Source organism: Diadema setosum, chromosome 3 (assembly GCF_964275005.1).
Source record: "Diadema setosum chromosome 3, eeDiaSeto1, whole genome shotgun sequence".
Classification (NCBI taxonomy): Eukaryota; Metazoa; Echinodermata; class Echinoidea; order Diadematoida; family Diadematidae; genus Diadema; species Diadema setosum.
The window spans coordinates 48,424,303-48,496,391 of NC_092687.1; the positions used below are offsets into that span (position 1 = coordinate 48,424,303).

At 38.9% G+C, this 72,089-nt stretch overlaps 1 protein-coding gene and 1 pseudogene across 1 annotated transcript; one reads left to right on the forward strand and one right to left on the reverse strand.

Moving 5' to 3' along the window:
* The first annotated feature begins 23,194 nt into the window (after positions 1 to 23,194).
* LOC140246949 (uncharacterized) lies at positions 23,195 to 29,861 on the forward strand (annotated as a pseudogene).
* A 30,441-nt stretch (positions 29,862 to 60,302) lies between these two features.
* On the reverse strand, positions 60,303 to 71,802 carry LOC140246951 (uncharacterized; the record flags this gene model as incomplete). Its single annotated transcript, XM_072326265.1, has 7 exons — positions 60,303 to 62,035; positions 63,566 to 66,073; positions 66,269 to 66,375; positions 66,460 to 66,908; positions 67,412 to 67,469; positions 68,299 to 68,349; positions 71,723 to 71,802. Coding segments are annotated over 7 exons (4,986 nt in total), but the record flags the coding sequence as incomplete, so codon positions are not given.
* Positions 71,803 to 72,089: the final 287 nt, after the last annotated feature.

Genomic DNA, 72,089 nt, shown 5'->3' on the forward strand with positions numbered 1-72,089 from the left:
TTCCTTTATGAGGTGAATGATATCATGCCAATGATAATCCTTACCTCGATCTATCAAATTTACAACTCTAAAGCAATTGAGTATCTGAATATAAGAACGACCCAAGTCCAACCTGAAAATGCTGTTAAGCCCAGGGTTCTGTTGGTGTTGTGGTTGATTCATTCCTAAGATGGGTACTGAAGTTATCTGAGCTTGGTTGGTATCTTGGCAACCTTGAACAATCATTTTCATTAGTCTCAGCATATTCAGCTGATTAGCGCAATATGTCATTTGCTCTTAATTTTAACTGCAGAAAGCCCGAAAACACACGTGTAATACTATTTTGAAGGCTATTTTTTGTAACACTGGTCTTTACTTCCAAACTCTATGAAACTATCTTAAATATCATAATTAGCATGATTTCATAATTAGCATATAACATACACGTTGTATGTTACGTACATTGTATGTACAGTGAACAATAGTCCACCAAATGGTGTCATATGCCATGTAATAATATGACCTGGAGAAGTTGGTATGTACAAGGTCATTGTAGTGTCACAAATGTACACACTAGTAATTATGTACATGTATGATGTACTGTATGCATGGTTGTTTTAATGTGTATGTACACAGGTTGACCAGATTAATGGAGAACATTCTATGTGGTATAGATATAGTACATACAGGCTGACCAGATCAGTGGAGAATTTGCTAGGTGGTATACAATGTAGCTATACAGTACATGCATGTACAGGAAATACATTATAGCTCACTCAATCTAGAATGATTTCACCCATTCCAGAATGTTCTGGGAAGTGCTTACATGTTTGGATGAGTGAGGCACTGTCCCTGTAGCCCAATGTGATTGGTAGTTATTCCTGGTAATGATGTTTTGTACATAGTTAGGCAGTGAGTCATCCAGGTTTCCTGGAACTAGGACTTGCTCTTATGTTCAGGTATGTGGCCCCAGGTTGGAGAGAGTTACAGAATGTGCTAGAAAGGGGTGAATGGATAGTATATAAGCCAGAGAAATTCTGCAGTAGGCAGAGTACCCAACACCTCTGCTCTGAGAGTTACGTCACTTCTGGCTCTGAAGCGACTTGTTATAGTCAGTCCTGTGTTACCTGCTGACCTGTTATGTTTGTGGAGATAAGGCCTGGGAGACATTTTGCCTGCAGATAATTAATTTGCCTACATTGGAGATGCACTCCATTTTTGTGTAAATGGACAATGCTACGGGAAAGCTGTGACGGGCTAGATTCCTAGCTGAACGTCATTGAGCAAATCATCATTCAAATCAAATCAAAAGTAAAATTTTACCTCTCCTTCTACCAATCGACGTAAAACTAGAGCTATTTGAACATTTGATCATGCCTATTTTGCTTTACGGCAGTGAAATTTGGGGTTTTGAAGACCTCGCCCAAATTGAAACTTTCTTTTGTAGATATTGTAAGGAACTTCTTGGATTACATAAGCGAACTCCGAATTGTATGGTTTACGGAGAAATAGGTAAAGATAGATTACAAAAAACAGTGACCCTTCGGATGTTAATGTTTTGGTTTAAACTTGTTAACAGTAAGATGTCAAAGATAGCGCATGTTTTGTATAATTTTCAATATGTTTTATCGGCGAGGCAAGAAAATTCGATGACATGGGTAATTAGGATAAAAGAAATATTTAACAACTTAGGTCTAACTGCAATTTGGAACAGCCAAGCATCACATCTCACTTTAGCTGGCTTTAAAAGTTTAGTTAGTACCAGATTGAATGATATCTATAAACAAGAGTGGCATAGTAATGTAGACAAAAATTCTCAATATTTAAATTACCGAATCTTTAAACAGGATCTTCATTTTGAGAAGTATTTTCGACACCTTAATGATTCACAGGCAAAAACTTTATGTAAATTCCGTTGCGCAAATCATAAACTGTCAATTGCTTCTGGAAGATACAATCAGATTCCAAGAAACGAAAGGTTTTGTACCCATTGTAATGAAGAGAAAATTGGTGATGAATTCCACTACCTTTTTCAGTGTAGACTCTTTAATGAACAACGAAAGAAATACTTAAAAAAATATTACTGGAAATACCCCAACACTATGAAGATGGATCAATTATTTAATTGTCAAAAGAAAACAGTCCTTTCCAATTTATCCAAGTTTTGTAATTATATAATGACACATGTTTAGATTATTAGTATTTTTTATCCTTTTTGCAAATACTATACATGCCTTTTTACAGGCTGTGCCTTCTTTACAATTGATATGTAACTTATTTGTCTTTCCATTCTCTCCTCCTTTTTTCTTCCCCTCTCTACTTCTTCTTCTTCTCGTTCCCGTCTCCATATTTCCTTCATTCTTGTTCACTTAGCGTATGGATTCATGTCCGTATGTCTTTGCGTTTTTCTTTTTCTGTTTCTATTTTTTCTTTTTTTTTCCTGAACCAAAAGTCACTCGTATATCTTTTGTTAATTCACCAGTCTTGTGTCCTTCTCACTCTCCCTCTTCACCTCCATATCCCTTCTCTTTCTCTCGTCATATTTTCCTTTCTTTGTTTTTCGTTGGTTTTTTTTAACCATATATCGTGTATATATTGTATATTTCTGTACATTTTTTTTTCTTTTCATCAATCGCATTTCATTCTTATTTTGTTTGTTATAGTTGTTTTGTACACTTTTCAGAGTTATTCGCAATTATTATTTATTGATATTATAATGTGCTATATGTTTTCTATTGGACTCCGATACCCAGAGTTTGGGTTGTGAGTAAATAAACTTTCAACTTTCAACTTTTCAACTTTCAACTTTCAACCGCATCGACTGGACGCGGTCGTCATAACGTTGGATTCTGCACATTTCGCTGTGAACATTATACCGTGGACCAATAACGTGGACATATACCCTGGATTTATACCGTGGAGTATTATAGCCTGTGCCTTTGGATTTACGTCGGAGGTATCATTCATCGGTGCATCGCGGATCATTCATTTGTGCATCGAGCATCGTATTTGGACAGTTCCAGGGATATTGCATGTAATGCGTATAAGTGATTTTATTTCTGATTTACATTTGTTTCTGGTGATCATTATTGTACTGATGTGAAAACCGATTACGAGTCTGTACCCAAAATATCACTGTTAATAAACCGCCTGAACATTAATTGATGGTTTCTTTTGTGCAATCATTCTCAGAGTGATTTTGGTCGTAACAGTAGACTGGGGTTTTAGATATGTTAGAACTGTACATTTATTCTTATCTTATTCGAATTAATCCAATCTTGTGTTATGGATACATATTTTCATATTTTACCTGGCCTCTCACAATATTGTGGCTTAGTTTAGTAACAAAGCCATGAAGAATTACAACTTTTTGTCCGTTTATAAAGACACGTGATACAACAGTTTAGATGTGTACAAATCATTTGTCGTCGACTTAGGGTGCGTTTATAAGATTTTGCGGGCCTAGAATCACTGTTTTGAAACACTGTTTTGAAACACTGTTTCAAATCACACTTTGTCAGGAGAGCGTTTATAAGATTTTTTCTCCGAGCGTGTTGGGGCTCTCGCTCAGACTGTGCCATTGCGCAACTCACTCTGCGCAGTTTTTCCTCCGCAAAAGGTCAAACAGGGTGCGCGCAAGGTATTGTGACGTCACATAAACAGTGTTTACGATCGCGGTTGCGTTTATAAGATGTTTGAAACACTGATTCTACAGAAACACTGTTTGTAAACGCACTATTTTGTGCGTTTACAAACAGTGTTTCAAAACACTGTTTCAAATCACGGCGAGCGTTTATAAGAATTTTTTTCGAGCTAGAATCACTGTTTGGCCAGAAACAGTGTTTCAAAACACCGTTTCTGGCCAAAAGAAAAATCTTATAAACGCACCCTTAGATTCACAGAACTCATTCATGATTTCTTGTTTCGAAGTCTTGCAGTATCGTATACACGCAAAAGAATAGTGTATACATTAAGAAAGTGATGAGAAACTGGAACTATGATAGCACTTTACCCGTATTAATTTTATTATATCAGCAGAACTATATGTCTACAGTGAGAGAGAGAGAGAAAAAAAAAACAACAACAATCAACCCACAACTCAGATTCTTAAGTAATATACACATTTATTGAAGCGATGTGAAAAGATTGCTTTATCATGTGCTGTCATTTGGGGGAGAGACAACTTCATTTTTTAGGCCACAATGGTAAATAATCAAAAGAAAACTGCTTTACCCGATATCAACCAAATGCAAAATCTTTTCATTTAGTTGGAACATCGAGCATCACAAACCCTAAATACTGACGAGTTGGTAGTAGATGCATTCATAGGAACTGACATCTATCAATTCACGTTTGAATGATGATATTTACAGCCACATATAACAAGTTCTAGCTCCATACCAAGCCTGGAGAAAAGTACGGAATCTTATGAGCAACACTGCAGTTGTTGTTGTTTTTTTTTTGTATTTTCTTTGTACCGATAACTCTACTGGTGCCTGACAGGCCACTCGACAGCGCAATGATTACACCTTCCATACACTAAAGCTTTGTGTGTGTCACAGGGCGCTGCCGCCGCACCGCCCCGTAACTGGATCAAAGGCTTTCTCTTCTGAGAGTCTACAAAGTAGGCGAAACAAATGCTTCTTCAGTTCAATAATTGCGTGGTTTATTGTACTGAATTTTGAAACGTATTTACAACATTGGAATAAAAACAGTGATTAACAATCATTGACAAAACTGTTGCCCATTAAGAGATACATTCAGTTAATGTTATCGCTCAAGTCAGTTGGTTCTGGTTCTCGGATGAGATCATCTGTCCTCGCCCATGGGTCTTAGTTTCATCAAACTTGAGTCCCCTCTAGACGAAGTCCCCTCGATCCCTCACTAGTAGACTCTGCAGTCCAATACAGTTGGAGCTTACTCCAGCCTAAGACTCCTTGCTCCCACCTTAAACTCGGATCCTTGCTCCGACATTAACCGCCAACTTTCGTGAGCGTTTCTCCCCTTTCTGTGCAAGTTACTTTCTCCCTGGCCCCTGCCGCAACCTCCTTCGGGTTGATGAGAGATTTCTCTAGTGCTCAGACTCTCAAACGTACACTGAATGTGGCCTTTTGCCACAACAACCTCTTCCTCCTTGTTCCAAATCCATCTACCAAAGGGTAGACCAGTATGTCGGCGACACTGATGTACACCGAACCCTCCCAACGAACTGGATACAAGCGTAGTGATTTCACAAACAATTTTGTGCTCTGGTCTGAAGAAATTTGGGTTAAAATTACATCCCGGTTTTGTTCTCCCAAAATTTCCTTCTTAACTACACTTGTCTATGTAGGACCAATCACTGTATAGTAATTTATTAAACAAGTTATCTTATTGGAGGAGGGGGTTAGATGGTTCAGAAAACTTTCTACCAATTGGTCAGACTGGACACACCCCTATGATTGACTTTCCCTTAATTTCAAAGAATTGTTTTTGAACATGATTTCCAAAGAAGGAGGATATTCCTCTGACGTTAGCTGACCACTGCAGCTGGGTGTGACTATCAATTTCTTAACCTATGCCTCTTCTGGGCTGTCCTCCCACTGGTGGACATTTGGCAGGTTTATGACCCTCGCTCCTGGTAGCGGTCTCCACTTGGTGTGAGTCACCCTCTCCCTCTATGTTATGCTTTATTACACTCGTGCCCCTGACGTAATGACGGGCTGAGGGGTTACTACCCTCTTGCTTCCTGTGCAGTGTAAACTCATTTTTAGTGAATGTCTTGCACATAAACATAAATTTGATGTAAAAGGGCTGATGAGATTATCAGTAGGACTTTCACATGGACAATGTAACCTACCATGTCGTGACACGGCCCCCCATTTGGAAGACAGTGCATGCTGTCTAAATATTACATTTACATGTCTGAAAGTTATACTGGGCATGGAATCTGCCCTACCTCATCATCTTAGTACATCTATAACATCGGTGAAGTGCCTTCTTCACCTCATACCAATTTATCAGTCCTTTATGTTCTTTATAGGACTTGTTATTTCTTTAAACCTCAGCTATAATTATCACTTGTCATGATCCCGTAGAAAGTGCATATACAATGTAATTAAATGCCTACATTATAATAGCTGACACAAAATGATTTGCTTAGTAACACTGTCCTCCCTACAGCTTGATAGCATACATATGGCACTGACAATTTCAACACGAAGATAACTGTAATACATTGGCCTACACAAATTTGTTCATAAGGCCTAGTTACCAACTCATTGGTAACTCGTCAATTATCATCACATATTCATAATCATATTTGACATCCTCCCTGGTATTAGAATCCTGCTTCAAAGGAGTCAATATTGTACGTAACGTATTACTGATCTGTCACTGATTTGTAACAAAACCAATGGATATACACATCATACAACCTTATTCCTTTGGGCATCGGCTGAGAAAGTCAGCAGCTACATTGTCTGTGCCCTTAACAGCAATCACTGTGTACCTGTAAGGCTGCAGGGCGAGTGCCCATCTCAACACTCTACTGTTATGAATCTTGGCTTGGGCAAGATACATGAGTGGGCGGTGGTCGACTTCGAGCTGGAAGTGAGTGCCGTAGAGAAACACGTCAAACTTTTTGACAGCCCAGGCTAGGGCTAGGCACTCCCGCTCGATGACAGCATACCTGCGTTCAGCATCCGATAGCTTGCGGCTGACGTAAGCGACGGGGAATTTCCCCTCTCCTATGCGCTGCATGAGTACCGCGCCTATTCCTACATCGGAGGCATCCGTTGCTAGGATATACGGCAGCTTGGGGTTCGGAAGGTGTAGGATGGGTGGGGCTGAGAGGCGCAGCGGCGCTTTGAGTGTATCGAATGCCCTCTGTTCTAGGTCCCCCATTCCACCTTATTAGGAAGTCCCTTCTTTGTGAGATCCGTTAGTGGCACGGCGATGGCGGCAAAGTTCGGGATGAATTTCCTGTAATACCCGGCAAGGCCTAGGAATGCTCGCACCTGTGTCTTTGTGGTGCCTCAGCATTCAGAATTTGGCTCACTTTGTCTGGATGTGGTTTTAGAGTACCGTCCCCCACTACATGACCCAAAAAGTCCAACGATCTAAACCCCACATGACATTTGCTTGGCTTGGCGGTCAAGCCTGCTTCCGCGAGCCGCTGCATCACGCTTTCCAAAGCATGGAGGTGCTCCTCCCACGTCTCGGAGTACACGAGAATGTCATCAATGTACTAGTAATTGACAACATTTTGTCAGTCCCTCTAGCACGGTGCGCATGAGCCTCGAGAAGATGGCGGGGGCATTTACCATCCCAAAAGGCAACACCGTGAATTGGTACAGTCCATCGTCCGTCACAAATGCTGTTTTCCCTTTGTCTTGTTCACGCATAGGGATCTGCCAATATCCCTTGCTCAGATCGAATTTAGAGAAATATCTCCCCTTGGAGAGTGATGACAAGAGATCATCAGCATTTGGGATGGGCTCCGGATCGAACACTGTGATGGCATTAATCTTTCTGTAATCGACACAGAACCGATTTGTGCCGTCCTTCTTACGCACAAGCACAATGGGAGATGCATATTCTGAAACTGATTTCTCTATTACTCCCATTTTCAGCATGTCGTCCACTTCTTTTCGAATGGTCTCGCGCACAGCCTGTGGCATGGGATACGGTTTGCTGACAATAGGACTAATAGTCGTCAGTTTCAGACTGCATTCCGCCACGTTTGTCCTCCCAGGGACGTCGCTTAGCTGTTGCTCATAGCGTTTCAGCACCTCGTGTGCTTGCTCGCGCTGTGCGTCGCTCAAATTTGTGTCGAGGCAGACATCCTCGATATTCTCTGTCTGAGAGAGCACCGGCATATCTATTCGCGCCTTTGCTATGTCGGGCTCCTCATCTCTGTCTTCGAAGACAGTCGCGGCGCTTGCTTGAGCCACAGTGGCGTCGCGCTCCACGTAACCTTTTAGTAGGTTTGCGTGGTAGGTTTTCAACTTCCCTTCAACATCAATGCGGAAATCGCATTTCCCCACCTTTTGTTTGATCTCGTATGGCCCTGGCCACTGCATGAGTAGCTTGCTGCTGCTGCTTGGCCTAAGTAGAAGTACCTTCTCTCCGACATTGAAATGCCTATCGCGCGCCTTCGTGTCATAGTACTTCTTGTAGCGCTTCTGGTTTCGCAGCAGTTCATTTTGCGCGAGTTCGCATGTCTGCTCGAGCCGTTCTCGAAGATCAACTACATACTCATAGGTGGTCTTTACCTCCTCGTTTACATCAGTCCCTTCCCACAGTGTCTGTACGAGAGAGAGGGGCCCGCGCACCGTCCTCCCATACAGCAGCTCGAAGGGGCTGAATCCGAGGCTAGCTTGCGGCACCTCTCTATACGCGAAAAGGACTGCTGGGAGGTATCTATCCCAGTCCTTCGGACGCTCGCTACACATTCTCCGCAGCATTGTTTTGATCGTGCCGTTGAATCTCTCCACCATGCCGTTGCACATGGGGTGATAAGGGGTCGTCATACGCTGTTTTACGGAAAGCAACCGCGCAATTTCCCTCATTAATTCCGACGTGAATTGTGCTCCCCTATCGCTGAGGATTTCCTCCGGCAACCCGAGCCTGCTAAATATCTCTAGCACGGCCTCTGCAATGCGCTCTGTTTCTATGCTTCGCAGCGCGACCGCCTCGGGATAGCGCGTCGCATAGTCTACCAGGGTGAGAATGTACCTGTTACCGCGCTCCGTAATTGGATCTATGGGCCCTATCAAGTCGATCGCTACTCGTTTGAAGGGGGTGTCGATGAGAGGCATCTCCCCCAGCGGTACCCTCGGCACGCTGCCCTTCTTTACCGTGCGCTGGCAAATATCGCAAGAGATGCAGTAACGCCTGACCTCACCCATCATCCCTGGCCAATGAAATTTGGCTTGTAATCTGTCTAGGGTCTTTTGAGTTTTGAGGTGCCCTGCCATTACCCCATCATGAGCTAGGGCCATCAGCCCATTTCGATACTTCTTGGGTACCACTAACTGCCTAACAGTTTGCCCATGATCAACTTTGGGAGATTCATACACTCTGTATAGCAACCCTTGCACTACAGTGTAGTGGGTCTCACTCCCCTTACTAGTTGTCTTACTCCGCCCCTGCCTTGCATCCTCCCACAATTTAGCAAGTGTTTCATCCCCCCTTTGGGCCTCGCTAAACTCCTCCTTGTTGGATGCCAGGAGCATCGCTTCAGATACTGTGAGGGGCTTCAGGGTTTTTTTCCCTCCTGGCTTTCTGCCCTCGGGTTTCTACTGCCCCACCCCTCTCACTGTCCATAACGGACTCGTCCCCGCCCTCCTTAGGAAATTCCCAATTTGGATCGGGGTCTCCGGGTGCTCTGACCCCCGCTATATTCCCCAGAGTGAGGTCGTATAGCGGCTTACGCATCACTAGCGCATCCACCTCCCCTTTGTAATAAGGGGTAGCTATTGCTACGCGTGCGACCGGCACCTCGCGCACTGTCCCGTCGAGCAACACACACCTCTGTATCTTGCCCAGCAGTTGCCCTGGTGATGTCAAACTTTCTTTGACCACCACTGTGCTGCAGCCACTATCACGTAACACTGAGGCTTCACGCCCCGAAACCACTCCCTTAACTACGGGCATGTTCCCACTGGCACTTGAGTTAGCTGCATTCACTACTGGCAGCTCACCCCCGGATGCTAACTTAACACATGTGCCAGGGTTACGTGGTACATCATACTTGACGAGGGATGCATGTAGGCATGCAGCCCCCGACTCAGCACTCTTAGTGTTATCTACCTCTGCCTTTGTGTCGGTTTGCTTTAGCTGTAGCCCAGCTGCCCAGCTGCTTGAATTTGCCTGTATTGCCTTTTGCTCGGCAGTCTTTTGAGATATGCCCTAGCTTTCCACAATTGTAACATCTTGGGGATGCTACTACACTGCCTCCATTTTTGTTTTGGGCCTGAGTGTTTTGTCTTTGCTGGGAGTTGGGCATTGGTGAGCTTCGCTTTGAGTCGTGTTTCATTTTGGGATGAGCCTCCTGGTACTGTTGGGCCAGTGTGATAAGACCCTCCAGTCCGTTAGGCTTTCTCTCTTTGATGAAGAGTTTCATTTCCTTCGGGCAGACCTTATACATCTGCTCAATGATGAACAATTCACACAGTCCCTCAAAGCTCTGTTCAATTCCAGCCAACTCTACCCATCTTAACAAATACCTCCTCAGTCGTTCCGAAAACTGGCTGTATGTCTCGCCCTCTTCAGGCTGAGAACCACGAAATTTCTCCCTAAACCCCTCTTCTGTGAGTTCATATCTATGGAGCAGTGCACTTTTAAGCTTATCAGAATCATTGGCATCCTCGCTGGGCAATCGTGTGTACACTTCCAGAGCTTTCCCTGTCAGGAGAGTACTAAGTGGAAGTGACCACTCTTCTCTATCCCACCCCGAGCTCTGGGCAAAGCGCTCAAACCGGCACAAAAATGAATCCATGTTGTCATGCTTGTCATTAAACATGGGCAACCTTTGCACTCCTACTGCGCTCGGTCTCTCTGCTCGTGTTTTGCCTTCGGTAGCGATCTTCAATTCAATCTCTTTGAGAGTCTGTTGGTGCTCTCTTTCTTTTTGTCGCTCATCTCTTTCTCTATCTTTTGCATCAACTACCTTTTGCCGCTCCTCCCGAGCGAATGCCAACAAATCCTCTCCCGAAAGGCCTACCTCTTTACCCATTTCAAGATATGGTTTCAAATCCATTTTGAAAATATCGGGCCGAAAATACCAAAGTGTTATAAACACGAGCTGCAATAAGTAGGGTAGCTTTACCAGTTTAACACGTATGATTATTACGGTTACAAAAACCACATTTGTTTCCTCTCAGATTCAAGCCTTAAAATTTCCTCTTTACTTTAATATGGGCAGGAAATTTCACTTGCCCGGGTTCTCCACCAAAATATGTCACAGGGCGCTGCCGCCGCACCGCCCCGTAACTGGATCAAAGGCTTTCTCTTCTGAGAGTCTACAAAGTAGGCGAAACAAATGCTTCTTCAGTTCAATAATTGCGTGGTTTATTGTACTGAATTTTGAAACGTATTTACAGCATAGAAATAAAAATGGTGATTAACAATCAAACACTGACAAAATCATTGCCAACTAGGAGTACATTTAGTTAACGTTATCGGTAAAGCCAGTTGGTTCTTGTTCTCGGGATGAGATCATCTGTCCTCGCCCATGGGTCTTCGTTTCATCAAACTTGAGTCCCCTCTAGACGAAGTCCCCTCGATCCCTCACTAGTAGACTCTGCAGTCCAATACAGTTGGAGTTACTCCAGCCTAAAACTCCTTGCTCCCATCTTAAACTCGGATCCTTGCTCCGACATTAACCGCCAACTTTCGTGGGCGTTTCTCCCCTTTCTGTGCAAGTTACTTTCTCCCTGGCCCCTGCCGCAACCTCCTTCGGGTTGATGAGAGATTTCTCTAGTGCTCAGACTCTCAAACGTACACTGAATGTGGCCTTTTGCCACCACAACCTCTTCCTCCTTGTTCCAAATCCATCTACCAAAGGGTATGTCGGCGACACTGATGTACACCGAACCCTCCCAACGAACTGGATACAAGCGTAGTGATTTCACAAACAATTTTGTGCTCTGGTCTGAAGAAATTTGGGTTTTACATCCCGGTTTTGTTCTCCCAAAATTTCCTTCTTAACTACACTTGTCTATGTAGGACCAATCACTGTATATTAATTTATTAAACAAGTTATCTAATTGGAGGAGGGGGTTAGATGGTTCAGAAAACTTTCTACCAATTGGTCAGACTGGACACACCCCTATGAGTGACTTTTCCTTAATTTCAAAGAATTGTTTTTGAACATGATTTCCAAAGAAGGAGGATATTCCTCTGACGTTAGCTGACCACTGCAGCTGGGTGTGACTATCAATTTCTTAACCTATGCCTCTTCTGGGCTGTCCTCCCACTGGTGGACATTTGGCAGGTTTATGACCCTCGCTCCTGGTAGCGGTCTCCACTTGGTGTGAGTCACCCTCTCCCTCTATGTTATGCTTTATTACACTCGCGCCCCTGACGTAATGACGGGCTGAGGGGTTACTACCCTCTTGCTTCCTGTGCAGTGTAAACTCATTTTTAGTGAATGCCTTGCACATAAACATAAATTTGATGTAAAAGCGCTGATGAGATTATCAGTAGGACTTTCACATGGACAATGTAACCTACCCTGTCGTGACAGTGTGTGTGTCTCTGTGTTTACCTGCAAACGTCTTATGCATGCTTAAAAAATAATAATCAAAATTTATTCTGAAAGAAAATGAAGGCGAGGTCACAGCTGGTCTTGTTCACGTCTGAAACAAAAAAGTTGCACCCTTTGATTTAACGTGAGGACTCGAGAAAGATGAAATTGGTGAACCGAGTCAATTTTGAATTTTCCGTATTTTCTGAAAGAGCTATTCTTCTTCTTCATTATTCTTGCAAGTTTGGGATCATAAATTGAATGGAAAGTGGGTTTTCTGCAGTTTTTCTACAATCTTTGTTTTTTTTTTCTTAGTTAGAATATTGTGATCAGGTTTTTTTCTTAGAAGCCTCTTCCATTTCTTGAAAATCCTTGCACCCTCTTAACTTTAAACTCTGATAACTTTGGAAATTATGATGATGCTGCTCTAACAGTTGACATTTATCATGGTCAGAATGTGGTAATAGACCATGCTCAATTTCAATTTAATCTAATAATCCCTTAATTGTTGCTGCTACAGTGGTTAACATCATGTTTTTGTCCCATTCACAGCACAGGTAGCACGGACTAATCAAGATTTAGCACTTGAATAGATCCTGTATTTCAGAGCCTCTTCTGTCAGTTCACACTTTCCAGAGTGCATGTATTCTTTCCAGTATTTATTTAGGTTAGGAGAATCCCTTAAGTTATACATCTTTTTAAAGCTTAGAGTCTGCTCTTTCAGAATCTGACCTTAATTAAAAAAAAAAAAATATCCATGTCTGGCGTCTTATTGTTTGTTTTGTTTGGTGCAGGATCACATATAGAAACACTGCTTTGGTTTCTCGTCATGGCGACTGCCACGCATTACTATAGCAGAGACGAACAGTCTCGCACAGGCATACTTTGAATGTAATACCGCATTGTTGCTTCACTGGCTGCTGTAGGCTAGAATCTATTGAAATTTGATAATACAAATGTTTGTACACGGTTTTTGATGCATGCATGCTATTCCAAAAGGGCACATTATTCAAACACCGTAAAATTCATACATTTTTTTTTTCTCTCTCTCTCTCTCAATATCTGAATGTCTCCTTTTTTGCGCGGTACTGTGCATGACGAGAGGACACGGGTATCTATCTTTGGGATTAATGATGCGAGAATTCTAGTGGTGAACATTTCGTTTTGAGGAAGGAACCAGTTTCGTCCAGCATCAGTTTGTAAGTATGTTTTACTGCCTACCTTGTACCTGTGAGTGGCAGGATAATACTTCCATTACTTTACCCGTTCCTCAATCTACAAGTTTGCTGACCTTCTATACAAGAACAAGTTCCATTGCGAAGTGACATTAGTGGAATGAAATCGCACAGCAAAACTAAACCATAGCAGCACTGTTAGAAAAGGTAAGGACCTAGAGTTTTTTTGACTTCATTCTCATTGGTTTCAATCATGTAAAAAGTTTATTGCGCTGTATACACTACAACAGTTCACGCCATGACGCAGATAGAGCAGGTGCACGTCACAAGTTCGACACCTACAAATCATAAAACCAACGAGTCCTAGAGCCATTGAGTTCGACAATAGGCAAATTATGTCCAAGAGTACAAACGCTAGGCAAACAAGGCCCATGAGTTCGACACTCCGTGATGTAAACTTAGTGTCGAACTCGTGGGATTTGATGCCTAGTGTCGGACTCATTGACCTTACTTGCCTATCGCCGATCTCATGGGCTGTAATACTCATAACATAACTCTATAACTCATAACTGTGTTGAACTCGAGGGCTGTATGACTCGTGAGTGTCGGTCCTTTATAGCGTGGGTGCGTGATGGTAGACTTTCCAGCCAAACACTTCGCGAGTCCATGTGAATTGAGTTATATATAGATTTTCTTTTTTCCGGAGGCACATACAGTTATGAATTATTGTACCATTGTATCACATGTATTTTTCTTTCTTTTCTTTTCTTTCTTCTTTTGTTACTGTTAACGCTGATTTTGTTAATGTTATTGTGTTTTCTAGTTTATTTGTATGAGAAGTCACATTGCGCTTAGAAACGTCAGTATGAAGCGCCATATAAATGCAATTATTATTATTATTATTGTTATTATTATTACTTTAAAGCTTAGAGTCTGTTTTTTTTTTTCAGAATCCGCCCTTATGTAAAAAAAAAATCCATGTCTGGCGACTTTTTGTTGGTGTTGTGGTGCAGGGTCACAATTTTGACAGAGTGGGTGGTCAGGTAGTTGTGTTTAACGAATTTTGTATATGTAGACGAAGGGGGATTGATGTTGAAGAAAATATCGTACCGTACACACACGTTTCGGTTAAAGGGTCAAGAGAAGAGTGGAATAGGTTATATGTACGTCCTTGTACATACGTCTATTCTGTCTGTAGAAAAGCAACTATAATTCTGATTTTTTAAAAAAAGAAGAAAAGGTATGAATGAATTGCAAGATATGAGAACTGAAGTGAGTTTCTTTGTGCACATGGCGATATAAAGACCGTTGTATGTCTATAATACGATATAATTGTACGTCAGACGAATTATCGTTTTGTAGTTTAAAGATTTATGATAAATGTGAACACACTTATGACGTTTTGATTACGCTAACGCGTGCTTGTTCAGTGTATGTATTTGTGTGGGAAAAGCTGAGAGATGTTGGAATTTCGCTCGGAGTAACGTGTGCGAAAACAATGTATTAAATCAAGATGGGACTGGGGATATATCATCAAGATAACCGACTTGGTGATAAACTGTGGATATGTGGCAAACCTGACATCGAGTTATGCAAGGCAAGGTTGACTGAAAAACAGCTTTGTCAGATTCACACCAACTATTCAAACCGTCTGCCGCATTGCACTGCTCTGGAGAACAGACACAATAGTGCCAGCCGCACACCACAGTGGACTGGTGAAACATAATGGCGTCAATACGCAAGTTGACGATACTGTAGGTATTCTGCAGCCAATGATGAATTATGGCGTCTATCTGGTAACGCTCCTGTTGGAGTATAAGAAAATGGAGCTCTACCACCTCCCTAGTTATACTGGGTGTATTCACTTTACCATCAACAATATTAGATTAAAACAGTCTCTATCGCCATCGACTTCCCGATAATGACAATGGAATGAAGTAGCAAAAGGAAGACGATCATCGTAAAACAAAAACAAAAACAAGCAAAAAACAAAAAAAACAAAAAAACAAAACAAAACAAAAAAACCAGACGTAAAATGAAGGAGGGAATAAAAAAGGGAACATTCAGAGACATAAGGTACGGCAACTAATAGAAGATATATGCAAACAAACTTGGCTGTGAGAGAACGAATTACTAGGTCATGTGAAATTAACTTCCAAGAATCACAGCATCTTAAAGAGATCGTATTTTTCGGTTGAGACTTAACAGGTTTTCATCATTTTTTTTTTGGGGGGGGGGGGATAAGATAGTGAGAAACTTCTTATGAAATATGAAAGAGCATGTAATTTCAAGAGGGATCCAATATTTATTTGATGAAAATTGGTTTTGAAGTGACCGAAATATCCAAAACAGTGCAATCCTGATAAAGTGTGGGACCCACATTTTATAACGATCATTTTGTTTTACTTTGCTTTGGGATGAGTTATTTCAAACCCGATTTTTATCAAATAAGCTATATGCTCTGTACTATTTTATTAGTGTTTTCTTGGTATCTTGCAAAATAAGTTCAAGCCCAATTTTTATCCTCACCAATACTGCACAATCCCTTTAACATGCTTTGATAACCTCTTGTAAAATATTCTGAATTCCTCATCCTTCTAAATTCTATCTTTTTCCATAAAATGTCACGAGTTTTTATATGAAGCACAATACCACAATCTTTTATCTTGTCTGCAATAGGCTTTTATAGTCGACATTCCACACAGTCTGGAGACGATATCAAAGCTTAATAAAGATTGTTCAGCGGGCATGACAATGCTGAATGTACAAATGAATAGGTATAATAGCAGAGTACAATGCTAGAAACACGAATGATATTTTCGTAAAAACGGCGTTCCACTTTTGTGCAAGACAGACACCGCTTTAACGATACGCGTAGAATACAGTTTGAAATATTTGCATTTCACAGACTAAAGGTCCCTGTTTATTTGGATACGATATACTATAAGTCTGTGCTAAATATAGTTATCCATCGACTTATTTAAAAGAAAGAAAATGCAAGAGAAATGATGGTCTTTATCATAGCATTTTTTTTTTATAAGAGAAGCATAATAATAACTGTGTGTCTGTCCAAAGGCTAAAACGAAGTTCCCTTGCCATTCAGTTGATTAAGAAATCTTTCATCCTCTTTCTCGTTTTTTTTTTCTGTGGAAAGAGGTCTTAGTTTGCTCTTTTCTCACAAATTCAAAACAATAAACTCTACTACTTTATATCATACTCAGAATTGGCTAATCGCTTAGTTTTCATGTATAAATGTATAATTTGTTGTATTTAAGAGTTCCATCATGGAGTCACTTTAAGTTATAATAAATTTAGAACTTCTGCTGATCAGAATTTGTGGTTGATAATAATGATAACTTCAAAGAAGTCTTACTTCTACAATGAACTTACAGTTGCCATGTCATCATGACACTACAAAAAATATGAGATTGAAGAAAATTATACTAGGTATTCACAAAAGAAATAATAATTTCAAACTGTAAGAAAAGTACATTTCATATACCAGTTGACTTCATCCTTTCCTGATATTTTATTATTACATTCACTTTATGATACAATAGATGAACCGACAAGAATATCACCTCAGTCAGCCTCTGTGATAGACAACATCCTTATACGCGACGTGCAACGAGATAGTAGGTGTGTGTATTTGTATGTGTGTGTGTGTGTGTGTGTGTGTGTGTGTGAGTCTATGTGTGCATGTTTGAGTGTCGGATCCTCTTGTTTTAGCGGGTATAATTGGGAACAGGTGCGATGTCTGACTTCGGAGGAGAGCAAGGAGACGTCTTTACTCGTGCGACCTGGCAGATCCAGGCTTCTATACTACAAGCAGAGCTGGTGATGGGAATTGCTTGTGCTGGACAAGTAAAATGAAAAGTACGCCTCCGTCGGTCAGTGTTGACCATGGGTAATGCGCTCTAGGAGTTGTCAAGTTTTGGTGATAATTCTTCCACTGGTGCCACAGCGTCGGCTGTGGCTCACAAGTCCAATTCCCGAATGAGAGACAACAACGTTTCCCATGGAGTACAGCTCTGAGCAGTGCTCAACCCATCTCTCCATCTGTTTTCTTTTGTCACTGAGTAATTACTTCCCCCACCAGGGGTAGCTGTCCAGTGGGACTGCGATGATCCCTCCCACCGTCAGAGACAAAAAGGGTCTATCTTGAAGATAACCGATTTTTACCGTCAGTGATTTCGATTGCAGTTATAATAGTAATGATAATAATAATAATAATAATGATAAGGTCTTATTATTACCCAGGGTAACCTCTTCAGTGTCGCCACTGCTCTGCCAGAGGACCCTGCCATTATTACTACCCCCAGCGTTGCCAGGTACCCATTTATACACCTGGGACGAGAGGGACATTGTGGGTAAAACATCTTGTCCAAGGAAGTCAGCACTGGGCGGGATTCGAATCGGGTCCTTCGATCAGGAGTCCGGAGTCTTATACACTATGCCACAGCGCCCTCTGTTACATGCTGCTTGTCCATGTCATTTGAATAAAAATATGTACATGTTCATTGCTTTGGCTTGTTATATTTGTTGTGTGGGTTTGCTATTTGACATTTATAAAGCATTTTGATTATTTATTAGACATTGTTTGGATAAAATGTGACAACCGCTCTAAACCCCTTCTTTAAAGTTTCACTATCATTCTGTTACACCTCCTGATTCTGTTTCCCTCTTCTCTTTCTGTCAAGTGTCTTCTCTCATTCTGTCTTTCCATGTCATGTACCCGTACTGCTGATTTCACCCTCTGGTAGGTTTTGTATCGAGGACAATACCTCTTTTCAAAAGCTGGAGTGGTATTAAGGTCTAGGACCTGTCCTGCTGCAGCTATCTTATGGTCAAGTTCAACGACCTATCAATCAGTAATTGACCGGCACACTTCCTAATGTAAACTGGGAGTTAACGAAGCTGCTGACATTCTCAGTAGTCATCCTGTGATATGTTCCTTTGTTCCATTGTTGTGTAGGGTAACCTTTCGGTGTCTTAACATTGCACTAGTCTTTTCATTCTATGGAGGGCATTGTAGCCAACTACTTGATTGAGCAAAAAGCACCCGTACAAGACCAAGGTAGATGCCTTGATGAAGGGAGACTGTATTCTGACCTCTTGGAAATGGGAGATTGAGCTTGACTGTCCTGAAGAAAAGACCTGAATAAATGTTGTTGGAGATAACCCAATGTCTGAGTGGATTATTATTCTTATCTCCATTTCTACAGAACTCAACAAATCGCAGTTGTGCCAGCTGCTCAATCTCCCTTAATGAAGGAAGCGACGCTTTTATACTATTTGATTTCGTCAATGACGTCATGTTTGCCCCCAAAATTGATATTTGAAAAATTTATTTAAAAAAATGGCAGAAAGTTGTAACATTATAATCTTAACATATTAACTCTTTATGTGCCACACTCGCACGTCCGACTCAGTCGACGCGTGCCAACTTCGCATAAATTATTCCGCTCAACACACAAAGCCGCTTAAACCGATCGATAAATTGCTAATCTCGCGGTACAATGAAAGCGTTTCTCGCGCTTTTGTTCCTCTCACATACGGCTTGCATTCTATGTGGTGATTGACTATCAAGCGGTGTTCACAACTAGATTCGCGTGTACACTTTAAGTTTTTGTTACGGTTTTATGTGCAAAAGTCATGCCTTTACAGTAATGTAACAACTGGTCATTCAAATTGGTTTTCGAGAAAAGCATAATACAACTCATGTTATTCAAATTCATGATTCTCTTCCGTCGAGATGTTTTCATTGCAACTGATTGACAAATTGCCCTACATCGACGTAAATATCTCGACGGAAGAGAATCATGAATTTGAATAACAAAGCAGTACCCGCTGCATGCTATAAGGATTAGAACCAACACTTGCTTTCGGGCGAAAGCTCGGTGGTCTAGTGGAGATGACGCCTGTCCGGTGATCAGGAGGTCGTAGGTTCAAATCCTACTCGAGTATGTACGCCCATGATTTTTTAACATGGCTACTACTAAAACACTGATCAATTCAGTGCTTATTTACGTCGATGTAGGGCAATTTGTCAATCAGTTGCAACAACTCATGTTCTTTTATATTTTGTTGATAAAGTAGATCACGCAATTGATAATCACTCTCATCTAATTACTATTTTCTTGGATTTCTCCAAGGCCTTCGACACAGTTGATCACGATATTCTACTCCACAATTTATCACATTGCGGAATACGTGGGAAGGCCTTGGAGTGGTTCAAGAGTTATTTAGGAAATAGAAGACAATTTGTTACAATATAAGACAATTATTCAGTAATAAGAGAAGTAAATTTTGGCGTTCCGCAGGGAAGCTTATTAGGGCCACTATTATTCATTGCTTTAAAAATAGTTCCCTGTATTTTTTGAGTATTTATTTGATGTTTTATATGTAATGTAATTTGTTATTTATCCGATGTCAATATGTGTTTATGAATGCGAGACAAAATCAAATTGAAATGCCATGTTTTTATACATAATTAGGACAATAAAGAAATGAAATGAAATGAATGAAAGGCATTTTTCTTTAACTCTTTATGTGCCACGTTCGCACGTCCGGCTCAGTCGACGGCGTGCCAACTTCGCATATTCTACTCAATAAACAAAGCCGCTTAAACCGATCGATAAATCGCTAATCCAGCGGTAAAATCAAAGCGTTTCTCGCGCTTTTGTTCCTCTCACATACAGATTGCATTCTATTTGGTGATTGAAAGTGGTATTCCCAATTAGATTAGCGTGTACATTCTAAGTTTCTGTCACTATTTTGTGTGCAAAAGTCATGCCTTTACATTAATGTAGCAACTGGTAATGCAAAAGAAACATTGAAAATAGAATTGTTATATCAACATTGTATATGGAAGCAAAGTTTGGCATTTCTCTTTAACTTTGCTCACTATGATGTCCAGATAAATTTGTAGAAGTTATACAAATCGGATAAACAGAATTCCTTCTCAAAGCATGACCATACCTTCGCGTCTCAGAATAACGTTGCACACAGGGGGTTTTCACCATAGCACATAAAGAGTTAAAGTGAATGCAATATAACTTAAAAGGAATGGCAAGAGAAGCATTTCCATGATCACAGAATCAAAATAATAAGAGCATAGCTTTGAAGATATCGGCTTGAATTTAAACGCATTTTCAATAATTCGAATGCAAGTCTGATGAAATTGGGCTGGAAATCAATAATAATGACAATGAATACATTCTTTGCTTGTTTGTATCTTTGACCTACACATATTGTGTTTTCATACTTTATGCATCATAGGACTTCACAGGATGTGAATACTAAACGCATTGATGATTCAAGACTACTGCTGTGGGAATATCACGTTGTCGCAACTCTCCTAAATAACGACGTTTATGGACTATGACAATTAAAGAGGAGGAACTTAACCACAATGGAGAATAGAGAATTGACAAGTAAGAAAGAACTACAGTGCACTGATTCTTCAAATTTGGACCATGGAGATGATGTAAATACAGTGATCACTGACTGTAACAATTCGTTGTTTCGTGCATGTGAAAATGGAAATCTTTCGGCTGTCAAATCCCTTGTCGAGAAGGGAGCAGATGTAAATGTTGCCGGAAGAGATGGTACTACACCTTTACAACGGGCATGTGCGAACGGGCATGTAGAAGTCGCACGTTATCTTCTACAACAAGGAGCTGACGTAAATGCACCTGACCAACACGGTGTCAACCCTCTCTTCCTTGCATCCAGGGAAGGACATCAGGCTATTGTTTCTGACCTTTTAAGCCAAGGAGCTGATGTGAACGCGGAGACAACTGACGGTGAAAGTTCCTTGTATATTGCATGTAGAAATGGACATCTCGCAGTTACCAAATTCCTCGTAGACAGGGGAGCAGATGTGAATTCTGCCACGAAAGATGGCATAAAACCTTTACATCAGGCATGTGAGAATGGACATGAAGGAGTTGCGCACTTTCTTCTTGAGCAAGGAGCTGACGTAAATGCATCTGATAAAAATGGTTTCAACCCCATCATCCTTGAATCTATGAAAGGATATACAAAAATTGTTTCTAATCTTGTAGATCATGGAGCTAATGTCAATGCAGTAGTAGTTAACTATAATAATATTACACCATTACAGAATGCAAGTATCAAAGGACATCTACAAACTGTACGCTGTCTTGTTGAACATCAAGCTGATGTTAATATTGCTGATAACGAAGGTGTAACTCCCCTCATCCTTGCATCTACCACAGGACAACAAAGAGTTGTTTCCTATCTTTTAGATCATGGACCTGACGTTAATGCAGTTACCAATGATGGCGATAGTTCGCTACATAATGCATGTAAAAATGGACATCTCACAGTTGTCAAAGACCTGATAGACCACGGGGCTAATAAGAATGCAGTAACCACGAAAGGTCACAGTTCGTTGCATCTTGCATGCAAGAATGGAAATATCAAAATAGTCAAATTTCTTGTTGAAGGTGGAGCAGTTGTGAATACTAGAGATATAAATGGTAATACACCGGTAAAAGATGCGTGTTTGAACGGACATCTGAATGTTGCACGATATCTTGTTGAACAAGGAGCTGACATAAATGCAGCTAATGAAAAGGGTTTCAATCCACTCATCTTAGCATCTCAGGAAGGGCATGAAAATGTTGTTTTATACCTAATAGACCATAAAGCTGATGTACATGCAGTAAACCATGAGGGTTATGGTTCGTTACATTTTGCATGCCAAAATGGACATCTCACAGTAGCCAAAATCCTTGTTGACAGGGGAGCAGATGTGAATATCAGAGCGAAAAGCGGTGTTACACCGCTAAAAGATGCTAGTTTGAAAGGATATTTGAATGTTGTCAAATATCTTATTGAACAAGGAGCTGACATAAATGCAACTGATGAAAAGGATTTCACTCCACTCATCTTAGCATCTCAGGAAGGACATGGAAATATTGTTTCACACCTAATAGACCATGGAGCTGATGTACATGCAGTAAACCATAAGGGTTATGGTTCTTTATATCTTGCATGCCTAAATGGACATCTCACAGTAGCCGAAATCCTTGTTGACAGGGGAGCAGATGTGAATACTAGACCGAAAAACGGTGCTACACCGCTAAAGGATGCTTGTTTGAACGGACATCTGAATGTTGCACAATATCTTCTTGAACAAGGAGCTGATGTTAATGCAACTGATGAAGATGGTTTCAACGCCCTCATTTGTGCATCTTCTGGAGGACATGAAAATGTTGTTTTACACCTAATAGGCCATGGAGCTGATATACATGCAGTAAACCGTGAGGGTTATGGTTCATTATATTTTGCATGCCTAAATGGACATCTCACAGTAGCCAAAAACCTTGTTGACAGGGGAGCAGATGTGAATATTAGAGCGAAAAACGGTGCTACACCGCTAAGAAATGCTTGTTTGAAAGGACATTTGAATGTTGTCAAATATCTTTTTGAACAAGGAGCTGACATAAATGCAGCTAATGAAAAGGGTTTCAATCCACTCATCTTAGCATCTAAGGAGTTACATGAAAATATTGTTTTATACCTAATAGACCATGGAGCTGATGTACATGCAGTAAATCATGAAGGTTATGGTTCGTTATATTTTGCATGCAAAAATGGACATCTCACAGTAGCCAAAATCATTGTTGACAGGGGAGCAGATGTGAATTCTACCGCGAAAAACGGTAATACACCACTATATCTTGCTAGTTTGAAAGGGCATCTGCAAGTTGCACGATATCTTCTTGGACATGGAGTTGACGTGAATGCAGCTGATGAAGAGGGTGTCAATCTCTTCATGGCTGCATCTAAGGAAGGATACGAAAATATTGTTTTACACCTAATAGACCTTGGTGCTGATGTACATGAGGTAAATTATGAGGGTGATAGTCCCTTGCATTTAGCCTGCCAAAATGGACATCTCAGAGTAGCCAAAATCCTTATAGATCAAGGAGCCGATGTGAATTCAGCAACCAAAGATGGTGTTACACCTTTACAAAACGCATGTAAAAACGGGAAACTTGATATAGCACAATATCTTATCGAACAGGGAGCTGACGTCAATGCATCTGATGCACGAGGTTTCAATCCCCTCATCCTCGCATCTATGAAAGGATACCATGTTCTTGTTACACACCTTCTAAACCATGGAGCTGATGTGAATGCAAAAACCATTGATGGTGAAAGTTCCTTGGATAAAGCATGTGAAAATAGACATCTTATAACTGGAAAATTTCTCGTAGACAGTGGAGCAGACGTGAATTCTTCCAGTAAAGATGGCATTACACCTTTACAAAGAGTTTGTGAGAAAGGACACTTAGACATAGCACGATATCTTGTTGAAAAGGGAGTTGACGTGAATACTGCTGATAAAACAGGTTTCAACCCTTTATTTCTTGCATGTATGAAAGGACACCAAGGAGTTGTTTCATACCTAACAAACCATGGAGCAGATGTAGATGCAGTAGCCATTGACGATCACAGGCCTTTGCATGTTGCATGTGTCAATGGATATCTCGCAGTTGTCAAAATTCTTGTTGACAGGGGGGCAGATGTGAATTCTCAAGCCAAAGATGATGTTACTCCCCTATATTATGCAAGCGCGAAAGGACATTTACAAGTTGCTTGCTATCTTGTTGAACGAGATGCTGACGTTCTGGCAGCTGATAAAAAGGGTTCCAATGCCCTCATTCGTGCATCTAAGAAAGGATACGAAAAAATTGTTACACACCTCCTGGACCACGGAGCTTATGTAAATGCTGTAACCACTAATGGCACAAGTTCGCTGCATGTCGCGTGTGACAATAGTCCAGGCTAGAAGGCACCCAACCTTGTTTTTTTTATATATACAATATTTTTTGATGGTTTCTTGTCAATTCGAGGGTGCTGATTCCAAATCCGATTGATGCCACTCGCGTAACCTTGAGCATTTTAGGTAAAATGCAAAAATCCCAAATGGCCGCCAGATATGCTAATTCGGCCGTGATAAACACAGTAATGTGCATTGTATGACCAATTATTCCACCAAACTTTGTACATTTCTGTTCCTAGAGTTACTCCATCTGTATTTGCAAGAGAATTTTCATTTCATATAGGTTCATTTAGTATTTAAAGCTCATTTTTATTCAAAATGGCCGCCATTCCTGTGCTTATGTACTATATGAATGGCAAAACATATGCATGGAAATAAAGAACAAATTTACTGTATTTCCAGTCCCGTACCTACGCTGTCAAAGTGTTGCATGTGTAATACAAATATGTTGGGTGTCACTTACAATATACAGGGCCTACATGTATATTTGAGCATTTAATATTCATAAACCTTACGATGTTTAACACAATTTCTTATATATTTCATTTTGTCTCAACAACGAATATAAGTTCACTAAACGTCTCGCAAGAAATCAATGTACCATCATATTCTACATGCAGGTTGAATATAAAAATGTAATACTAACACATTAAGAAGCCTAGATGCATGGTATTTATCAAATAATGTTGAAAATGGAGGGGAAGCTAGAAAGCAAAGCTTCTAATATGCATTCCCCTAAAACTATATTAACAAAATACAGAAAAATCCTCTACAGTAAGTGCAGAGATACATGGTTGCAGACAAAAACACATCGACATTAATGACACAACTAAAAACCCTGTATTGCTTACATTGTAGATTTTTTTTTTCCAGCAAGGAGTTGGGGGTGGGGGGGGGGGGGAGGAGTCCTGAGGCGAGTTTGAAATGGATCATAACCTCCATCACTTTGATATGATATAATTTAGAAGTACCGCCTTGATATTATCGAGCAAACTTGATTTTCTTCTTGAATTAAAACAACAAAAACTGGTGAAGGCATAAACGAAACTGTCCAAACGCCGTACCGTACAAACTATTCACTAAACATCAACCAAGGAGCAATGTGAGATACCTCTTTCAGTTCTCTCACAGTTCCCAGGTGTTGATAATATACACTTTGACATCATGATCTCATTTAGTCTTGTCTTCAAACTAAAACTGTCATTTTTATTGTCTTTAAAGAACCCTTTAATTGGATGTTTGGCAGCAGGCGACATCAGCCCCAAATTTGGAGAATTCTCAGGCTAAAGATGCATGTTAGTCATGCAATTGCTTTAACTGCAACCACATCTGGTGATGTTCAGCATTTCCTCAGGGGTCATAGGGCGATTATTTGCCATAGAAACAGAATGAAGACATGAAGACTTGCTTGATCACCACCCGTTGAAGCCCTATGGCTTTGTTGCCAGGCCAGAGACAGTGTTATAGGTAACTTGGGTGGTATCAGAGATGACATCAGACCAGCATCTGCACCAACCTGTTTTGGGGTCAAAGCTTTCAAGTTACGGGAGGGAAATCTAGGCTTGTGGGATTTCAGACGCATTGATGGTAGGTTGTTCAAGGGGGCATTTCATGAAGCGTTTTGTCAAATCTTTTCTTTTTGACAAACTGCTATAAGCTACTAAAATCCTTGCATCTGATTGGTTGAGAGCAAATTTGTCAGACAAATTTGTCAGACAAAACGCTTCATAAAATGCCCCCATGCTGTCGTGTTTGGAAGGTCAGGGTATATGCGTTGACGACACTGGTGACACTTGCCATCCTTTCCTTCCAGCGCGAGGGAGAGTGATCGAGTGCCAGTGAAGGAGGGTAGACTTCCTTAGCCTATGCTTGGAAAGCTTGCCACAGAGCTAGGGCTACCTTGAACATAGCGTTGGCAAGATAGTTACTAAGTTGGAAGGCATGGGTCTGATGATAATCTTATAAAGGTTGGGGCAAAGTCTCCAGAAGGTGAAGTACTCCTCTATTGTCTTGAGATGGGTCAGCACTCGGCTGATGTCATCCAAGGACTTTCTATGAGACGTAAAGGCAAGATCATCTGCAAACTTCCTACATGAAGTGAATGTTATGTCACCATGTATACGTTAAAAAGAGGTGGAGTTAGTTTACAGCCACCATTAAGTAGGCCATCATTCAGAGACCTAACACAGCTGATCTGGTTACCTAGAGCAATCCTGAATCTGCAAGTGATGAAGATTAAAGACAAGCAGTGTGCAGTTGTTCAGAATGAGGCAGCACTGTACAGATCTCAGAGTCTCCCTTGACATCATATACGCAAACACATTCACTCCGAAAAAAAAAGTGGTGATAAAAATAAAATCTACCATATATAATTCATCTGGGTTAACATGAAAAACTTTGGGGCATTGTTTTCATTTCAGAGATTTGACGACAGGAAGTGAGGTGGTCCCTTTTTTCCACTTTCCCCTGCCTCATGTTCTTTCTCGGATGAGGGGACTGAAAAGTTTGTATAATATCGCTTTTAGATGTAGAACAGGACCGGGTAATTGGAAATTTCATTTGTGTCATCATCTAGGATTCAGCCTTTTAATTCAGTAATCAGAGTGAATATTATGACGCTGAACATCTCAAGGCAAGCAAGTATCAAATGTTCATATCTGACAATTCCTGATAAATGATCTTTATGTTAGCGTCAATTCAAGCTTTGGTAGGGAAAAATTAAGATTGAGGTAGCAAATTTGGATGTTTGCATCAAAAAATAAAACAGCTTTTGTTAGTATCAACCTTCTGATTTATAATCAGCACACAAATTGATAAACAGTGTACCTGAGTGACAGAAGAAAAAAAAAGAAAATTTGTTTATTTCCATGTACACTTTGCCGATCATATTGTGCAGGGGTATATGAGTGGCATCCATTTTAAAGTTTTGTATTAAGAAGAATATAATAAGCATGAAAACAATAAATTTTCTGTTTGTTTACTTGTTTGTTTGCTTGATTTGCTAGTGGCACTCATTAGATTTGCATTGCACATGCAAAACTTGATAAAAGCGTAGGTATATGACTGAAAATTCGTCTTCTATTTCTATGCATATTTATTTTTGCCATTCATATAGTACATGAGTATAGGAGTGGCGGCCATCTTGAATTGAAAATAAGCTTAAAATACTAAATGTAGCTCTTCAAATGAAAAATTTCTTGCATGTGCAAAAAGAATTACTCAAGGAACAAAAATGTAAAAAACTTTGATGGAATAATTGGTCATAAAATTGACATAACTGGGATTATCATGGCAAAATTAGCATATCTGGCGGCCATTTTGGATTTTTGCATTTTGGCGAAAATGCTCAAGGTTACGCGAGTGGCATCAAACGGAATTGGAATCAGCACCCTCGAATTGACAAGAAACCATCAAAAAACATTGTATATATAAAAAACAAGGTTGGGTGCACTTTCTATGGAGCCTAGCCTGGACTAACAATGGTCATCTCAAAATTTCGAAAATCCTTGTCGACAGGGGGGCAGATGTTAACTCATCAACTAAAGCCGGTGTTACGCCTTTACAAAATGCATGTAAAAACGGGCAATGTGAAGTATCAAAATATCTTCTTGAAAAAAGGAGCTGACGTAAATGCAGCCGATGAAGAAGGTTTCAGTCCTCTCATCCTTGCATCTGTCAAAGGACATCAAAGTCTTGTTTCTCATCTTGTAGACCTCGGAGCTGACGTGAATTCAGCAACGATTAGTGGGGACAGTTCCTTGCATAATGCATGCGAAAGTGGGCATAACGCAATTGCCAAAATCCTTGTAGACAGGGGAGCAAAAGTGAATTCGTCAACAGAACATGGTGTTACACCTTTACAAAACGCATGTAAGAATGGACATGCAGACGTTGCACATTATCTTGTTGAAAATAAAGCTGACGTGAATGCTACAGATAAAGCCGGTTTCAAGCCCTTATTTCTGGCTTGTCTAAGAGGGCACGAAGCTACAGTTGTTTCATGCCTAATCAATCACCGAGCTGATGTGGATGCAGTAGCCATTGACGATCACAGACCTTTACACGTTGCATGTTTAAATGGACATGTAATAGTTGTCAAAATTATCGTTGATAAGAAAGCAGACGTGAATGCTAAAGCGAAAGATGACGTTACATCACTATTTTATGCTAGCTCGAAGGAACATCTACAGGTTGCTGATTATCTTGTTGATAAAGGAGCTGACGTTCAGGCAGCAGAAAAGAGATCCACTGCCCTCATCCGTGCATCTGAGAAAGGATACGAAAGTATTGTTGCATATCTATCAGACAACGGAGCTGATGTGAATGTTGCAACCATTAATGGCCCAACTTCGCTGCATATCGCATGTGACAAGGGACATTTCACAATTATCAAAATCCTTGTAAACAATGGAGCAGACGTGAATTCTGCAACGAAGAGTGGTGATACTCCTCTACAGATCGCACGTAGAAATAGAACTAAGGAAATTGCCTGTTATCTTGTTGAAAAAGGAGCCTACGAAGTTAAAGGTAATGACAAGGGTTTTGATCCACCCATGGTAACATCTCAGGAACGCACAGTGGGCCAGAATGAGCTCAAAGTGCGCCAAAATTATATTCCATGGTTTCTTTTTACTCAAATTCGGTGTCTAGGGGTAATTTTGGGCGTAGAATTGATTGAACATAATTTCAAACTCATATGACGTCACAGTGATGCTGATTTTTCATTGGCTACCAAAAATTTGTCTGTAAATGATGAATAAAGCAATGCAAATCTTAGGCTGTTTTCTTTTTCTTTAAAGATTGATTTGAAAAGGGGTTGATTTATTTTTTCACATTCACTGACACTTATCTACTATCTACAAGATTCTTACATATTATGTCATAGAAAGTGTATAAACATTCGGGTTTCGTTAAAAGAATCGAATTTATGCTGGAAGTTCCATATTATACACACGTACTGCAAAGTAATACTGTTGTCCGTGTAAATTAGTGAGAATATCAGTTTAGACGTACGCTGTACTTTCGGATGAATTTCTTCACTCTATTCTAACAGGACATAAATGTGAGATATAAAATCAATCTCTCAACTTTATAACCTTAGGCCTATGCCATATCAATTCATACAAGCGCAACACTAAAAAAAAAACACATTTTGTTTAATTTTACTGGAAAGATAAATTGTGAAGTTAGCAATCAGGAATATGCATAAAAGGTTATAACTTGGTAACTAAGAATGAGTCTGCCGTGTATGAAAGTTTACTTGAAAAAGCTATAACAGTTTCTTTTTTCTAATGAAAAATCTATCGGAATCACTATCATATGAAATTGTGAATTCATCCCCCGTTCCACAATGATTTTTTTTTTTCTCATTAGTCAGTCGTCGGAAGCAAAATTTTTTTGCTTCCAGCAACCCACAAGGCACAAAGTGTATGGGATCACAGTCTAATGAATCCGACTTGTATTGGTCGCCTATCAGGTCAATGTCAGACAGGTCGGGCATGATCCGATGAGGCAACATTGTCCGATGAGAATCACGCGAGCAATGTCTGACACTAACCTGATGGTCGACCGATGCAATCTGATTCATCAGACTGCGATCCGATACACTTTGGTGAACGGCCGGAAAGCAACAGACTTTGCTTCCAAAGAGTAACCGATGAGAATAAAATTTCTGTGTTTTGGTGTATGACGTTCCATCTGGATAATATCAAGAGTAGGATCGAAGTATTTAGGTGTCCATACAGTATATGTATCGCAGAGGGAATAGCTTGTTTACAGTAGTGGCTATGACAATGGACAATATGGCTGTGGCCTTGGCTATGTGCAATTATGTACACTTTTATCTTTGGAAGAGGGGTCTTTTAGGCGCTGGAATTAGCCCTTTACGTATATTTTATAACTCTGTTTACCTCTTATTCAGTGTTAATCATGTTTCCTGGCCTTTAACGTGCAAGAAAAAAAAATAATGCCGCCCTCATGCGGCGCCGTATGATAACAGAATTCCTAAACGGCTCCCAGGTCAAAATTAGACGTAAAGCTCCGCAGAAAATCGGCTTTAACACAAAAAGTGGCAAAAGGTGGCAGCCAAATCTGGTATCAGCTTAAAACTGAGACATCAGGAAATGTGATGGTAATAGAATTTAGTTGGAAATCCATGGCAATCTAAACTTTTCATTTGAATATATTAAAAAGACAAAAATTAGCCTCTTTTCAAGGATATTTACCGTAAAATATTCATGAAGATCAAGTTTCTTTGCATTTTACGGCATTCATAACGTAAAATGGACTTTGAGAAATGTGTGGGAGAAATTACAGATTGATATCTCAAAAACTACATGTTGAAATTACTAATTTATTCAAGATGTTACAATTTGCTTTGAAACTCTTAAAATGTTGTATTTTGCGACTTCAGGTAGGAAATATACCCCTTTAAAGTACATATCTGATTTAAATATTTCAATGAAATATCCTTCAAAGTATTTCATCTGAAGACCGCTTGTCAAAAATTAGAAAATCCCAAGTGCCCAAAATGACTTTTGGCGCACTTTGGTATCTCTCTGGCCCACTGTGGAACGGAACGAAGATATTGTTTCACACATATTAGACAATGAAGCTGAAACCCTTGTAAATTCGGGAACCGGCATGAATTCTGCAACAAACGACAGGACTACACCTTTACAAAGAGCATGTAAAAACGGACAGATTGAAAGGGCAAACTATCTCCTTGAACAAGGAGCTGACCCAAATGAAGCTGATGAAAAGGGTTTTAATGCCCTCATTATTGCATCTATGAAAGGATACCAAAGTCTTGTTTCTCACATGATTCACCACAGAGGTGATGTAAATGCAGCAACCATTGAAGGCAAAACTTCGTTGTACTTTGCATGTGAAAATGGACATCTCAACATTGCTAAAATCCTCCTAGGTAGGGGAGCAGACGTGAACTATGCCGATAAAGATGGCGTTACACCTTTACAAAGAGCTCGTGAGAATGGACATTTTGAGATTGCACGCTATCTTCTTGAAAAAGGATCTGGGGTAAATACTGCTGATTAAGAAGGCTTCAACCCCATATTTCTTGTTTTAATGAAAGAACACCACGTGTTGTGTCATACTTAACAACCCATGGAGCTGATGTGAACACAGGAAGCGTTGGCGGTGAAAGTCATTGGATAAAGAATGTGAAAATAGGCATCTTCTAAATGCACACATTCTTGTAGACAGGGGAACAGATGGGTGTTATTCCAGTAAGGATGACATTACAACCTTACAAAAAGCCAGTGGGAATGGACACGTAGATATATCTCGTTGAAAAATGAGTTGAAGTAAATAATTCTGACGGAACAGGCTCCGTCACCACCACCTCTATTTTTCAGCATAATATAACATGGAACTGCTGTTAATTCAGTATATATGAAGGGTTTGTTTGCAAAAACCGATAAGTCCATTTTTGAAGATTTTGAAGTACGATCTCTTTCATAAAGTAAAAAATAATACCTTTTAAATGATATATTGGTCACTACATATAAAGGCATATTTTTGAAGTTATGGTCAAAAGAAGCAAAACTTTTCTTATTATTCTCTTTATTTTTCTTGACCTTTAATCGCAAATATCTCCATTTGGCAAATATGGACTTATCGGTTTTTGCAAACAAACTCTTCATATCAACGATACCAGTGTTTTGCTTATCGCGTGTCATCCTGGACATCTCACGGTTGTCAAAAGCCTTGTTGACAAGGGAGCAGATGTAAATGCTGCCACGAAAGAGTGTTATATCTTGCTACAGATTGCTAGCTCGAAAGGGCATCTTGAAGTTGCCCAAAATCTTGTTGAACAAGGAACTGATGTAAATGCAGCTAATGAAAAAAGATGGCAAAGCTCTTATCCTTGCATTTATGGAAAGATACGATAATATCATTTCACACCCATAAGACATTGGAGCTTATAACATGCAGTGATTCATGCGGTGTTGCTGCATATTACATGCCGCAATGAGTATCTCATGTCGATTCCTTACTGACAGGGGATCAAATGTCTATGTTAAAGCGGAGGACGGTAAATGTGGAAATTGACATCTCTCAGCTGTTCAAAATCATTGTTAAGATACCAGACGTGAATACTCCAATGAATGATGATATTCCGTCTTTACGTGTGATGTTTCTGAACAGTAATCGAGAAGTTGTACCCTGTTTTGTTGAGCATGAAGCTGACTATGTACCGCTTTAGATTATATGCATTGTTTAACACTTGTTTTTGCTTGTTTGATAATAGCATATAGCTCCTTTTTACCTTCAGCATGAAACCAACTGCAAATAATGAAGCTCTGTGAGATAAAATGCAGCAATGAGTTTTACGAAAGTCATGAATACTGGTCGATGATACCGCATCGCATTTGTTATCTACTTATGCATCTGTTGAATAAGTCTTTGTGTTAACATGATGGCACCCTTGTCTGGTGGACTTCGGTTTTTACAGTATGTATTGTGTACAGTCAGCCTTGTGTATATTTCATCAAAATGATGACAAGGAAAATGTAGCTCAAGGAATAATTGCCTTGTTTGTAGAAGAGATGATCAACTCTAATCTCATTAGTCAACTGTTGATGAAATTACCCTGTTGTATTCTATGTACATGTATCTACTTTGACAAATCCTAGAATGTCATTCCTAAGTCAATACATGAATACCACATGTTGATATTTCATTTCTGTGTATCAAAGAACCTATTTCATACCAGTCGTTATGTATGAGTTATATTGAGGCAGATGTGTAATTACTATAAAGCTTTTCCCAGGTACGAAATTGTGTATTCATACACACGGTGTATATCAGCTACTTTATGTTACTTCTTCAAGATATAGCACCTGACCGTCTGTTTGCAATACGCTCCTTGTGACTTAATCTTTAAATCCTCAATTAGATTCATAGATATTATGTTAGCCCACTATGAATATAACGATGTTCTTTGTGGTTATTTAAGCTTATGACTAATAGTCAGCTTTCAACAATAAAAGTCTCCAACTGAATTAATTGTTATGGGAGCTCATTCTTTAACACTGCCCTAACAGTATGTAACGGCTGCATTTGTTGTCATTCTGATATCATTATTTCTTGTTATGATATTCATTCTTTTGTCTGTTTGGACGAGTTACTTCCTAACATTATGTAACCTTCATTTTGCGTAGGTCATTCGAAGTCATTTCGCATTGTATTTATTGTGTTGCTGATTAATAATGTATATCCTTTCAAAAGTTCTCAAGAAGTGCATTTGTTAAAAAAAAAAAACACCTTTAAAAATGAATTAAAATGAATTGTACAGTTAATTCTATTAGTGATATGTGGGCTTACATGTCTAATTAAACGTAAGGACCTAAACAATGTTTAAATGACTTTGATCCTCATATGATTTTCCGTTGGGTAGATGCAGTCTATCAATCACTGCTGTATAAATGAAGTAGTGTTAATAATACTATATTGAAAGAATGACTCTTTTCAAGTCATACTTTTCAGGTGCAATACTTTGGTGCAAATTCCATGTGGGTAGGTACATATGCATTGTCTCACACTTGTTGTTACGTATTTGATAATTATTATAGAGCGTAGTTCTATTTTACCCTCAGCATAAAACTTATAACTGAATCAACAGAAATCAAGCTCTGTGAGATAAAATGCAGGAAATGTGTTTTTCGAAAGTTACAAATACTGGTCGATGATACGCTTCGTATCTCATATCTGTGCTCATGTATCTATTGAATAAGTCACTTGTAAATAGAACAGTACAGCCGGTGTCTGGTGGACTTTGATTTTTACAGCATGTGTACAGTCAGACTTGTGCATATTTGGTCAAAAATAATTGCAGAGAAATGTTGCAGCCTCATGGGATGATTTCCCTGTTTGTTAGTTAATGATTAAGCTAAATTATAGTAGAGAGGTTCGACTCTAATCTCAGTATATTATATATTCATCTGTTAATAAATATTACTTAGTCATATTTTATCTACATGAGTCTTCTTCGACAAATGAAAAAGAGTTTCTTACTGTGCAATGAAGTAAATGTGGTATAGGTTTAATCGCTCGAAACGTTAAACAAAATAGAAGGTCTTCTATTCTTGTACTTAAGAAAGTTCCTTGGTCAGTGTTAGTCAAACGAATAATGTTACTAAAGTTGTGAATGAAATTGATATGACAAAACTCTTATATTATGTTAGCGTTTCGTGTTCCTAAAATCTAAAGAATGAATTGTGTAACTGTCTTATTCTCCACTTTTGAAGTGTAGAAGTATATGTTCTGACATTCACTTACCATAGTACATAAATAGTCTATGGTATATGTAGGTATTAGCTGATCGTACATACTATTCTTATTTTTCTTAATGACTACTCTTACCACGCATTCACAATGTAATGTTGTTCATGTGTAATACAATCTCCGTCTAATTCCATGTAAAGCATACGTTTGTTTTCAGTAAAGTGTTTATCATAACATTGGCAAGACATCGTACTGGTATTTGTATTCATAAATACAGCTATTCTTACCGTATACTGAGTATTTTATACACGTATATATAATCACTATTCAGAACTTGATTTCGACATTACGAAACATATCTTGTCGCAATATTACAAGCGAGCATATTTTTCAAAGAAAGTAGTTCATGTATTTTGGAAGAGAATGCAGATAAGAAGGTAATATACATCAATCATGATTGCTTTTATATATTCAATCTTAATGTTATGTATTTTGAATTTTATGTATGTATGTTTCAATTTTTAATCACTTCCGCTATTCAATTTTGGCTAGCGGATTTTGATACCAAAATTTTGATATCAAAGAGGCATTGTGTTCAGTAAAAAGGTACATCATGTAGCTATCGAGATACTTGGTTTGTATTTTGTGTATTCCTTGTGTGTGTGTGTGTGTGTGTGTGTGTATGTTTGTGTGTGTGTTTATATTTATTGCCAAATTACAATTTTATTACCCTATTTTGTGTATGATATTTTGCCATCAGCCCCCTCCATCTCTATAAAGCTTATTACGTAATCACAGTGAAGATGCGTACTGAAAAAAAAAATCAAACTTACATATGTCATGTTTTAGCTATTCCCAATTTCCATATATGTTATCGTCTTTGTTAACGTTTTTCGTAAATATTCCGACAAGAATGCTCACCAGAACGTCGAACATCAAATTTTCAAACAGCTTTCGTGTTGCTGAATGGACCTATACAGTGGATTTCCCGTCATAACGAAGTTTTCCTGACCCGTAGTTTTCTTTGATTTTATCGAAAGATTGAGAGATTTTGCTTCATCAATTATGAAATTCCGAGATCTGGTACACACTCTTGGTGACTTCATTACCATTTCTACTTACCCCCCCCCCAAAAAAAAAAAAAAGTAAGAAAAGGAAATATTCAGAGACATCTGCATGACTCAGTTCATGATCCGCGTGTGCGACATCACTGTGTACAAGTGCATGGAACTTGACGGGGAGGGGACTTTGTTGGAGAGGGTAGTTTCCTTCCACACGGCGAAGCTTTTGCATTTTTAGATTTGAAAAAAAAAATAATCTGATGCACACTTGTCAATTTTCTAAAACACTGGGAAAATTATCAATTCCCAAAATTCCAGTCTTCAGAATTCTTGTCCACCCTCAGAAATTGTTTACTATACTGGAAAATCCCCACACACAACAAGTCCACATGGCTTGCCCGGGAAGGTGTAACAGGGCCTAAACACGACTGAGGGTAAATAGAATATGCGTGAGGACATCCGGGCAACTATGGGCAATACGTGCTAGGTCCTGCCATGGATTGTGCGGGCCATCTGCGGGGACATCCGGGTAGGAGACATTGCTCTAACACGCAAAGCTTGCCCGGAAAAAAATGTGACAGGGCCTTTAGTTTCTGTGTGATCGCCCTCGCCTACATCATGATATCTGTAAAGGCTGTGTCACACCTTTCAGGGCAAGCCTTGCGTGCGACTTGAAAAGAACAATTATTTATATTATAGATGATATATATATATATATATATATATATATATATATACATATACATATATATATACATATACATATATATAGATATATATATTATAGATGATCCGCACATGACAGTACCTAGCACGTATCTCAACTATAGTCGCCCGGAGGTGCGCTCGCAATATTTTTTTTTTTTTTTTTTTTTTTTTTTTTACCCGCAAATATGTTTAGGCTCTGTCACACCTTTCCAGGCAAACGAATCGGGCTTACTGCGTGCAGGGATTTTTTTTTCAGCATACTTGACCATTTCTGAGGGCGGACAAGGACTTCGGCGAGTCAGTCCACGTGTTTTGCTTGCTGGACGCGTTCTACTTACATTATACTTGCAAGTATTCCGTGTGACCTTTGTACCATTCGCGTGGGACTGACAACTCAGTGAAGGAATTCCTCTGAAAGAATGGCAGACGTCCCACAGAATGTCATTATCTTGGCTGCACACGGGACTGCGAAGTACCTGCGTGGGAGTTGCCTGCGAGGTGCTGCCGCTAAGGTCCTCCTACTGGTGTTCTGCATGGACCTCTCCTGGCATACCCGCTGCTCTTCCGGGAAAAAAGAAATGGTCATGCTCAAAACTTGGCTGCGGTTAAATCAGACTTGCGTACGCACCTCCGGGCAACTAAAGGCAAGACACGCGCTAGCTGTGACTGTCAGGTGGGGGCCAACTGCGGAGAGCTCCGGGTAGCAAATTCGTTTCCTCGCAAGTCAAACCGCAAAACTTCCCCAGATATGGTATAACAAGGCCTTGAGCATGCTCTAAATTTGTTCCGAGTGAGTCATGGGGGTTCCCTCACAGAGGTACACGCAGAACACCAGTACAAGACCCTAACCAATAGCACCTCGCAGGCAACTTCAACGTACATCTCAGTACCTGTAAGTCGCTCGTAACAGAAAAGGGATCGGTTTCAAAGCTCTCACGCAGGTCACACGGAATACACGCAAGTATGAGGTAAGAAGGACGTGTCTAGCAGTAGGAAAGAAACAGGTGCAAAACTTGCCAACATTCTCGTCCGCCCGCGGAAAATTCTCCTGCGTGCGGAAAATCCCTTCTGGCAACAAGCCCTGTTATCTTGCCCGGAAAGGTGTGACATGGCCTTAGACGTGCGCTTCGTACACACCAAGGTCCGCATTCAAACCAACCAGTCTATGGGTGACGTCAAGATGGCGGTTCGGATGTTTCTCATTGCAAATGTCGGAACTGATTTCTTCTGTTGGATGCCATTCATCATCCTTGGAATCTTGTTCCAAACGGTCGGAACACGATGACTCCAGATATCTACACCTGACTTGTGATGTTTGTCCATCAACTCCTCACTCATCCCTACCATCTATACCACCGCAGGTGTAATCTTTCCGAGAACCCAAGAATAAATAAATTGGGTCCTTATGAACATTCACAGCTAATGTTTTCATGAATACTTTTACTCAATACGCAGTGATTTTAAAGGATATAACATCACGCCTAGGGAGTGTTAGTTAGTTAGTTAGTTTGTTTGTTTGGAAGTGAAACGTAGAAAGAAGTTGTCAGATGTGGTCGGTTAAGAATAAATACACACATTTAGGCTACATTTGAAATACTGAGTAACCTTTTTCTTCAAAAGTTTACTTCAAACTATCTAACTGAAACGCAAAATCGCAATTACGTTCATCAGTATAGGACACTCAAAATCTAACAAACTAAATGTTGCATTTTTAATTCAAACAAGATACAATGGCAGTCTGTTTTCAAAAGGTTAGTAATAAGAACTCTAGTCACTGCTCGAGACTCCACGTGCCACACACTACTTTTATTCTGTGTACAAAGACTTAGGTCCATTATGATGTTCACTTATGACTATGATTATTACACACATTCCCTTTTTCGCTTATATCAAGTCTCATTGTACATAATTGCTGTCAAATTTTCTCCCAGTAACACTTGCTCCGGTTATGAATAAAATAATGCGAATATCCATTTGTATAGTCGCATGAGTTTTTAACTGACTGAGCTATTTGCATACAAAACAATGTGATTGTGCTTTACTCACACTATTTGACACTCCTGTTGGTATGTCTACTTGTAAATTCGCAAAATTGTCATAAAATTACTGTCAATAAACTGATTATAGATTCGCCCGATAACTATCTTATAATACAGGGCACTCACCGTGAAACTGTAAATTGGCATGCTAACAATCAAATGAATTGGCACATAAATGGTTCTCTAATATACATGATATCGATTGCAAAATTCAGATCTCTCATTAGATTTCTGTTTTACCATACGCTTCATGAAATACCACCATTTCTTCTCTTAAATGGATGGTATAATCTTGGTGTAAATGAGGATTGGACTTCTATAACTTTCTGCGAGATGCCAAGAAACCAATTTATATTGAAACAGTATAAAGCTTGCCATTCTAAGAGGAATTCAAAGTTTATTTCATGAAAAACCGTTCTTGGTTTGGAATAGCTCAGCCATCCAAAAACGTTGACAAACAGAACTGTGGGACCCATTTCAAAACCATCTCAAATAAATGCTGAATTGCTCATTGAACTATTCGTTCTATGTTATAACACGTTTCTCATTATCTTATCAGTAAATGTTAGATATCGGAAGTCACTTCTCAACCAAACTATAGAATTCCTCTGACCTTTACATAGAGAGAAAGGTCTTTTTTTTCTTCTTTCATGGCAGCATCATTTTCAGAACACACTTCGTCGGTAAAATTTGCATTCCTTATGCAGTTTGTATTTGGAAGAACTAAAAAAAAATAATAATAATAAAGAATTACAAAAATCCTACAATGAAGCTGTTGTCTTGGTTATAGCTCCTTACTCCCAAGGTTCGTTATTCCGAAGATTCGTTATTTCGAAGTTTCGTTAATCCGAAAATGTGATGAGGCCTGTTATTCCGAAGATTAATTCATCCGAAAATAAAATAAAGTTTGTTATTTTAAAGCTTCATTAATTCAAATAAAAAAAACAAAACTCGTTAATCCAAAGGTCCGCTACGGCCCCTTTATCACTTCGGATCAACAAACCTTCGGAATAACGAATCATATTTCATTTTCGAACGAACCCTTCTTTATTTTCGGAATAACGAAACTTCGGAATAACACCACAAATGTTCGGTTTGACGAACCCTTTCTTTTTTCATTTTCGGATTAACGAACCTATCAGTATAGGGAATTTGTGTGCTTCGGATTAACGAACCTTCGGAATAACGTACCTTCGGAATAACAAACCTTCGGAATATCGAGCAGCACCCGTTGTTTTGATGACAGTTCATTATTTTTCGCGTGTGTGTTTTTTTTTTTTCCTAAGCAGAGTTTTCCACCAATTCAGCCAATGGCTTGAGACAAGAATACAAATTTGAGGCTGCTACTGACATTATACTTTTCAATATAAACTTAAAACAAAAAATGACGATTAGTTATCTGATCAAGATTGCAGTGGTAATGCAATCTGTTGTGAGTTATTGTACAGAATATGAGTGTCAGTGATTGAACAGCTAGTAGAAATTAACAGGTCTCGTGATTTAGTATAGCGCTCTCACACAACAGAAAACAGATATCGAGGCTCAGAGCAACAAGAAAAGAATAAGGCCGTCAACATACAACAAATAAATACTTGCATTGAAGACATTATGCACATACAAGGAAGTCCACATAAATAGTTTTGCAAACACATACATCATTGAAGTGTCACATAATACAATTTAGGAAATAATATCCGTTTTGTTTTTTCCTGGATTTCCTTATTAAAGTAGGCACAAACATAAAGAGAACAGTTTGTCATAAGCATTTATACTAATATACAAAATAAGTATAACTCCGGTAATTGTTCTTTATCCATTCAATAGAAGGAACACATGTATGTAATACGTATTGTGTTATGACAGAAGAGAAGACATCTCAAGTCTCATAGGGACCGCCAACCGCCAGTATATAGGGCAAATACTAGGTTGCCAAGGGCAACTCTAGGAAGGAAATCCTTACCCAAAGAATCAATTTTACAAGAAATGAAAAAAAAAATAACCGTTTTTATCATTAATTCTATGCGGATTCCTCCTCTCTCATAACTGCAGAGCAAAAGATCACCCATCCCTATGCCCCAAAAAGACCAACACGCTGGGACCGCCGACGGCCAGTATATTATATAGGGTAAATACATGGTTGCCAAGGGCAACTCTGTAGCGAACAAGGCACACACCAAATTCAAGCAAGTTACAAGTTGACGTAATATATTGTAATAAACTGTGCAGCCGGTCCACTGCGTGAGTGGAGAAGAATACAATACTCGGCTGATACTGTCAGTTCTGATGGCACCCGTTGACAGATGCCATCCTGGACAAAAAGAACATGTAGGGCAAATACACGGTTGCCAAGGGCAACTCTATAGTGAACAAGGCACACACCAAATTCGAACAAGTAACAAATTGACATAGTATGTTGTAATAAATTGTATTAAACTGTGCAGCCGGTCCACTGCGTGAGTGGAGAAGAATACAATACTCGGCTGATACTGTCAGTTCAGATAGCACCCGTTGGCAGATGCCATCCTGAACAAGAAGAACAAACTGAACAATTCACCCTGGATAACTATACAACCTGTGTAAGATGCTTAAGCGTGTTTCAATAATGATAATGAAATTTAGCTTGTGTACGTTGACTGCTAAAAGGTTGAGTAATTTGGGAGCATACCAAGATATTTAAAACACCAGCTGATGGAGTTCTGAATTGGTATGCCAATTAATCAGAAAAAATATTTCGACCAAGAGAGAGTGAGAGAAAAAAAAACACAAAAACACCCAAACACATTTTTTAACTTATTGTCGTTATCATGATTTCGTTCAAAGCAGTCTTTGATTGACTATGACAAACCCTAAAAACTGATTGACAGACATATATGACATATATATTTCATTAAAAAAAAGAAAAAGAAATGGATGATATATCAAAGTTTTACCAAAAAATGGGATTAAATACAGTCTTATTAATGAAGTCCTATAATTAGTAACCTACCTGAAAACAAAATGAAGTGTGAAAACATTGCCTCTGATGCCTCACATAATTTCCAAAAAGTGTTCATCGAACACATGGAAATAATTATAAAAGAGTATGCTTTTATCCCGATCTACAGGAGAGTTGATGATTGAATCATTAGATATGATTTACATAGATTTTACAATATAGAATTTTCAAAGTATTCTGATTACTTCAAAGCAACTGTGACTCTTCTCTCGAATTAGTGTACCGTTTTCATATGAATAAGAAGCAGCAATCATCTTTACAGCAAATGACTGTGTCTATAAGAATGGTGACAAACCCAAATATGATTTTACGACATTCGTACTAGTCCTTTTTAATGAACCAAATCTAAGAGAAAGTTGAGGAAGTGTTCTCTTTAATGATGGTTACATAGGATATGAAATTATACTTTGAATTGACGTTGTTTTGTAAATATTCTGATAATTCTCAAGCAATTGTTAATCATCCTCCTCTCAGATTGTTTTCACAACATTGTCAGCTTAGTTGTTGCAACAAGAACATTTCAATAACCAACCTTAAAGGGATTTATATTTTTGGTTGAGATGAGGCATTAAGATTTTAACTTTTTGCAAAAATTATTAGATATGACTTGGAAAATATACACTGCATAACAAAGCATAATTACATTTCCACGAGGAATTCTGGGCAAATTTGTTTGTTGAACATTGTTTTTGAAGACGATGTAAAACAAAGAGGTCCTTATTAAAGGCGGTGTCACCTTTTGTTGTGAATTCTTTGGTTTAGGTTATATCATTGATATTCCAAATCCAATAAAAACGCCAACATTATTACCGTTGAAAACATGAAAAGTTTCGTATTGCCTCACCCCCTCAAAATGAATAAATAAATAAATAAATAAATAAACAAAAATAAAAAGTAAAGATGGAAAAAGAGAGAGTAAAAGATAGACCTGAAACTCCATCTCAACCAAAACTATATCATCCCTTCAATCTACATCACGTCATAATACTCCTCAAACATTGTACACTCACCAACCATTTCTTCAAAATATTTCTTCATCTGCTTACCCAGTTCCATTTCGGTCACTCGAATGAATATTCCACTCATTTTTTTTTTTGTTCGTATATTTGTTTATTTGCACTTTTTTTTCTTTCTAGGAGAGACGCCAGTTATCAAGAGACAGCTACAACAATATTTCACCTTGACGAAAATAAACACGGCGCCCTCATCGTCATCTGTCACCACACACTACACCTGTTCTTCTGGGATCCGCTGTGCTCAACGATGTCTCTCTACCGAAGACTGTCAATCATTTTTCTATGAGGCCTCTAGCGGGCGCTGTCTCCTTGTTTCCACCACTGTGAATCTTGTATCATCTGAGGATATCAATCTGTACATCACTCTATCGTAGAGTCATGTCATAATGAAATAATTAAAGACAAGGTAACGTGGCAATAATATAAAATGGATAAGTTTGCCCAGCTCGGCTATTCGGTGATGCCCGGAAGGAATTGTGTACAGCTCTAATTCAGATATCTATGTGAGTAAACACACAGCCGGAGAATCTCGAGGGCCTTCAACCATCACCTATTTTGACCGTAGGTTTCGATACACTTAATGGTGATGGGAAGTTCTATTCTAGCAGCTTGCTTTGTCATGGTTGCTGGATTATGGATTGATTGATAAGGAAACATGTATCTTGGCAAAATAAAGATCGTTTTGATCTGGCCAACCGTCGGATAGTGTTTTCAAGATTCAAATATGTTATTGTTCTTCGCGTAGATCCTATGCTATAAAAATGTGTTTCTATCAAATTCAGATATCATCCGTACACATCCTGGGAAGGTGAAAATGGATTTTCTCCACCAGCATGATCTAGAAGAACGCTTTTAGGAAGTTTCGATATTTATTTCCCTCAATTGTACGTAAATATTACTCGAATAAGCTGCAAGCGGCAGTCGATCAAAAAACTGGCTTGATCTTTTCCTGCCTTTTGCAAGTGAGGTTTTGATTAAAATTTGTACACACTGTACTTGCATATGAAGAGTTTGTTTGCAAAAACCGATAAGTCCACATTTGCCAAATAGAGATATTTGCGATTAAAGGTCAAGAAAAATAAAGATAATAATAAGAAAAGTTTCGCTTCTTTTGACCATTACTTAAAAAAGAATAAACCTTTATATGTAGTGAACAATGTATCATTTAAAAGGAATTATTTTGTACTTTATGACAGAGATCGTACTTCAAAATCCTCAAAAGTGGACTTATCGGTTTTTGCAAACAAACCCTTCATATTATTTCGAAAGATTATGGAAAAAAATTAGTGTTCATAACTAACATGCAATACATGGTGTATGATAGCACAAGCCTTGCTGATATTATTCAAGGAATTTTCAGCGATTTATTATAATTATTTTCAGACCTACTTTTTGCAGTGAATCTTGATCTTGATTAATGCAGGCATATTCCTGTTAAGGAAATCCAGGAAAAAAACAAAACGGATATTATTTCCTAAATTGTATTATGTGACACTTCAATGAAGTATGTGTTTGCAAAATTATTTATGTGGACTTCCTTGTATTTGCATACAGTAATGTCTTCAATGCAAGTATTTATTTGTTGTATGTTGACGGCCTTATTTTTTTCTTGTTGCTCTGAGCCTCGATATCTGTTCTCTGTTTTATGAGAGCGCTATACTAAATCACAAGTCCTGTTAGTTCCTACTAGCTGTTCAATCACTGACACTCATATTCTGTATAATAACTCACAACAGATTGTATTACCACTGCAATCTTGATCAGATAACTAATCGTCATTTTTTAAAGTTTATATTGAAAAGTATAGGTCCTAATGTCAGTAGCAGCCTCAAATTTGTATTCTTGTCTCACGCCATTGGCTGATTTGGTGGAAAACACGAAAAATAATGAACTGTCATCAAAACAACGGGTGCTGTTCGATATTCTGAAGGTTTGTTATTCCGAAGGTACGTTATTCCGAAGGTTCGTTAATCCGAAGCACACAAATTCCCTATACTAACAGGTTCGTTAATTCGAAAATGGAAAAAAAGGGGTTCGTCAAACCGAACATTTTGTGGCGTTATTCCGAAGTTTCGTTATTCCGAAAATAAAGAAGGGTTCGTTATTCCCAAGGTTCATCAATTCGAAAATGAAATATAGTTCCTTATTCCAAAGGTTTGTTGATCCGAAGTTTGTTTGTTTGTTTGATTTATTTTTCTTCCAATACAATTTCATACATAAATCAAAATTATTTTCAGTAATATCACATGGAATATCAGTCAGCAGATTACAAGTACATGATTCAAAGAAGGAAAATCGATCTGTAAATTAATTTCATTAACAAATTATAAATCGTATTACCAATTTTCCAAATAATTATTTGAGAAATTATGCGGAAGAAGGACTGCCACTATAAGCAAAAGCTTGAGCACGTGGCAGCCCAGGGACCTATCTACATAATACACAAAAAATTATATTGTTTGCGGAATGGAGAAATACTACAAAACATAAAATTGTAAATACATTATGTTTTTTTATATATGTATAGTGCATAGGTACGAATAAGAGTAACGTGAAATATGATGATGATGATGATGGTGATGTATGATGATGTTGACAGGGTAATGATGAAGAAAAATGTGATAATGAAGATGAAAGTGATAGTGGTGATGCTGAAGATAATGGGAATGAAATGAAATGATAGACACAGAAACATTGCGTATATTTATCGTAGTTTTAAATCCAAATTACAGGAAAAGAAATGTGATCATACAAAAAAAAAATATATATATATACATATATTCAAATGCTATATTCATAGATTGTAATCTGACAGTAATGTAGTTTTCAATCTAGCCTTGTGATAAAGGGGCCGTAGCGGACCTTTGGAATAACGCGTTTTGCTTTTTATTTGAATTAATGAACCTTTAAAATAACAAACTTTATTTCATTTTCGGATGAATTAATCTTCGGAATAACAAGCCTCATCGCATTTCCGGATTGACGAAACTTCGGAATAACGAATGTTCGGAATAACGAACCTTGGGAATAAGGAGCTACAACCAAGACAACAGCTTCATTGTAGGAATTTTTTTTAATTCTTTATTATTATTATTATTATTTTTTTAGTTCTTCCAAATACAAACTGCATAAGGAATGCAAATTTTACCGACGAAGTGTGTTCTGAAAATGATGCAGCCATGAAAGAAGAAAAAGAAGAACTTTGACCTTTCTCTCTATGTAAAGGTCACAGGAATTCTATAGTTTTGGTTGAGACGTGACTTCAGATATCTAACATTTACTGATAAGATAATGAGAAACGTGTTATAACATAGAACGAATAGTCCAATGAGTAATTCAGCATTTATTTGAGATGGTTTTGAAATGGGTCCCACAGCTCTGTTTGTCAACGTTTTTGGATGGCTGAGCTATTCAAAATCAAGAACGACTTTTCATGAAATAAACTTTGAATTCCTCTTAGAATGGCAAACTTTATACTGTTTCAATATACACTGTAAATTGGTTTCTTGGCATCTCGCAAAAAGTTATAGAAATCCAATCCTCATTTCCACCAGGATAATACCATCCATTTAAGAAAAGAAATGGTGGTATTTCATGAAGCGTATGGTAAAACAGAAATCTAATGAGAGATCTGAATTTTTCAATCGATATCATGTATATTATATTAGAGAACCATTTATGTGCCAATTCATTTGATTATTGGCATGCCAATTAACAGTTTCACGGTGAGTGCCCTGTATTATAAGATACATGTAGTTATCGGGAGAATCTATAATCATTTTATTGACAGTAATTTTATGACATCTTTGCGAATTTACAAGTAGACATACCAACAGGAGTGTCAAATTGTGAGTAAAGCACAATCACATTGTTTTGTATGCAAATAGTTCAGTCAGTAAAACTCATGCAACTTTACAAATGGATATTCGCATTATTCTATTCATATCCGGAGCAAGTGTTACTGTGAGAAAATTTGATAGCAATTATATACAATGAGACTTGATATAAGCGAAAAGGGGAATGTGTGTAATAATCATGATAAACATCACAATGGACCTAAGTCTTTGTACACAGAATAAAAATACTGTGTGGCACGTGGAGTCTCGAGCAGTGACTAGAGTTCTTATTACTAACCTTTTGAAAACAGACTGCCATTGTATCTTTTTTGAATTAAAAATGCAACATTTAGTTTGTTAGATTTTTAAAGAATGTCCTATACTGATTAACGTTATTGCGATTTTGCGTTGTTACATAGTTTGAAGTAAACTTTTGAAGAAAAAGGTTATTTCAAATGTAAACTAGCCTATATGTGTGTATTATTCTTATCCGACCATTTTATGACAAATCCTTTCTACGCTTTACTTACAGAAACAAACAAACAAACAAACAAACAAATACACAAACAAACAAACAAACAAACACTCTCTGGGCGTGATATTATCTCTTTTATAAATCACTGCGAATTGAATAAAAGTATTCATGAAAACCTTAGCTGTAAATGTTTATAAGTACCCAATTGAGTTATTCGTGGGTTCTCGGAGAGATTACGCCCCCTGCCCTTTGGTGGTATAGATGATAGGGATGCAGGACTCGACTGTGAGTGAGGAGTTGATGGGTATTAAATACAAAGACCACAAGGCAGGTGTGGTTATCAACAGTCACCGTGATGCCGACTGTTTGGAACAAGATTCCAAGGATGATGACGGGCATCCAACAGAAGAAATCACTTTTGACATTTACAATGAGAAACATCCGAACCGCCATCTTGACGTCACTCATAGACTGGATGGTTTAACTGCGGACACCTTGGTGCGTACGAAACGTGTCACACCTCTCCAGGCAAGATAACCGGGCTTGTTGCGAGGAGGCTGGGATTTTCCGTACGCAGGGAAAGTTTCCACGGGCGGACGAGAATGTTTGCCAGTTTTGCACCTGTTTTTTACCGACTGCTAGGCACGTACTTCTTACCTTCTTCTTGCGTGTATTCCGTGTTACCTGCGTGAAAGCTTTGGAACTGATCCGTTTTCTGTTACGAGCGACTTTCAGGTACTGAGATGTACGTTGAAGTTGTCTGCGAGGTGCTACTGGTAAGGGTCTCGTACTGATGTTCTGCGTGTACCTCTGCGAGGGAACCCCCATGACTCACTCGGAACAAGTTTTGATCATGCTCAAGGCCTTGTTATACCATATCTGGGGAAGGTTTGACTTGCGAGGAAACGAATTTGCTACCTGAAGCTCTTCGCAGTTGGTCCGCACCTGACAGTACCTAGCCCGTATCTCGCCTTTAATAGTTGCCCGGAGGTGCGTATGCAAGTCCGATTTAACCGCAGCCAAGTTTTGAACATTGAACCGGGTGAGTCGCGAGGATGCCCGCAGAGGTCCACGCAGAACACCAGTAGGGGGACCTTAGCGGCAGCACCTCGCAGGCAACTCCCACGCAGTTACTTCGCAGTCCCGTATGCCGACAAGATCATGACATTCTGTGGTATTTCTGACATTCCTTCACAGGAATTCCTTCACTAAAGCCCCTTTTACACTTGTGTTTCTTAACCCCGGACTTTCTCTGACCCAGGACTATCGTCAGTCCCGTACTATTTTATTTTTCAGCTTTTTACACTCGCCAAATAGTCCCGTACTAAGCTCTTGTCCGGGGCTAAGGAGAAAATGATAAAATTGACCTTTTCACACTCGTATTTCTTAGTCCGGTACTTTCCAAACCACATGAATATTCATGATTACGCTGTGCACTGGACACGTACTCGCACGCACCGGCAGAACTTGATAATCTAGTTTCTGATTGGTCAGTGGGGGTCGGCCTTCGTCTCCGTCGCTTAGCCCCGGATTATTTTTTCGTGCTGTTTACACTCACTTTCTTCGCACCGCAATTGCGGTGCTAGCACCGCAATTTCGGTGCTAACCCTGCTATTTTTCAGGGCCAGATAGTACGGTACTATCGGTGGGGCTAGCCCACTTTGGCAAAAACGAGTGTAAACAGAAAGTCGGCTAAGGAAAGTCCCGTACCAACGGTGGGGCTAAGCCCCCCTGAGCCCCACCGTTGGTACGGGACTAAGCAAGATTTTACAAGTGTAAAAAGCCCTTAAGTTGTCAGCCACCACGCGACTGGTACAAAGATCACACCGAATACTTGCAAGTATAATTTAAGTAGAACGCGTCCAGCAAGTAAAACACTTGGACTAACTCGCCGAAGTCCTTGTCCGCGAGCGTATGGCAAGCCTTTTTTACATTTAAATTGAATTTGTGATATCACAAATTCCCGTAAGTGTAGCTCATGAACTTAATTTGTGATATCAAGAAATCGAATTTGTGATATCACAAAATCCATTCTTGATATCACAAATTCAATTTGTGATATCAGAAACTCGAATTTGTGATATCTAAAATTCAATTTGAGATATCACTAAATGAATTTGTGATATTAGAAATTCGAATTCTTGATATCAAAAATAGGTTTCACATGAAAAACCAATGGTAATTCGTGATATCACAAAATGATTTTTTGATATCACAAATTCGAATTTGTGATATCACGAAATAAATTTGTGATATCACTAATTTGAATTTGTGATATCAAGAATTCTTATTTGTGATATCACAAATGCGAATTTCTGATATCACAAATTCCATTTTGTGATATCACGAATTGAATTATTGATATCACAAAATCGAATTTGTGATATCAGTAATTCACAGGGAATTCGAGCGTTAGTTTTGCGCTGAAATTCAACTATGAATTCGAGCGTTAGTTGAGCGCAGAAATACACAGTGAATTCGAGCGTTAGTTTTGCGCTGAAATTCAACTGTGAATTCGAGCGTTAGTTGAGCGCAGAAATACACAGGGAATTCGAGAGTTAGTTCAGTGCAGTAAATCCCTGTGAATTCGAGTGTTAGTTGAGCGCAGAAATACAAAGTGAATTCGAGCATTAGTTTTGCGCTGAAATTCAACTGTGAATTCGAGTCTAGTTGAGCGCAGAAATATACAGGGATTTCGAGCGTTAGTTCAGTGCAGAAAATCGCTGTGAATTCGAGCATTAGTTTAGCGCAGAAATACAAAGTGAATTCGAGCGTTAGTTGAGCGCTGAAATACACAGGGAGTTCGAGCGTCAGGTTAGTGCAGAAAACCGCTGTGAATTCGAGCACTAGTTTAGCGCAGTAATACAAAGGGAATTCGAGCGTTAGTTTTGCCCTGGAATTTAACTGTGAATTCGAGCGGTTTTTTTTTTTTCTTGTTGTTGCTGTTGTTTTTTAGCGCAGAAATACACAGGGAATTGGAACATTACTTTTGAGCTGATATTCAGATGGAAGGTATACTACTGCTAACTTTTTTTAGAACAATGTTTAAAATACCAATAACTATATGTGAGAGATTTACACATCCATCATTCCCTAAAATTTAATGATCGTCAAGGTATATTCGATGAATTATTGATACAAATCAATTGTTTTGCAACATGTTATCATGAATTCAATGATACTATGTTCACTTAGGGCCTACATTTAATTCATCGTTTTGGTCCTCAAATTGTCATCTATTACTACATTATTGTTAATTAATACATTTTTCATATGGTAATCCCCTTTACAGTAAGACTCTTCCACCAAATCGATGATAATTATGTGTGGTTGTATGTGTATGTGTGTTATAAAAGCATATACCATGTGTTTGTATTGCGGAGGACCGACCGAGGGCAATCAACCCTCTGGTCTGTGTATGTCAGCAGCGGAGAATAAGAGAGAGAGAGAGAGAGAGAGAGAGAGAGAGAGAGAGAGAGAGAGACTGTGAGTCATGCGGGTGCGAGAGGGAGTCGTAAACTTGCCAATTTAATGTCCACCACTGGTGTCGGCTGGTGGTCACATAAAGCAACGTGTTTCTCCTAAAGACATTTTCTCACTCCTCAAAATCAGTCCTTTAGAACAAAGGGGTGTATCCATTAAGACCAATAGTGTTGGATGTACAGTTTGCCTGCCCCAATATGTTTATGATTTTGTAAAATAATTTAAAGTGTAATCATATAGGCAAGTTTATTCAAGAACCAAAACCGGGGAGAACAAAACTGGAATGCACAAGCCCAAAAGTCGTCAGACCAGATAAAGAAGAGTGAAGATATCCAGATCTTATGAGGAGTTTATGCAGCAGTATGCATGGCAAACAAACAGTTAGAATTTGTAGTAAGAAAAAAAAAACAGTGGTACGAAGGACTTGAATTTTGTTAATCTGCGCAGTAAGAAATCTCTCTTATTAACTCGGAGGAGTAACAGGGGGAGGTCGGGAGAGAGTATCTTTCACATGACAGAGTAAGGAGAAACGCAAACAAAAGTTCCCTAAAGTCAACCAGTCTCTGCCAAATCAGTGGCGAGAAATGGAGAAAAAAAAAAAGAATATAATAATGACTTTGAAGTAATTGACAACATATCAATAATGGCATTTTAGATATGTTGCTAAACGATTTATTTTCATCGATTCTTTTAAAACCAATTTCTAATCACTTTAAATGAAGACGAGTTGCCAAAACTCTTCATTTAGGTTTTTTTTGTTGTTGTAACTATCGTTATATACTATGTAAAGATAACACCTGAAATTCCATAGGAATATCTGCGCTAAACTAATGCTCGAATTCACAGTGTATTTCTGCGCTCAACTAACGCTCGAATTCATTGTTGAATTTCAGCGCAAAACTAATGCTCGAATTCCCTGTGTATTTCTGCGCTCAACTAATGCTCGAATTCACAGTTGGATTTCAGCGCACAACTAATGCTCGAATTCCCTGTGTATTTCTGCGCTCAACTAACGCTCGAATTCACAGCTGAATTTCAGCGCAAAAATAATGCTCGAATTCCCTGTGTATTTCTGCGCTCAACTAACGCTCGAATCCACAGTTGAATTTCAGCGCAAAACTAATGCTCGAATTCCTTGTGTATTTCTGCTCTCAACTAACGCTCGAATTCACAGCTGAATATCAGCGCAAAACTAATGCTCGAATTCCGTGTGTATTTCTGCGCTCAACTAACGCTAAAATTCCCGTTGGTTTTCTGCACTGAACTAAAGCTCGAATTCCCTGTGTAGGCCTATTTCTGCCCTCAACAAACGCTAGAATTTACGGTTGAATTTCAGCGCAAAACTAATGCTCGAAATCAAATTATTTCTTTGCGAAAGATATGTGCTGAAATTCCATGTAAATTAATGATATCACAAATTGGAATTACTGATATCACAAAATGTATTTCTTGATATCAAGAATGTGAATTCGTGATATCTCGAATTGAATTCGTGATATCACGAATTGAATTTGTGATATCACTAATTCGATTTCGTGATATCAAAAATTGGTTTTACGTGATAAACCAATGGGTATTTGTGATATCAAAAATTGAATATGTGATATCAGAAATTCGAATTTTTGATATCACGAAAGGGAATTCATGATATCAGAAAATCTTGTTAAAAAGTAATATGGCTTGCCATACGAGCGCACCTCCAGGCGACTATTGTTGAGATACGTGTTAGGTACTGTCATGTGCGGATCATCTACGGGGACCTCCGGGTAGTAAAATTGTTATTTGCAAGTCGCACGCAAGGCTTGGCCTGTAAGGTGTGACACAGCCTTTACAGAGATCATGATGTAGGCGAGGGCGATCACACAGAAACTAAAGGCCCTGTCACATCTTTCCGGGCAAGCTTTGCGTGTTAGAGCAATGTCTGCTACCCGGATATCCCCGCAGATGGCCCGCACAATTCATGGCAGGACCTAGCACGTATTGCCCATAGTTGCCCGGATGTGTTCACGCATATCCCTTTTACCCGCATCCGTGTTTAGGCCCTGTCACACCTTCCCGGGCAAGCCATGTGGACTTGTTTCGTGTGGGTATGTTCCAGCATATAAAACAATTTCTGAGGGCGGACAAGAATTCTGAAGACTTGACTTTTGGGAATTGATAATTTTCCCTGCGTTTTAGGAAATTGACAAGTGTGAATCAGATGTTTTTTTTTTCAACTCTAAAAATGCAAAAGCTTCGCCGTGTGGAAGAAAACTATCCTCTCCAACATAGTCCCCTCCCAGTCAAGTTCCATGCACCTGTACACTGTAATGTCGCACACGCGGATCATGAACCGAGTCGTGCAGATGTCTCTGAATATTTCCTTTTCTTACTTTTTTTTTTTTTTGTAAGTAGAAATGGTAATGAAGTCACCAAGAGTGTGTACCAGATCTCGGAATTTCATAATCGATAAAGCAAAATCTCTCAATCTTTCGATAAAATCAAAGAAAACTACCGGTCAGGAAAACTTCGTTATGACTGGAAATCCACTGTGTAGGTCCATTCACCAACACGAAAGCTGTTTGAAAATTTGATGTTCGACGTTCTGGTGAGCATTTTTGTCGGAATATTTACGAAAAACATTAACAAAGACGATAACATATATGGAGATTGGGAATAGCTAAAACATGATATCTGTCAGTTTTTTTTTTTCAGTACGCATCTTCACTGTGATTACGTAATAAGCTTTGTAGAGACTGAGGGGCTGATGACAAAACATCATACACAAAATAGGGTAATAAAATTGTAATTTGGAAATAAATATAAACACACATACACATAAACACACACACACACAAGGAGTACACAAAATACAAACCAAGTATCTCGATAGCTACATGATGTACCTTTTTACTGAACACAATGCTTCTTTGATATCAACATTTTGGTATCAAAATCCGCTATACAAAATTAAATAGCGGAAGTGATTAAAAATTGAAACATACATACATAAAATTCAAAATACATAACATTAAGATTAAATACATAAAAGCAATCATGATTGATGCATATACCTTCTTATCCGCATTCTCTTCCAAAATACATGAACTACTTTCTTTGAAAAATATGCTCGCTTGTAATATTGCGACAAGATATGTTTCGTAATGTCGAAATTAAGTTCTGAATAGTGATTATATATACGTGTATAAAATACTCAGTATACTGTAAGAATAGCTGTATTTATGAATACAAATGCCAGTACGATGTCTTGCCAATGTCATGATAAACACTTGACTGAAAACAAACGTATGCTTTACATGGAATTAGACGGAGGTTTGATTACACATGAACAACATTACATTGTGAATGCGTGGTAAGAGTATTCATTAAGAAAAATAAGAATAGTATGTACGATCAGCTAATACACACATGTACCATAGACTATTTATGTACTACAGTAAGTGAATGTCAGAACATATACTTCTACACTTTAAAGTGGAGAATAAGACACTTACACAATTCATTCTGTAGATTTTAGGAACACGAAACGCTAACATAATATAAGCGTTTTGTCATATCAACTTCATTCACAACTTTAGTAACATTATTCGTTTGATTAACACTGACCAAGGAACTTTCTTAAGTACAAGAATAGAAGACCTTCTATTTTGTTTAACGTTTCGAGCGATTAAACCTATACCACCTTTACTTCATTGCACAGTAAGAAACTCTTTTTCATTTGTCGAAGAAGACTCATGTAGATAAAATATGACTAATACATAATATAATGAGATTAGAGTCGAACCTCTCTACTATAATTTAGCTTAATCATTAACTAACAATCAGGGCAATCGTCCCATGAGGCCACAACATTTCTCTGCAATTATGTTGATGAAATAGACACAAGGCTGACTGTACACATACTGTAAAATCAAAGTCCGCCAGACACCGTCTATACTATTTTATTTTCAAAGACTTATTTAACAGATGCATGAGCACAGATTAGAGATACAAAGCGTATCATCGAAGAGTATTCGTGACTTTCGAAAGACACATTCCGACATTTTATCTCACAGAGCTTGATTTCTGTTGATTCAGTTGGTTTCATGCTGAAGGTAAAAAGGAGCTACGCTCTGTACTATCAAATAAGAAACAACAAGTACGAAACGATGCATATTGAAAGCGGTATAATTTTCACCATTTTTCGTAGCTGAAAGCATGACCTAAAAGAGTCATTCTCGCCGTATATCATAAACATTACTTCATTTATACAGCACTGACTGATAGACCACAATATTATCTACCAAACAGAAAATCATATGAGGATCAAAGTCCTTCAAATCTTGCCATAACGTTTGATCGCGGCACGTAAGCCCACACATCACCTAGATTGAACTAGGCAAGGCATTTTCAAAATACGCTTCTCTTGAATTAGAAAAAAAAATAATACTCTTTTTAAACGAGAACACGACAAATACAATGCGAAATGACATAGAAAAAATTCTAGTACAAAAGAACATAGACAAGTAATTTGAAAGTGAACTGCACAAAACACAACTTTTATGACGTTAGGGAAACTCCATTGGGCAACATTTTAGAATAGGTACATGTATACAGAAATGAATAGCTCTAACTAAACAGAGAGAAAAAAAATGATGAACATAGTAAGAAAAAGTAAGATCTAAATAACAACAAATGATCCATCTGCAACGTACTGTTACGGCAGTCATAAAGAATGAGCTCCCATGACAGTCACTCCAATTGGACACTTAAGTTGCCAAAGCTCAAATAACGCTAAGCCTAATCGTTATTTATAGTTGGCTAACAGATACAAACATGAAATTAATTGATACTTTTAAGATTGTGGAACAAGGAGCGTCTTGCAATCAGATGGTCATGTGCCATGTCTCGGAGAAGTTACAAAAGTATACCCTGTATGTACAAATACACAATTCCATATCCGGAAAAAGCTTATAAACTTTTCCCTCCATAACTCCATTCTACCTCACGGCCGGTACGATATAGGCTATTTGATACACAGATATAGAATATTGACATATGATAATTATGTATTAATTCAGGAATGACATTCTACTCGGGTAGCATTTGTCAAAGTAGATACACGTACATTATATATGATTCAGTGATTCATATCAACAGTTGAATACATATTGAGTCATAAGTCTCTACTAGGTTAATCATTAACTACAAGACCATCACAAATGAGCTGCAACATTTCTCTACAATCTCTTGTGATCAATGTACACAAGACCGACTGTACACTAGATGCTCTAAAAAAAGTCCGCCAGGGTGTCGCCGGCAACATGTAAATGACATGTACTTTTTTCAACAGATGCATGAGTAGAAAAGATATACGGTGGGTATTTTTGACCAGTATTCGTGACTTCAGTAAAACACATTCCTGTATTTCATATCACAGAGCTTGACATTTCTGCAGTTGACTTTATGCCAAAGGTTAGAAGGAGCTATAATCAGAAAAGTAAAAACGAGTGTGAAACAATGCAAATAATTAAAAGCTGTACATAATTATATGGAATTTGCACCATTACACAGCGGAAAGCATGTGCATGGATTCATTCGTGCCATATATTTATGAACATTACTACATTTAAAAAATACTGACTTATAGACTACAGTAGGTCATTTTCGCTATAAGGACCAATATAATTTCCCTAAAATCCCGCTTTGAGACATGTAAGCCTTTACATGACGTAGATTTAATGAGAATTCTTTTTAAAATCTCTCTGTCTAAAGTTTCCATTATGTGAATAAATCACCAAGATTTCACTGGGCAATGTAATCTACATACAGAATTACAACTTCACTTGTCATTGTAAAAATATGTGCGTACAGTACAACAGAGCATATTTACTGAACATAGACGTAAAGGGCACAAAATGGAAATAAGTGATTTTTCAGGACCAAGAAAACAAATAATCATGTGAATATCAAATAATGGAAAGAGCAAAACAACTTCAATATGGAGCGAGAAAAGAAGAAGAACAAGAAAAAGAACAAGACAACAATTTTTTTGCTCATGTAATAGAGGACTCTGTCACAAAAAAAAAAGAATCAAACTCATGCAAACTTTTAAGGTGCGGTACGGTTCAGGAAGCATACATGATCAGCAGTTTCTGGAGTTAGATTTTATCACTGTCTCGACATTTACGCGCAATGTATAAATGTATATATATATATATATATATATATATAATCTTATAGTAAATGTAAATATATATATACTTACGCATATATATATATATATATATACTTACGTATATATGTATAATTGTATTATAACTTGAAGCAGAAAAAGGAATAGTAGCTCTATTAAACAGGAAGGTGAGAATACTTTGGATTAATTCTCCCATTAAATAAATGGAATGTTCTGAAAGTTAGCTTTTAAATAGTTTTACAGAAGACATCAAGGATATGAAACGAAAATGTGTTTGTTGTTGTTGTTTTTAAAATCTGATTTTGAAAATTAAAAAAGGCTGTATGGACAGTGCAACCGACAGGGCTGGTAATCTCTGGCGAGGTTTAAAAGCTCCGAAAAGCATCTTAAACAAACTTGCTTTTTTTACCACTGTCAAATAATCTGTCTTTAAAACACCAGCATTATATCATTATACAGACTGACGAAGAGGGAAATAATGTGTGTAGTATCATTCATCTACATTATTTATGTTTTTTTTTTTAGACTGAATCTGTGTTTTAAGGCAACAACATTAGTTCGTGGTACTATAGCAGAGAGATCATTACCTCATCTAGTTAGCGTCGCATCGTCATTCATGCATCAGAGCAGCGACTTCAAATCCTTCTTTTTTTTAATAAATGCAACAAAGTATTCCCCAACATCACAAGAACATGTAATTACAATCAGATAATGTAAGAATATGGCTACACAGTAACGAATGTGACGTTAATTAAAGATTTCACAGTACATAGGACAAATGATTTCATCAGATCTAAATCAGTGTCAACTTTCACACTTGACTGCTGACATTCATAAAATACCTAAACAGCAATTGGCATCTTCTTTCCAATATAATAACACCGTTTGTTTAGAAAAAGTTGAATATGTATGTCGAATACGTGTTCTGGACATGATATGTAGGCTACATGTTCTGTCCATGCCAGCAGAGCAAGTAAAGGCTACTCATATAATAAGAATTGACACGTGGTATTCCGACAATATGTAACATATTCAAGAAGCATAAAGGAAGTTCTGTGAAGAAACAATCCACTGATGGCAGCATGTCCAACAGAATGTAACGTGTAGTAATAATCAGTAAATTACATCAAACAGTGAATCACTTCATACGAATCAGTTCCTAACAATAAACAAAATGTACTCGATATGTGCGTATAAACAATTTTTTAAACCCAAAATGTCGATTAGTAGTATTAGAGTCCCTCTCTATATATCCAGGCACTCAGGAACACGATGGATATCTGCATGTGATAAGCTGCGCATTTCCATCAGTCACTAAACGTACATAAGGTTGAATATACACCCACCATACAACCAAAAATTTACAGGACTCTTGCTTCACGAAACAAGGTGAATAAAAAATAGTTTACATCTTTAGAAAATGACTTTTATTCTAAAATCTGGCCATGAATGAAAGATTGTCAGATATGTTTCAAAAGAGTTGGTATCGGAATGTTTAATGACTACATATTCAAAAGCCTGTCATGTGATTGGTTTATGTTTTTTCAAACAACTGATAACAAACGTGAATGGTTTGTACAGAAAAGTGTGAATGATTACTTAGCCTACAACTCTATTTTCTGAATTTGAATAATCCTTCGAGTTCTCGTAGGAACCTCTACAGTTTTCCTAAGTTACTCCATCCCAACTCTTCAAGTCGATCCAGCACTCTCGAATAGCCACTATGAAGTAAATAATTATGTCTACTTACGATCTGAGTTGCTCTTGCGAAATCAATGCCAAGATTGCCTTAAAATTCATAAAACATATTAGGTGGGATTTGTGACGAAAGCCGCGTTAGCTCCATCACTGTTACTTTACAGAAACCTGAAAAGATAAATTTCATCAAGTGTCAAAGTAAGAAGAATAAAGGTCATTGTTAGGATCTCTACAACAAGGTGTGTGAGACTATCTGTTGTTGAGTCATTCATTTCTGCACCTTTGCCGTTGAGATATTTCACAATGATGGGTTCACCTTCTGCAGCAGCAGTGCGTTGGAAACATCAAGTTCGTGTGTTCTTGTAAATGGTATACTGCAATCCTTTGAAGGAGTCTAGGCATTATCCAATGTTAGCACTGCTGCGAATGGTAAATATTAAAAACTCAAAATCTTTCTGGATTACAATGTGCAAGGATGTAAGACCACTTTAACCTTTGACATTGATTTCTGCTTTTCCATCAACAAGATTGGAACGACTTCATGCTGATTGTGAAAGAAGACTAAGAAAAGAGCTGAGTGAACTTACTCTTTACACATTTTTGGCAAATCCTTGGTCTAAAAGTCGGAAAACAATAGGATGGTCTCTCACAGATCAGTGCTTAAAGAAAATGAATGCTCTATCATTTGCAGCACTACATGTCCGTCAGCGCCTTGCTCAACAAGATAGTGTACAACGTCTCGTAATTCACACGGGGGTGTCCCCCCTCCCACAGTGAGAACTTTTTGCATTTTGATGTTGCAAATGGTGCAATTTGATGCATGTTTTTGCGTGTTTTAACGAGTTGCAACAGTCCCACTTGTTTTAGGTTGCAGTATATTTTAGTGTAGATTATTATTGAACAATTTGCCTATAAAATGTATGATTTAAATACACTAGTCTTCTTGTATTAATTCTTACACTGAATATCATGAACGCTGTCTGTTCAGCCATCAAACAGAAAAAGCATGCACACGAGGGTGTAGATAGGGGCATATCCCCTGCCACACGAAGGTGATTTTGCGTTTTCAGACCTAAAATTCAGCGATCTGGTGCAAATTTTTGGTGCAATACTTTTTCATCGAAGTGTTAAAATCACGGAATTTAGCTCTTATTCCGAATGTGCACCATCTGTGTGTATGCGTAAAGTCTAGTGAGGTAGAGCTTAGGTGAAGGGGGATTCCCCCTCCCGCTCGTGGAGCTTTTGCGTTTTTAGAATTGAAATAAAGCGATCTGGGTATAGCCACAGTCTACTTCTATGCATGGCGGGGGGGGGGGGGGGGCGGGCGAGCAGGGAGAAGGCGTGGGCGAGTGTTATCTCCACCCTTCCCTTCCGATGGAGCTTTTGCCTTTTTAAGGTTGAAATTGAGATATCTCGTATACGCATATTTGATGGAATCAACATTTGGGAAATCACAAAAAAAAAAAAAAACAACAACAACAAGTGATGGGGGGGGGGGGGGCTGAGGGAGGAAAGGGTCGATTAAAAGGGGAAATTCCCCTTATACATGTATGAGGGAACCTTGAGTTTTCGGAATATATTAAAGTGATAAGTCTTGTGCACTCAGAATTATTCATAATTTTTTGTAAATCTAAAAAGTGTACTTACCTAGGGAAAGAGGCACAGAGGGGGAGGGTTTGGGAGGGGGATACCCCCTCCCAAGCACGAGAGATTCTGCATATTTTGAATTGAAATTCAACGATCTGGTGCACACTTTGAGAGAAATATTCAAAAAAAAAAATCTTATTTGATGAAAGGTTGCAAACGCATTTTTTTTTCCGCCTCCCAAATCCCCGGTCCAAATCTTAAGGGGGGGGGGGGGGGGGGGCGACCGCCCCCATCGCCCCCCCCCCCCCCGGCTACGCCAGTGTTCGTGATAGCATTCAGAACTGCAGCTCCCTTGTCAACAAGGATTTTGACAACCGTGAGATGTCCATGCGGACACGCAGTATGCAAAGAACTGGTTTCGTTACTGCATTGACAGCAGTTCCATGTTATATTATGCATGAAGGCAGGGGGGGGGGGTGATGGACCCTCTTTCGTCAGCAGTATTTAAAACAAGACATCGTACAATGTCTACGTGTCCATTCTCAAATGCTCTTTGTAAAGGTGTAACACCATTTTTGCTGGAAGAATTTGCCCGTTTGCTCCCCTGTTTACAAGAATGTTGGCACTAATGAGAGGTCCATTTTCACATGCTTTATCCAACGAATTTCCACCGCCTAAGGTTGCTGCACCCACATCAGCTCCATGGGTTGTTAGGTATGACACAACACGTGGTGTTCTTTCATTAAAACAAGAAATATGGGGTTGAAGCCTTCTTAATCAGTAATATTCACGTCAGCTGCTTTTTCAACAAGATAGCGTGCAATCTTAAAATGTCCATTCTCACGAGCTCTTCGTAAAGGTGTAACACCGACTTTAGTGGTATAATTCACGTCTGCTCCCCTACCTAGAAGGATTTTTACAATCGTAAGATGTCCATTTTCACATGCAAAATACAACGGAGTTTTGCCTTCAATGGTTTCTGCATTCACGTCACCTCTATGATGAAGCATGTGAGAAACAAGACTATTGTATCCTTTCATAGATGCAATGATAAAGGCATTAAAACCCTTTTCATCAGCTTCATTTGGGTCAGCTCCTTGCTCAAGGAGATAGTTTGCAATTTCAATTTCTCCGTTTACGCATGCTCTTTGTAAAGGTGTAACACCATCTCTTTTTGCATAATTCACGTCTGCTCCCGTAGTTACAAAAGTTTCAGCTTCATTGTCTACTAGGTGTGAAACCATTTCTTCGTGTCCTTCCTGAGATGCAACGACGATGGAATTGAAACCCTTTTCATTAGCTTTATCTACGTCGGCTCCTTGTTCAACAAGAAAGCAGGCTATTTCCTTATTTCCATTCTTACAAGCGATTTGTAAAGGAGTATCACCATTTTTCGTTGCAGAATTCACATCTGCTCCATTGTCTACAAGGATTTTCACAATTGTGAGATGTCCCTTGTCACAAGCGATATGCAGTGAAGTTGCACCGTTAATGGTTGCAACATTCACATCAGCTCCGTGGTCTAGTAGGTGTGAAACAATACTTTCGTATTCTTTTCTAGATGCACGGATGAGAGCGCTGGATCCCTTTTTATCAGCTGCCTGAACGTCAGCTCCTTCATCAACAAGATAGTCAGCAACTTGTAAATGTCCTTTTGCGCTAGAATAGTATAATGGTGTTACGCCGTCTTTCGCCTTAGTATTCACATCTGCTCTCCTGTCAACAAGGATTTTGACAACTATTACATGTCCATTCAAACATGCAACATGCAAAGGTCTGTGATTGTCAATGGCTGCTGCATCCACATCAGCTCCATGCTTTGTTAGGCATGAAACAACACCTTCGTGCCCTCTTAGACAAGCCAGAAATAGGGGGTTGAAACCTGCTTTATCTGTAGTATTCACGTCAGCTCCTTTTTCAACAAGATAATGTGCAACGTCTGCATGTCCATTCTTACATGCGTTTTGTAAAGGTGTAACACCATTTTCCGTTGAAGAATTCACTTCTGCTCCCCTGTCTACAAGGATTTTGGCAATTGCGTCATGTCCACTTTCACATGCATTATGCAAGGAACTTTCCCCGCTAATCGTTGTGGAATTCACGTCAGCTCCGTGGTGTACAAGATGAGAAACAAGACTTTGATGTCCTCTCACAGATGCAAGGATGAGAGGACTGGAACCTTGTTTATCGGCTGCATTTACGTCAGCTCCTTTTTCAAGAAGATAGTTTGATACTTCACAATGTCCGCTTTTACATGCGTTTTGTAAAGGTGTAACACCAGCCTTCGTTGATGAGTTAACGTCTGCTCCACTATTGACAAGGATTTTGGCAATTGCAAGATGTCCATTGTCACATGCAACATGCAACGAACTTGTGCCCTTAATGGTTACTGCATTAACATCAGCTCCATGGTCTATTAGCAGTGAAACAATGTTTTCGTGTCCTTTCCCAGATGCGCGGATGAGGGCATTGGTTCCCTTTTCATCAGCTGCCAGAACGTCAGCTCCTTTATCGACAAGATAATCAGCAACCTGTAGACATCCTTTCGCGCTGGCATAGTATAGTGGTGTAACGCCATCTTTTGTTTTAGCATTTACATCTGCTCCCCTGTCTACAAGGATTTTTGCAACTGTGAAATGTCCATTCACACATGCAACATGTAAAGGCCTGTGATCGTCGATGCATACTGCATCCACATCAGCTCCATGATTCAATAGGTATAAAACAACACCTTGGTGGCCTTTCATACATGCAATAAATATGGGGGTGAAACCGGTTTCATCAGCAGTATTAATGTCAGCTCCCGTTTCAGCAAGATAGCGTACAATGTCTGCATGTCCATTCTCACAAGCTCTTTGCAAAGGTGTAATGCCATCTTTCCTGGAAGAATTCACGTCTGCTCCCCTGTCTACAAGAATTCTGGCAACTGTAAGATGTCCATTTTCACATGCTTTATCCAACGCACTTTCACCGTCAAGGGTTGCTACGTTCACATCAGCTCCATAGTTCAAAAGATGAGAAACAAGTTTATTCTGACCTTTCATAGATGCAACGATGAGGGGATTTAAATCTCGTTTGTCAGTTGGGTTTACTTCAGCTCTTTGTTCCAGAAGATAGTGTGCTACGTCAAATTGCCCATTCTTACATGCGTTTTGTAATGGCGTAACACCATCTTTTGTTTCTAAGTTAACGTCTGCTCCCCTATTTACAAGGATTTGGGCAATTGCGAGATGTCCATCGTCACATGCAAAATGCAATGAACTTGCACCGTTACTGGTAACTGCATTTATATTAGCTCCAAAATCTAACAGGTATGGAACAATGTTTTCGTATCCTTTCATAGATGCAAGGATGAGGGGACAGAAACCTTTCTCATCAGCTGCATTTATGTCAGCTCCTTGTTCAACGAGATATTGTGCAACTTTAAGGTGTCCTTTCGAACTGGCAAGATGTAGTGGTGAAAAACCGCCTTTTGCTGTAGCATTCACATCTACTCCCCTGTCAGCAAGGATTTTGGCAACTGTCAGATGTCCACGTTGGCATGCAAAATGCAACGGACTTTCACCGTCTCTTGTTACTGAGGTTGCATATACTCCATGACTTAAAAGGTAGGAAACAATGCTCATATTCCCTTTCCTAGACGCAAGGATAAGGGAATTGAAACCTATTTCATCAGCTGCATTTACGTCAGCTCCTTGTTCAACGAGGTAGTGTACGACTTTTACATGGCCATTCCCACATGCTCTTTGTAGAGGTGTAACACCGTCTTTCTTTGCAGTATTCACATCAGTTTTTCTGTCAACAAGAATTTTGACAATTTCGAGGTGTCCATTCTGGCATGCAAGATGCAACGAACTATCACCGTCATGGTTTACTGCATACACATCAGCTCCATGATTTAAAAGATAGGAAACAACACTTGTGTGCCCTGTCATAGATGCAAGAATGAGGGGGCTAAAACCTTTATCATCAGCAATGTTAACATCCGCTTTGCGTTCAACAAGACAGTGTACCGTTTGTAAATGACCATTAATACTCGCATACTGTAATGGTGTAACACTGTTATAGTTTACGACCACTGCGTTCGAATTAGCTCCATGGTCTACTAGATTTGAAACAATTTTATGATGTCCTTTTATAGATGCAAGGATGATGGGATTGTAACCGGTTTCGTCAGATATATTGACGTCAGCTCCTTGCTCAAGAAGAAATTTAGCAACTTTGACATGTCCTTTCTCACATGCCCTGTGTAAAGGTGTAATACCATTTATTGTCCTAGCATTTACATCTGCCCCAATTTCCACTAGGATCTTGGCAACCAAAATATGTCCCTCCTCACATGCACAATGCAACGAACTCTCACCATTATGATCTACTGCATTTATGTCAGCTCCGTGGTTTAACAGGGAAGAAACAACACTATGGAGTCCTTTCCTAGATGCATTAATGAGGTGATTAGAACCATTGTCAGTAGCTGCATTTACACCAGCTTCTTGTTCAACGAGGTAGTTGACGACTTCAACATGTCCTTCACGACTTGCACAAAGTAATGGTGTGATGCCATCTTCAGTGGTGGTACTCACGTCTGCTCCCTTGTCGACAAGGATCTTGGCAACCAAAAGATGTCCCATCTTACATGCACAATGCAAGGAACTGTAACCGGTATTATCTACTGCGTTGAAATCAGCTCCGTGGTTCAAAAGGAAATGAACAACACTTTGGTGTCCTTCCATGGATGCTTGGATAAGAGGATTGCAACCTGTTTCTCCATCTGCATTTACATCAGCTCCTTGTTCCACAAGATATTTCACAATTTCAAGATGTCCGTAAAAACTCGCATTACCGAGCGGTGTTGCACCATTTTTAATGGATTTATTTACGTCTGCCCCTCTGGCAACAAGAACATTGGCAACATTTACTTTTCCATATCCACAAGCAAGAAAAAAAGAATTGTAACCGTGAATTGTTACTGCATTTATATCAGCTCCATAATCCAAAAGAAAGGACACAATTTTTGGATGTCCTTGACTTGATGCACTGATGAGAGGATTGCGACCTGTTTTTGAAGCTGCATTGACATCAGCTCCTTGTTCAACAAGATAGGTAACGACTTCTACATGTCCTTCTTGACTTGCATAATATAAGGGTGTTATATGAACTTTACTTTTAATGTTGACGTCTGCTCCTTTATCGACAAGGATCTTGGCCACCAATAGGTGTCCATTATAACATGCTTCATGCAACGACGTTTCGCCTTTATTGTCTACTGCATTCAAATCAGCTCCGTGGTTTAAAAGGAAAGAAACAACACTTTGGTGTCCTTTCGTAGAAGCAATAATGAGGGGGTTGGAACCGTTGTCAGTGGCTGCATTTATATCCGCCATTTGTTCAACAAGGTATTTAACGACTTCTAGATGTCCTTCTTGACTTGCGTGATATAAGGGTGTTATGCCGTCTATTCTTGGAGCATTGACCACTGCTCCCTTATCGACAAGAATCTTAGCAATCAAAAGATCTCCATAATAACATGCACAATGCAACGAACTGTCACCATTAGTATTTACTGCATTCACATCGGCTCTGTGGTTCAAAAGGAAAGAAACAACACTCTGATGTCCAATCAGAGATGCTCGAATGAGAGGATTGAGACCTGTTTCTTCAGCTGCCTCTACATCAGCTCCTTGCTCAACAAGGTAGTTGACGACTTCTAGATGTCCTTCTTGACTTGCATAAAATAAGGGTGTAATGCCATCTTTACTTGCAGTATTGACATCTGCTCCCTTATCTACAAGAATCTTAACAACCAACAGATGTCCAATGAAACATGCCCAATGCAACGAACTGTCACCATTATTGTTTACTGCATTAACATCAGCTCCTTGTTCAACTAGATAGTTAACGACTAGTAGATGTCCTTGGTGACTTGCATAGAATAAGGGTGTTATACCATCTTTACTGGCAGCATTGACGTCTGCTCCCTTATCGACAAGAATCTTGGCAACCAAAAGAAATCCATTGAAACATGCATAATGCAACGAACTGTCACCATTATTGTTTACTGAGTTCACATCAGCTCCGTGGTTTAAAAGGAAAGAGACAACAGTCTGATGTCCATTCAGAGATGCTCGGATGAGAGGATTGCGACCTGTTTCTGCAGCTGCATTCACATCAGCTCCTTGTTCAACAAGACAGTTAACGACTTCTAGATGACCTTCCTGACTTGCATAATATAAGGGTGTTATACCAACTCTACTTGTAGTATTGACGTCTGCTCCCTTATCGACAAGGATCTTGGCCACCAATAGATTTCCATTATAACATGCTTCATGCAACGACGTTTCGCCTTTATTGTCTACTGCATTCAAATCAGCTCCGTGGTTTAAAAGGAAAGAAACAACACTTTGGTGTCCTTTCGTAGAAGCAATAATGAGGGGGTTGGAACCGTTGTCAGTGGCTGCATTTACATCCGCCATTTGTTCAACAAGGTATTTAACGACTTCTAGATGTCCTTCTTGACTTGCGTGATATAAGGGTGTTATGCCGTCTATTCTTGGAGCATTGACCACTGCTCCCTTATCGACAAGAATCTTAGCAATCAAAAGATCTCCATAATAACATGCACAATGCAACGAACTGTCACCATTAGTATTTACTGCATTCACATCGGCTCTGTGGTTCAAAAGGAAAGAAACAACACTCTGATGTCCAATCAGAGATGCTCGAATGAGAGGATTGAGACCTGTTTCTTCAGCTGCCTCTACATCAGCTCCTTGCTCAACAAGGTAGTTGACGACTTCTAGATGTCCTTCTTGACTTGCATAAAATAAGGGTGTAATGCCATCTTTACTTGCAGTATTGACATCTGCTCCCTTATCTACAAGAATCTCAACAACCAACAGATGTCCAATGAAACATGCCCAATGCAACGACCTGTCACCTTTATTGTTTACTGCATTAACATCAGCTCCTTGTTCAACAAGATAGTTAACGACTTGTAGATGTCCTTTGTGACTTGCATAGAATAAGGGTGTTATACCATCTTTACTGGCAGTATTGACGTCTGCTCCCTTATCGACAAGAATCTTGGCAACCAAAAGATATCCATTGAAACATGCATAATGCAACGAACTGTCACCATTATTGTTTACTGAGTTCACATCAGCTCCGTGGTTTAAAAGGAAAGAGACAACAGTCTGATGTCCATTCAGAGATGCTCGGATGAGAGGATTGCGACCTGTTTCTGCAGCTGCATTCACATCAGCTCCTTGTTCAACAAGACAGTTAACGACTTCTAGATGACCTTCCTGACTTGCATAATATAAGGGTGTTATACCAACTTTACTTGTAGTATTGACGTCTGCTCCCTTATCGACAAGAATCTTGACAACCAAAAGATGCCCATTATAACACGCATCATGCAACGAAATTTTACCTTTATTGTCTACTGCGTTTAAATCAGCTCCGTATTTTAAAAGGGAAGAAACGACACTTTGATATCCTTTCGAAGATGCAATAATGAGGGGGTTTGAACCTTTGTCAGTAGCTGCGTCAACATCAGCCCCTTGCTGAACAAGATAGTTCACAACTTCTAGATGTCCATTTTCACATGCCTTATGTAAAGGTGTAACACCATCTTCTCTGACAGCCTTCACGTCGGCTCCTCCATCGACAAGTTTCTGGGCAGTCAAGAGATTGCCTTTTTCACATGCAAGAAAGAGCGAATTGTTACGATCATCTCCATGGCCACCATTTTGAGAAACAGCACATTTGTGTCCGTCCAAAGAAGTCAGTTCGTTATTTTGCATTTTATCTAAGTATCCGTATTAATTTCCACTGTTCATAACCGGTTCGGGGTCAGCAGAGTTCCAACAACGTGACACACCGGTAGCACCAGTCTTGGATCATCTAGGTGTGCTTCTTCCCAGCATGTTAAGTCCGACCTGCGATTCAGAAAGCATCAAAACATAAAAAATATGGGCATGAGGTCAAAGACACAAAAAGTAGGGCATGTTTAATCTTGTTCATGATTAGTATTTGCATGTACCATGGGCATTTGGGGCGTAGTTTGTTTCTCTGGGGTTTCCTTACCTATACATGTGTTGGTCTTGCATGAAAAGAACGGAAACCACGACATGGATTTTTGCTCAAAGGCAGATTGTATCGGACTATACTCTAGTCTTTAAAATGATGCATAAACCGGAACGAACTATGATTTTTCCAAAGCTAATAAATAAGGGAAAGAAAGGAAAAGAGTAGGGTGTATATCAACCGGAGTGCTTCTTGAACAGATATACTATGGGAGCGCCCTGAGTCGACAGAGTGCTGTCTCTGTACGATAAAAGAGAAACACAAATTTCGCCTCTCTATTAGTTACGTAATTCACCAGCAAAAGGCTTATTTTTGATTTATACATATGTTTTTGATCTAATTCATTCCTATTGTTCACTTGTTTATCTCCAGATTGACATCATAGTCTTGAAAAGACGGTTTTTTATGAGTGCCTTCCTTCGTTTTTTCGAAACAACCTTTGCATGTCACATTGGGCATTGGCAATATGAATAATTATGCACGAAAGGCGCAATGTTTTTAGCCTTAGGACAAGGCCCTTTCGCTCTCACCAATGTGCGCTCGGTTGGGATCGCTTCTTCACTCGCTTAGAAAGCAATGCAGTACAGCGAGAGCGGACCTTGTCAAAAGGCTACAAAGCACTCCGGCTACCGCAATCGCACAGGTTCCAAATCCGTCGAAAAGAGCAGTTGATGTTCTCACAGATTCCTCTTGACCGAATCAATTAAATTCATCAATGTTGACAGAAAGGGACTGTAAGAGGAACCAAATGTTCCCAGGTATTGGAAAGTTATCAATTGGACTATATCAGTATGTATTCAAATTGAATCAATTTTTAGTTGGAATTTAAGGGAGATACTACCCTGTACGAGACCTCGAGTCCAGACCTTTAATCCTCATAATGAACGTATAGCATTCGGGCTGATCCCAGTTATGTCTATTCAAGCGCTTACTCCTCATGAAGCTACGCTTTGTGCAATGAATGGACCAAAACAGGACATGAAACTAGTGACCACAATGTACAGATTAAGCTGATATTGTACATACTGTAACAGTGCATTCTATTCACAATTACTTCGCATCCTGTGAGAGTTTAAAGTGACTTACAGTTCTTGTGGAGGTGAGGATTTAACTTTAACGTTTTGCGAGATATTCAGAAACCACTTTATGGGATGTTAAAGAGCATGCAATTAAGGAGAAACAAAAGTTTATTCGATGAAAATCCGTTTTGAAATGGCTGAAATATCCACAAACAAGGTGAAACAAAGAGATCCTAATAAAAGGCGTGGCCTGTCGCCTGTTATTATTATCACTTTTTTGTTGGATATTTCAGCCATTTAAAAACAAATTTTCATTAAATAAACGTTGAATCCTTTTCAAAATTACATGCTCTTTCATATTCAATAAGGGATGTTTCATTATCTCACTTATGAATGTTATTAACCTCAATCCTCACCTCAGCCAGTGCTGTACAGTCTTTTTCAAATGAAGAGTTTGTAGAGGGTTTTGAAGAAATGTAAAGGGGCCAATAAAATATGTGGCCGTACATCACAAAACAAAAAGTCGCAGACCTTGATTTTACGTGAGACTAAAAAAAGGTGAAATGGGTCAACCAAGTCAATGTTCATTAAATATTGTGAGTGTGTGTGTGTGTGTGTGTGTTTTTTTTTTTGTTTTCTGACAGATCTATCCTTGTACTTTATTCTTTAGTTTGGGATCATAACATGAATGAGAAAATGTGTTTTGAGCAGTTTTTATATAGCTCTTTTTTGTGGGGCGGGGGGAGAAGAGTAAGATGATGAGATATGTTTTAGAGGCCCCTTTTCACCTCTGGAAATACTTTGCACACTCTTCACTTTCAAATCAAATAACTCTTGAATGGATAAGGCTACAACTTTGAAAGTTGGCATTAATCATGGACAGAATGTGTTAATAGAGCATGCCAAATTTCAGCTTAATTTGATAATCCCTTCATTTTTGTTGTTCCGGTGGTTTTCATCCTGTGTTTTGTCCAATTGGCACTGCTAGCACTGGTTGGTAGAGATGAAGCACTTGAATAGACCCTGTACTTCGGAGCCTCTTTTCTCAGTTAGCACTTTTCCTAAGTGTGTGTTTTCTTTCCAGTATTTAGATATAGTTAGAGGAGTCCATTTGCGTTATGTTATACATCATTTTGAAACGTACAGTCTGCTCTTTCAGAATCTGCCCATACCTGAAAATCCCTGTTTTGCGACTTTTTTGTTGGGTTTGTGATGCAGGGTTACATATGTGACCCTGCACCACAAAACACACAAAAAAATCGCCAGACATTGTTTTTTTTTTTAGTTATGTAGAATTTTTTCAAGTGATTACGGCAAAATAATTAAACGTAGGATATTAGAAAATTGGCGTTGAGATTTCTGCTTAAAGGAACCTTAAGAACTTGATTGCAAACGAACTGAATCTAACTCTTTCCAGAAAGAATTGCCGGTCGATGTAATTGTCTTAAAGGCTAAAACTGTGCTAACAGGGGAAAAATGATAATATTCACTTTGTCTTGTAGGGTAAATATATGGATATCACATTATAACAAACGCTGCAACTGTGTGGCAAAACTTTTTCAGAAAATACAACATACCAAAGATTTGCCACGCTGCTTAAGCTTACAAGACACACTTATAAGAGATGGATCTTACGTCTCTTTTAAAGTCTCTCAAAGCTACATTATGAATGACTTTAGCCGTTCTAAAATTTATGTGAAGCTTTTCTGAAGGTACTATATGAAACGGATTTCTTAAGAAATGCAGCTTTCCATTTTTTTGTGTCATGCGCGGTCACATGAAGCATTCGAACATGCAAACACAGGCAAGCACATTGATATTCCCACGTATGGATACAGAAAATAAAGAAAAAGAATCACTTATATCCTGCAGAACAAATGCCTCTGAAAAAAAAGAAGAAAAACATGCCACATTTTAGATTTGCACCAATAACAAGATGCAATGCACTTAAACGAAAGAATCGACACTTACCATTGTAGGGGCCTATTTATTTCAGGGGACACAGAATCTAAATGCGGTAACAATGATATTAGAAGTTATAAATCTTGCAAACATCTCAGGATGAATCTCGTTTAGTGCTACGCGCATCGATCCTACACCTCTATCACCAACAAAGCAAAACAAACACGCAATTTTTTGAACTTCTTAGTATAAATACGAACCTGGAGAATATGAATTGAACATTTATTTGCAAACCAGCTTGCTTGAACGTTTTGACGTGGCGCTAAGAACGTTGTTGCGTTGCATGCATGGTTATGCGATCCTGCAATGATTTGGACGTGAATGCGAAAGGCCTGCGTGCCAAGTATGTCAAACATGAACATATTGATCAGTGCACCTTGCGTCACTGGCCTCCAAACATTTACTTACATATTGGAAGTGGTGGACTTTGTGCTGTTTGCGCTATGATTTATGTTTGTTCTTCGGCGTTCTATATACGTGTGTATGTGTGTGTGTGCGTGCAAGTGCGCTCTCTTTTTCGTACTGCTATTTCGGTTACACTGAACCTATCTCCATACAGGTATGAAATACGTTGCAAAGCTGATCTTATGCAAAATAATAGTAATAATAATAATGATAATTATAATAATACAAAAAAATATGTATTCATGTCTGACCATTGTCCCTCTTAGGGATACCACACAATTTCAATGCAATGTATTCTTCTTAATATAAAAAAAAATGAATACAATTTCATTTGACCAGGGGGAGCTTCATTAAGCGTTTGGTCTGACACATTGGTCGGAAAAATTTGCTCTTAAACAGACGCAAGGATTTCAGTAGCTTATAACAGTTTGTCAATAGTAAAAGAAGATCCAACCAAACCGCTTCATGAAATACCCCCCCCCCCCATGCAGGAAAATACCAATCAAGTTACACACACACAAACACACAAAAAAAAATATACATACATTGTAAGGAGAAGTAATGCAGAAAATATGTCACATTTGCGCTCGGTAAAATCATTTGTGACCCGCTACAACAAAAGGGTCCTAAATTCGCGCATGTTCGAAGCGATGAAAATCGGGTTTGAAGTCAGAGCATCAAAATTGGTAAAAACTTACGATTTTCTGAATTTGACATACTATTGGAGTCTTCTACCATCTGTCGAAATCTTGAAGTAAAATGATGAAAGGAAAGACCCCAAAATAGAGTTTTCGGGGCAATGTTTTTTGGCGTTTCAACGAAGGAGAAACTGATTCGAAAATTAGGATTGATCGCCACAGATAGGCTCCGCCCCTAACAACGATCAGAGTGATCTCATTTGTCAGTTTGCTGCTTGCTGCTAACCGAAGCGTGATGGTCGCACACTGCCCAGTCGACTGGTGCGTGCGGGCGCGGTGCGCTATGCCCAGCCAGTGCCGTAGGGCGTATATTATAATATTATACATACGGCACTGTGCCCAGCCGCTTCTCCTGTCATCCTGGTCACTGATTGATCGATGAGGAGAC